Consider the following 72,089-nt stretch of genomic DNA (forward strand, 5'->3'; position numbering starts at 1 on the left):
GACTATCCAGGGTTGGGACCAGGAAGCAGAGTTGTAGTCTTACACACCTCTCTGCAGCTTCTCTCCCCCTGCCATCCCCTCATTACCCCATCCCCGTAGAGATGGTGCCTGCTCCCAGACTACCAATAACCAGCAAAAATCTATTTAAGCATAAAAATTCAAAAAGAAAAAATAATATAGCACCTTCAACTGCACCACAGACTAAAACAGTTAAATGTGGTCTATTAAACATTAGGTCTCTCTCTTCTAAGTCCCTGTTGGTAAATGATATAATAATTGATCAACATATTGATTTATTCTGCCTTACAGAAACCTGGTTACAGCAGGATGAATATGTTAGTTTAAATGAGTCAACACCCCCGAGTCACACTAACTGTCAGAATGCTCGTAGCACGGGCCGGGGCGGAGGATTAGCAGCAATCTTCCATTCCAGCTTATTAATTAATCAAAAACCCAGACAGAGCTTTAATTCATTTGAAAGCTTGTCTCTTAGTCTTGTCCATCCAAATTGGAAGTCCCAAAAACCAGTTTTATTTGTTATTATCTATCGTCCACCTGGTCGTTACTGTGAGTTTCTCTGTGAATTTTCAGACCTTTTGTCTGACTTAGTGCTTAGCTCAGATAAGATAATTATAGTGGGCGATTTTAACATCCACACAGATGCTGAGAATGACAGCCTCAACACTGCATTTAATCTATTATTAGACTCTATTGGCTTTGCTCAAAAAGTAAATGAGTCCACCCACCACTTAATCATATCTTAGATCTTGTTCTGACTTATGGTATGGAAATAGAAGACTTAACAGTATTCCCTGAAAACTCCCTTCTGTCTGACCATTTCTTAATAACATTTACATTTACTCTGATGGACTACCCAGCAGTGGGGAATAAGTTTCATTACACTAGAAGTCTTTCAGAAAGCGCTGTAACTAGGTTTAAGGATATGATTCCTTCTTTATGTTCTCTAATGCCATATAACAGCACAGTGCAGAGTAGCTACCTAAACTCTGTAAGGGAGATAGAGTATCTCGTCAATAGTTTTACATCCTCATTGAAGACAACTTTGGATGCTGTAGCTCCTCTGAAAAAGAGAGCTTTAAATCAGAAGTGTCTGACTCCGTGGTATAACTCACAAACTCGTAGCTTAAAGCAGATAACCCGTAAGTTGGAGAGGAAATGGCGTCTCACTAATTTAGAAGATCTTCACTTAGCCTGGAAAAAGAGTCTGTTGCTCTATAAAAAAGCCCTCCGTAAAGCTAGGACATCTTTCTACTCATCACTAATTGAAGAAAATAAGAACAACCCCAGGTTTCTTTTCAGCACTGTAGCCAGGCTGACAAAGAGTCAGAGCTCTATTGAGCTGAGTATTCCATTAACTTTAACTAGTAATGACTTCATGACTTTCTTTGCTAACAAAATTTTAACTATTAGAGAAAAAATTACTCATAACCATCCCAAAGACGTATCGTTATCTTTGGCTGCTTTCAGTGATGCCGGTATTTGGTTAGACTCTTTCTCTCCGATTGTTCTGTCTGAGTTATTTTCATTAGTTACTTCATCCAAACCATCAACATGTTTATTAGACCCATTCCTACCAGGCTGCTCAAGGAAGCCCTACCATTATTTAATGCTTCAATCTTAAATATGATCAATCTATCTTTGTTAGTTGGCTATGTACCACAGGCTTTTAAGGTGGCAGTAATTAAACCATTAATTAAAAAGCCATCACTTGACCCAGCTATCTTAGCTAATTATAGGCCAATCTCCAACCTTCCTTTTCTCTCAAAAATTCTTGAAAGGGTAGTTGTAAAACAGCTAACTGATCATCTGCAGAGGAATGGTCTATTTGAAGAGTTTCAGTCAGGTTTTAGAATTCATCATAGTACAGAAACAGCATTAGTGAAGGTTACAAATGATCTTCTTATGGCCTCGGACAGTGGACTCATCTCTGTGCTTGTTCTGTTAGACCTCAGTGCTGCTTTTGATACTGTTGACCATAAAATTTCATTACAGAGATTAGAGCATGCCATAGGTATTAAAGGCACTGCGCTGCGGTGGTTTGAATCATATTTGTCTAATAGATTACAATTTGTTCATGTAAATGGGGAATCTTCTTCACAGACTAAAGTTAATTATGGAGTTCCACAAGGTTCTGTGCTAGGACCAATTTTATTCACTTTATATATGCTTCCCTTAGGCAGTATTATTAGACGGTATTGCTTAAATTTTCATTGTTACGCAGATGATACCCAGCTTTATCTATCCATGAAGCCAGAGGACACACACCAATTAGCTAAACTGCAGGATTGTCTTACAGACATAAAGACATGGATGACCTCTAATTTCCTGCTTTTAAACTCAGATAAAACTGAAGTTATTGTACTTGGCCCCACAAATCTTAGAAACATGGTGTCTAACCAGATCCTTACTCTGGATGGCATTACCCTGACCTCTAGTAATACTGTGAGAAATCTTGGAGTCATTTTTGATCAGGATATGTCATTCAAAGCGCATATTAAACAAATATGTAGGACTGCTTTTTTGCATTTACGCAATATCTCTAAAATTAGAAAGGTCTTGTCTCAGAGTGATGCTGAAAAACTAATTCATGCATTTATTTCCTCTAGGCTGGACTATTGTAATTCATTATTATCAGGTTGTCCTAAAAGTTCCCTAAAAAGCCTTCAGTTAATTCAAAATGCTGCAGCTAGAGTACTGACGGGGACTAGAAGGAGAGAGCATATCTCACCCATATTGGCCTCTCTTCATTGGCTTCCTGTTAGAATAGAATTTAAAATTCTTCTTCTTACTTATAAGGTTTTGAATAATCAGGTCCCATCTTATCTTAGGGACCTCGTAGTACCATATCACCCCAATAGAGCGCTTCGCTCTCAGACTGCAGGCTTACTTGTAGTTCCTAGGGTTTGTAAGAGTAGAATGGGAGGCAGAGCCTTCAGCTTTCAGGCTCCTCTCCTGTGGAACCAGCTCCCAATTCAGATCAGGGAGACAGACACCCTCTCTACTTTTAAGATTAGGCTTAAAACTTTCCTTTTTGCTAAAGCTTATAGTTAGGGCTGGATCAGGTGACCCTGAACCATCCCTTAGTTATGCTGCTATAGACATAGACTGCTGGGGGGTTCCCATGATGCACTGTTTCTTTCTCTTTTTGCTCTGTATGCACCACTCTGCATTTAATCATTAGTGATCGATCTCTGCTCCCCTCCACAGCATGTCTTTTTCCTGGTTCTCTCCCTCAGCCCCAACCAGTCCCAGCAGAAGACTGCCCCTCCCTGAGCCTGGTTCTGCTGGAGGTTTCTTCCTGTTAAAAGGGAGTTTTTCCTTCCCACTGTAGCCAAGTGCTTGCTCACAGGGGGTCGTTTTGACCGTTGGGGTTTTACATAATTATTGTATGGCCTTGCCTTACAATATAAAGCGCCTTGGGGCAACTGTTTGTTGTGATTTGGCGCTATATAAAAAAATTGATTGATTGATTCTCTAATGAAACAACACTGCATTTATTTCATTTTATTTATTTTTTTAAATCTTTTTATTATGCATTCTGACCTATGGGTATTATACCTATGGGTAATATACAAACAGCAAAATGCATGACATCAAGGATTACAATTTATACTTCAGAATAATTTTCTTTTAAGATAACGCTTTCACCACAGACTCCTTTTGAACAGTGGCGGCTGCTGGTCTGTCAAGAGGGGAAGCTCATTGTTGGGTTACATCATAAAATTTGTCAATTTACAACCCCAATTCCAATGAAGTTGGGACGTTGTGTAAAATGTAAATAAAAACAGAACACAATGATTCGCAAATCCTCTTCAACCTATATTCAATTGAATACACCTGAAAGACAAGATATTTAATGTTCAAACTGATAAACTTTATTGTTTTTGTGCAAATATTTGCTCATTTTGAAATGGATGCCTGAAACATGTTTGAAAAAAGCTGGGACAGTGGTATGTTTACCACTGTGTTACATCACCTTTCCTTCTAACAACACTCAATAAGGGTTTAGGAACTGTCCCCTTTGCAGAAAAACAGCCCCAAAGCATGATGTTTCCACCCCCATGCTTCACAGTAGGTATGGTGTTCTTGGAATGCAACTCAGCATTCTTCTTCTTCCAAACATAACAAGTTGAGTTTTTACCAAAATGTTGTATTTTGGTTTCATCTGACCACATGATATTCTCCCAATCCTCTTCTGGATCATCCATATGCTCTCTGACAAACTTCAGATGGGCCTGGACACGCACTGGCTTAAGCAGGGGGACACACCTGGCACTGCAGGATTTGGGTCCCTCTCTGTGTAGTATGTAGCCTTTGTTACTTTGGTCCCAGCTCTCTGCAGGTCATTCATCAGGTCCCTCTGTGTAGTTCTGGGATTTTTGTTCACCGTTCTCATGATCATTTTGAACCCACGGGATGAGATCTTCGTGGAGCCCCAGATCGAGGGAGATTATCAATGGTCTTGTATGTCCCAGCGCTCTGCACAATCCAGTCTCACGGCAAGTTGCGATTCACCAGCACAAAATATACATTAATCTATTGGTTTGTGATATTGTGATGAAAAGCACCTCATTTTCGTCACAGCAGCACGAATTCATTCTCATTCATTCTGTGACGGATGCACAAAATTAAAAGTGAAGTGGGAGGGTCGGGTGGTTGTGGTTAGGGTGGGGGGAAAGAGTAAGATTAGGTTATGGTTAAGGTTAAGGGTGGGGGTAGGAGTAGGGTTAGTAATAGTGAGTTAAAAAAAAGCCCTGTCATGAAAAATTGACTCATTTCATCACAGGAGCATAAAAAAAAACAAACAAACAAACAAAAAAAAAAAACATGAGACCGGGCTGCTCTGCAGGTCATTCATCAGGTCCCTCCATGTAGTTCTGGGATTTTTGTTCACTGTTCTCATGATCATTTTGACCACACGGGATGACATTTCGTGGGAGCTTGTCATTGGTCTTGTATGTCTTCCATTTTCTTACAATTGCTCCCACAGTTGATTTATTCACACCAACCTGCTTGACTATTGTAGATTCACTCTTCCCAGCCTGGTGCACATCTACAATTTTCTTCCTGGTGTCCTTTGACAGCTCCTTGGTCTTGGCCATGGTTGAGTTTGGAGTCTGACTGTTTGAGGCTGTGGACAGGTGTCTTTTGTACAGATAACGAGTTCAAACAGGTGCCATTAATACAGGTAATAGGTGGAGGACAGAAGAGCTTCTTAAAAAAGAAGTTACAGGTCTGTGAGAGCCAGAAATCGTGCTTGTTTTTGGGTGGCCAAATACCTATTTTCCACCATAATTTACAAATAAATTCTTTAAAAATCCTATAATTTGATTTCCTGGATTTTTTTTCTCATTTTGTCTCTCATAGATGAAGCGTACCTATGATGAAAATTACAGACCTCTCTCATCTTTCTAAGTAGGAGAACTTGCACAATCAGGGGCTGACTAAATACTTTTTTACCCCACTGCACATACAGTATTTTATGATGGCACAATTATCAAGTGGTTACTGTGCTTGGTTTCAATGGTACATTTCTCCATGTCATGCAGAGTTGCATCAGGAAGGGCATCCGCCATGAAACTTGTACCAGAATCAACATGCAGGTCTACCTTGGATTTGCTGTGGCGACCCTAAGTGAAAACAAGTGAGCAGCCAAAGGGACTTACTTTTACAAGAATATTATTAATGTTTTTAAACAAAAACACCATCAAAAATTTCAAGAAGCACATAGATCCTTTTTTATTAAACATGCATAACAGAGTCTGACTGTTTGATGACATTGTTCCATGCAAATGTTATTTTAAAGACTGGCCAGCAGATGTCACCATATTAATTGTATCAAAGCTTCAAAACACTGAACCATTGCTTCATGTTAATTTAGTGTTTCAAAACGCTTCATTTTCTCTGTCACTAATTTTCATGAATAAAATGCATCAGCAACCACTAATTATTACCACATATGCCAGGACAGACTTATACCTATGAATACTTTGATGTTGTGTTGCGAACCGGGACATTAATTAATGTGCAATGACTTTTAAATACATTGAAGAGGAGGTGATGGTCTAGTTCGGCTTGAGACCAGAAGATCCTCGTTTCAAATCCCCGCCTGACTGGAAAATCACTAAGGGCCCTTGGGCAAGGTCTTTAATCCCCTATTGCTCCTGGTGTGTAGTGAGTGCCTTGTATGGCAGCACCCTGACATCGGCGTGAATGTGAGGCATAATTGTAAAGCGCTTTGAGCATCTGATGCAGATGGAAAAACGCTGTATAAATGCAGTCCATTTGAAGAACAAAGCAGAGAGTAACTCACATAACTTTTAATCCAGTGTGCTTCACTGTGCACCTTTAAAACAGACTGTTTTTTGTTTTTAGCACAAAACACTTTGGCATAAATTTCAAAATGCATAAATACACAAAAATGTGCATCTAATTCTCATTCCTATAGCTGTCAATCAAAATGGGATTCAGCCTTTTGACTGATCAATCTATCAGCCGTGGCACAAAATGCATGGGCACAACTGAAAACTCACACAACTAATAAAATTCAAAAAGAGGTTTAATGAGCACAACAAGCAGGGGGCCGGTACACATGTGGTCCAGCAGCAGAGGTAGCAGACAGATGAGAGGCTGAAGCGAAGTCAATAAACAGGCACAGGTCAAAATACATAGAGTTTGAGCTATCAGAGGCAAGACAAACTCAGGGTCAAAAACAGGCAAAATTCTGGCAGGCAAAACAGGACAAAACAAAGCAAAAGACGGTGGCTGGAAAATGGCACAAAATCAACAATCTGGCAGTGACTGTGAGGACGTAAATAGGGAGCAGGTTAATCAAGGTGTGATGAGGTGCAGGTGTGTGGATGGCTTTGGAAGGGGGCATGGCCAGGGAAGACAAAGGTAAGTGTAAGAGAGTGCAATGAGACAAAAGCAAAGCAAACTGGGGCAAGATAAATAAGTGACAGAAAAACTAACGGTGCAAAATGTGACATGCTCAAGACAAACCATAATTAATGTGAACACAAAAGGGGCAAGACTAATCTAAATGTGGAAAACAAGAAGGTCAATGATGATAATCAAAACAAGAACAGAACTGATACTGATTAAAACTAAATGCAATAACCAATGATGAGATGACAACATAAACTACACAAAAACTAAAAGAGAAGCTCAGCATCTGGGGGTGGGGAGGACAAAATCTTGGCTTTAGCCAATGACCATCACATTTTGTGGCAATGAAAAAACCCTTTCCAGGCAGTCCCACTGAAGTGAACGGATGCTCGGCTTTCACAGGAAAATGCACTGACCACAGACCGAATGAGAAAAAGATGTATGAGAAGTTAACAAAATAGAGTCAGTTGATTTGTGATAAGTAGCTGATACTGAACAAACTCGTCTTGAAGATGAATGTGTGCTCTAATGCATTATTGTCAGTGAAATGATAACAAACTGTACATATGTGACAATTTTTTTTTTTTTTTTTTGACATTTTAGGGGAAACTGGGCTTCACTTGCAGTCTTAGAGAAACAGCCTCTGCTTTTGAAATAATTATTGGGAACAAGGATTCAAGTTATCCGTCAGTATGACGGCTTTCCTTCAGTTGGGCTGCCAAAAAGCAGGTTTTGCGCTGAGGCCATCCTGAAGAAAAATCAATGCTGGATGCATGATATAAAATTTACTACTTTCAAAAATCGAGTGTCTGCTCCTTTGTTGTCCTCTGTGTTTCTTCCTCTGTATCTGTTCCTCTGTATGTGTTCCTCTGTATCTCTTCCACTGTATCTCTTCCTCTGTATGTGTTCCTCTGTATGGCTTCCTCTGTATCTGTTCCTCTGTGTCTGTTCCTCTGTACGTGTTCTTCTGTATGTGTTCCTCTGTATGTGTTCCTCTGTGTCTGTTCCTCTGTATGTGGTATCTGTACGTGTTTCTCTGTATCTGTTCCTCTGTACGTGTTCTTCTGTATGTGTTCCTCTGTATGTGTTCCTCTGTGTCTGTTCCTCTGTACGTGTTCTTCTGTATGTGTTCCTCTGTACGTCTTCCTCTGTATCTGTTCCTCTGTATGTGTTCCTCTGTGTCTGTTCCTCTGTACGTCTTCCTCTGTATCTGTTCCTCTGTACACGTTCCTCTGTATGTGTTCCTCTGTATGTGTTCCTCTGTACATGTTCCTATGTATGTGTTCCTCTGTACATGTTCCTCTGTACGTGTTCCTCTGTATGTGTTCCTCTGTACGTGTTCCTCTGTACATCTTCCTCTGTATCTGTTCCTCTGTATCTGTTCCTCTGTATGCGTTCCTCTGTATGTGTTCCTCTGTATGTGTTCCTCTGTACGTCTTCCTCTGTATCTGTTCCTCTGTGTCTGTTCCTCTGTATGTGTTCCTCTGTATGTGTTCCTCTGTACGTGTGCCTCTGTATCTGTTCCTCTGTATCTGTTCCTCTGTACGCGTTCCTCTGTATGTGTTCCTCTGTATGTGTTCCTCTGTACATGTTCCTCTGTATGTGTTCCTCTGTACGTCTTCCTCTGCATCTGTTCCTCTGTCCGTGTTCCTCTGTGTCTGTTCTTCTGTACGTGTTCCTCTGTATCTGTTCCTCTGTATCTGTTCCTCTATCTGTTCCTCTGGGTCTGTTCCTCTGTATGTGTTCCTCTGTATCTGTTCCTCTGTATCTGTTACTCTGTCTGTGTTCCTCTGTATCTGTTCCTCTGTATCTGGTCCTCTGTATCTGTTCCTCTGTGTCTGGTCCTCTGTATCTGTTCCTCTGTATGTGTTCCTCTGTATCTGTTCCTCTGTACGCGTTGCTCTGTATGTGTTCCTCTGTATGTGTTCCTCTGTACGTGTTCCTCTGTATGTGTTCCTCTGTGTCTGTTCTTCTGTACGTGTTCCTCTGTATCTGTTCCTCTGTATCTGTTCCTCTATCTGTTCCTCTGTATGTGTTCCTCTGTATCTGTTCCTCTGTCTGTGTTCCTCTGTATCTGTTCCTCTGTATCTGGTCCTCTGTCTGTGTTCCTCTGTATCTGTTCCTCTGTATCTGGTCCTCTGTATCTGTTCCTCTGTCTGTGTTCCTCTGTATCTGTTCCTCTATCTGTTCCTCTGGGTCTGTTCCTCTGTATGTGTTCCTCTGTATCTGTTCCTCTGTATCTGTTACTCTGTCTGTGTTCCTCTGTATCTGTTCCTCTGTATCTGGTCCTCTGTATCTGTTCCTCTGTGTCTGGTCCTCTGTATCTGTTCCTCTGTATGTGTTCCTCTGTATCTGTTCCTCTGTACGCGTTGCTCTGTATGTGTTCCTCTGTATGTGTTCCTCTGTACGTGTTCCTCTGTATGTGTTCCTCTGTGTCTGTTCTTCTGTACGTGTTCCTCTGTATCTGTTCCTCTGTATCTGTTCCTCTATCTGTTCCTCTGTATGTGTTCCTCTGTATCTGTTCCTCTGTCTGTGTTCCTCTGTATCTGTTCCTCTGTATCTGGTCCTCTGTCTGTGTTCCTCTGTATCTGTTCCTCTGTATCTGGTCCTCTGTATCTGTTCCTCTGTCTGTGTTCCTCTGTATCTGTTCCTCTGTATGGGTTCCTCTGTCTGTGTTCCTCTGTATCTGTTCCTCTGTATCTGGTCCTCTGTATGTGTTCCTCTGTATCTGTTCCTCTGTATCTGGTCCTCTGTATCTGTTCCTCTGTCTGTGTTCCTCTGTATCTGTTCCTCTGTATGGGTTCCTCTGTCTGTGTTCCTCTGTATCTGTTCCTCTGTATCTTTTCTTCTGTGTGTGTTCCTCTGTATCTAGTCCTCTGTACATGTTCCTCTGTGTGTGCTCCTCTGTATCTGTTCCTCTGTGTTAAGAGTTAAGTTTTTTATTGTCATGTGCAGAGTAAAAACAGGCAATTATACCACACAATGAAATTCTTACTATATTCATTCTCCCTAGAAAATATGCATGTAAAAGGTTCACATCAGATGACTTAAAAAAGAAAAAACATTATAAAATACACATTATTAGACTGAAGAGGCTCATGACCGAAAAAACGAGATCGCGAGTACAAGCGGCCGAGATGAGTTTCCTCCGCAGGGTGGCTGGGCGCTCCCTTAGAGATACGGTGAGGAGCTCGGTCACTCGGGAGGACCTCGGAGTCGAGCCGCTGCTCCTCCACGTCGAAAGGAGTCAACTGAGGTGGCTCGGGCATCTTTTCCGGATGCCCCCTGGACGCCTCACTGGAGAGGTGTTCCGGGCACGTCCCACTGGGAGGAGGCTCCGGGGAAGACCCAGGACACGCTGGAGGGACTACATCTCTCGGCTGGCTTGGGAACGCCTTTGGGTTCCCCCAGAGGAGCTGGGGAAGATGTGGGTGGATCGGGAGGTCTGGGTGGCTTTGCTTGAGCTGCTGCCCCCGCGACCCGACTCCGGATAAAGCGGAAGAAAATGGATGGATGGATGGATGGATGGATGGACATTATTAGACTGAAGAATGTATTATATACACTGTTTAAAGGATGTACAGTTTAGAGGATGTGCAGGTGTACAGTTTATGCAGTATTGGTAATTATGTGCAATAGTGCGTAGTTTTAAGCAGCATTCCTGCTGTGCAGGAGTCGTAAGGTACATAGGTGCATAAATAGTGAACACAGCTATTATAATAAATACTTAGAAGATGATAGTAATAATGATGAGGAGAAGAATCACAGTGAAATAACAGTCAGTCAGGTGGTGCAGGGGTCAGTGTTTAAGACAGTTATTGTGAAGCCTCATAACCTGTGGGTAGAAGCTGTTCACCAACCTAGTAGTCCTGGACTTCAGACCCCTTGTAGCGTTTGCCTGATGGTAGGAGTGTTGGGGGTGTGCAATGTTCCCATTGAGGTTTTGTGTCCTACGTAGGACTCTAGTTTGGTAAATGTCCTGCAGTGAGGGGAAGGCTGCCCCTGAGATGTACTGTGGGGTGTTAATCACATGCTGGAGAGTCTTCCTGTCTTGGACTGTGCAGTTACCATACCCAACTGTGATTGCAGTTGCACTCTCAATCATACACCTATAGAAGTTACTGAGACTTGTGGCTAAAATGCCAAATTTTCTCAGCCTTCTTACTGGCTTAACTCTTCACTGGCTTCCTGTCTCTGTGAGGTTGGAATTTAATGTTCTGCTATTAACCTATAAAATTATTCATAGACTAGCACCTCCATACTTAGCCGACCTAATTGAACCCTATGTACTGGCCCAGGCTCCACATTCTGAGGGTGCAGGACTACTACAAGGGTGACTACTACACGGGCCTCTACTGGTGGTTGGCTCTCACTGCGGTATTGTATCACTTCCTGTTCCAGGGCACAGCAGTGTTTTGCTGTATCTGTTTGCTGTTTAATCTGCGTAGTTAGATTGATCTAGATAACTTGATAACGTTTTGTTTCACAGTGTAATCTTCATGTGGCTTAACTAAAGCACTCCCTCTGCTGAATTCACCTCTAAATTATTTACACATTATTCACTTTGTGTGTTTTTAGGAATCCGCTAGCTTAGCGCAGCTACTAGCTCTTAGCCGGTTTAGCATGGCTCCTTGTCCTGTCTCTCCCGCACTTCTCTGCTCTGGGTGTGAAATGTTTAGTTATTCCTCGGCCTCCTTTAGCAGTAATGGTACTTGTAATAAGTGTAGCTTATTTGTAGCTTTGGAGGCCAGGCTGGGCGAATTGGAGACTCGTCTCCTCACCTTGGAAAATCCTACAGCTAGCCTGGCCCCTGTAGTCGGTGCGGACCAAGGTAGCTTAGCCGCCGTTAGCTGTCCCCCAGCGGATCCTGAGCAGCCGGGAAAGCAGGCCGGCTGGGTGACTGTGAGGAGGAAGTGTAGTCCTAAACACAAGCCGCCTGTACACCACCAACCCATTCACAACTCTAACCGTTTTTCCCCACTCGGCGACACACCCGACGAGGAACATACTCTGGTTATTGGCGACTCTGTTTTGAGAAATGTGAAGTTAGCGACACCAGCAACCATAGTCAAATGTCTTCCGGGGGCCAGAGCAGGCGACATTGAATGAAATTTGAAACTGCTGGCTAAGGCTAAGCGTAAATTGTAATTCACGTCGGCAGTAATGACACCCAGTTACGCCAATCGGAGGTCACTAAAATTAACATTGAATCGGTGTGTAACTTTGCAAAAACAATGTCAGACTCTGTAGTTTTCTCTGGGCCCCTCCCCAATCAGACCAGGTGTGACATGTTTAGCCGCATGTTCTCCCTGAATTGCTGGCTGTCTGAGTGGTGTCCAAAAAATGAGGTGGGCTTCATAGATAATTGGCAAAGCTTTTTGGGAAAACCTGGTCTTGTTAGGAGAGACGGCATCCATCCCACTTTGGATGGAGCAGCTCTCATTTCTAGAAATCTGGCCAATTTTATTAAACCCTCCAAACTGTGACTATCCAGGGTTGGGACCAGGAAGCAGAGTTGTAGTCTTACACACCTCTCTGCAGCTTCTCTCCCCCTGCCATCCCCCCAATGCCCCATCCCCCCTCCACAGCATGTCTTTTTCCTGGTTCTCTCCCTCAGCCCCAACCAGTCCCAGCAGAAGACTGCCCCTCCCTGAGCCTGGTTCTGCTGGAGGTTTCTTCCTGTTAAAAGGGAGTTTTTCCTTCCCACTGTAGCCAAGTGCTTGGTCACAGGGGGTCGTTTTGACCGTTGGGGTTTTACATCATTATTGTATGGCCTTGCCTTACAATATAAAGCGCCTTGGGGCAACTGTTTGTTGTGATTTGGCGCTATATAAAAAAAAAATTGATTGATTGATTGATCCCCGTAGAGACGGTGCCTGCTCCCAGACCACCAACAACCATTAAAAATCTATTTAAGCATAAAAATTCAAAAAGAAAAAAATAATATAGCACCTTCAACTGCACCACAGACTAAAACAGTTAAATGTGGTCTATTAAACATTAGGTCTCTCTCTTCTAAGTCCCTGTTAGTAAATTATATAATAATTGATCAACATATTGATTTATTCTGCCTTACAGAAACCTGGTTACAGCAGGATGAATATGTTAGTTTAAATGAGTCAACACCCCCGAGTCACACTAACTGTCAGAATGCTCGTAGCACGGGCCGAGGCAGAGGATTAGCAGCAATCTTCCACTTCAGCTTATTAATTAATTAAAAACCCAGACAGAGCTTTAATTCATTTGAAAGCTTGACTCTTAGTCTTGTCCATCCAAATTGGAAGTCCCAAAAAACAGTTTTATTTGTTGTTATCTATCCTCCTCCTGGTCGTTACTGTGAGTTTCTCTGTGAATTTTCAGACCTTTTGTCTGACTTAGTGCTTAGTTCAGATAATTATAGTGGGCGATTTTAACATCCACATAGATGCTGAGAATGGCAACCTCAACACTGCATTTAATCTATTATTAGACTCAATTGGCTTTGCTCAAAATGTAAATGAGTCCACCCACCACTTTAATCATACTTTAGATCTTGTTTTGACTTATGGTATGGAAATTGAAGACTTAACAGTATTCCCTGAAAACCCCCTTCTGTCTTATCATTTCTTAATAACATTTACATTTACTTTAATGGAGTACCCAGCAGTGGGGAATTTCATTTCATTACAGTAGAAGTCTTACGGAAAGCGCTGTAACTAGGTTTAAGGATATGATTGCTTCTTTGTTATGTTCTCCAATGCCATTTGCCAACACAGTGCAGAGTAGCTACCTAAACTCTGTGAGTGAGAGAGATTCTCTCGTCAATAGTTTTACATCCTCATTGAGCACACCCTTGGATGCTGTAGCTCCTCTGAAAAAGAGAGCCTTAAACCAGAAGTGCCTGACTCCATGGTATAACTCACAAACTCGTAGCTTAAAGCAGATAACCCGTAAGTTGGAGAGGAAATGGTGTCTCACTAATTTAGAAGATCTTCACTTAGCCTGGAAAAAGAGTCTGTTGCTCTATAAAAAAAAAAGCCCTCCATAAAGCTAGGACATCTTACTACTCATCAATAATTGAAGAAAATAAGAACAACCCCAGGTTTCTTTTCAGCACTGTAGCCAGGCTGACAAACAGTCAGAGCTCTATTGACCTGAATATTCCTTTAACTTTAACTAGTAATGACTTCATAACTTTCTTTGTTAATAAAATTTTAACTATTAGAGAAAAAATTACTCATAACCATCCCAAAGACATATCGTTATCTTTGGCTGCTTTCAGTAATGCTGGTATTTGGTTAGACTCTTTCTCTCCGATTGTTCTGTCTGAGTTATTTTCATTAGTCACTTCCTCTGTTGTGTGGGCCGCTGAAGAGGAGGTACTGCTGGCCCACCACCACCAGAGGGCGCCCTGTCTGGAGTGCGTGCTCCAGGCACCAGAGGGCGCTGCCGCCTCACAGGAGCAGCCAGGGTGACAGCTGTCACCCATCACCTGAGACGAGACAGCTGATATCCATCAACAGGGAGGTATATCAGCAGGACGGAATCTCTACCTCATTGCCGAGATATCGCTCTACCAAGGAGGTAACGAACTCAGCCAGTTACTCTATTCTAAGAGTTAACACTTTTTGCTTGTGCTTAAGGTCAGCTGAAGACAGTGTTGGACGTGACTAGATAAGTACTCACCTTCCAATCCTTCAGTGTTGTTTTTGAGAAGAGGTAGAGGTGGTGTTTCCACCCTGTGTGTTGCTGGGTGCAGCCGCACCCACACCTGACTGTTTCTGTTCCTTGCCAGCAGTACCGGATCCGACGAGCGGAGGCAGTGGCCACCTGGGGTTTGGGACTTGGCGGCTCCAGTATTCCCGGGGTTCGGTGGCAGAGGAAATCGGGTGGTTCCGGTTCGACTCGGACAGACGTCTCCTATCGTCGAGCCTGCCCACACGACACCTTTGGAATTCGGTTACTGCTGTATTTGTAATCTGTTGTGTTTGTTGTGTGAGTTCACAACAGTAAAACTTTGTGATTTGACTTTCTCCATTGTCCGTTCATTTGTGCCCCCTGTTGTGGGTCCGTGTTCCTACACTTTCCCAACATCCTCCAAACCATCAACATGTCTATTAGACCCCAGTCCTACCAGGCTGCTCAAGGAAGCCCTACCATTAATTAATGCTTCGATCTTAAATATGATCAATCTATCTTTATTAGTTGGCTATGTACCACAGGCTTTTAAGGTGGCAGTAATTAAACCATTACTTAAAAAGCCATCACTTGACCCAGCTATCTTAGCTAATTATAGGCCAATCTCCAACCTTCCTTTTCTCTCAAAAATTCTTGAAAGGGTAGTTGTAAAACAGCTAACTGATCATCTGCAGAGGAATGGTCTATTTGAAGCGTTTCAGTCAGGTTTCAGAATTCATCATAGTACAGAAACAGCATTAGTGAAGGTTACAAATGATCTTCTTATGGTCTCAGACAGTGGACTCATCTCTGTGCTTGTCCTGTTAGACCGCAGTGCTGCTTTTGATACTGTTGACCATAAAATTTTATTACAGAGATTAGAGCATGCCATTGGTATTAAAGGCACTGCACTGCGGTGGTTTGAATCATATTTATCTAATAGATTACAATTTGATCATGTAAATGGGGAGTCTTCTTCACAGACTAAGGTTAATTATGGAGTTCCACAAGGTTCTGTGCTAGGACAAATTTTATTCACTTTATACATGCTTCCCTTAAGCAGTATTATTAGAAAGCATTGCTTAAATTTTTATTGTTATGCAGATGATACCCAGTGTCAGATCCCGCTTTTTAGATACACGGCACACGCTCACCCTCCGATGACTGTGTTTGTGTACAAACCAGCTCTCTGTCTCTGGGGTCCGACCTTCGTGTCTCCACGGGTATTACCCGGCAGGGCTGCACAAAGGCTGTTCAAGCTGGTGGCGAGGAGATTCATCTAGCTGCTCACTGCCTCCATCCGGACGTCCACCCCGCTGAAGCTGATCTCGCACCCCGGTCGAATAGCCTTCTCAGGAACCAGGATACGAACCGGCCACACCCGTTAACGGCAGCTCTCCTCTTATGGATCAGGGCTCTTGGAATGTTGCTAGATTTTGAATTTAGTGACTCGTACAGCGAGTCCCCAGGATGTGTTATTTTCATTAAAAAACCAGACTAACCTTTTAGAGCCTTTTTGATGTTGTACACCCAATAAACTTTAACTTCTACACCTTAAGAAGCATCAATAATCCAATGTCCGAGCTTTAACACTTTAACTGCATGCTTGGAAATTCATTGCAGGTTTTGCAAGTGCCAATAACATAATCAACATAGATTATATGGTGATAATTTCACAATAGTAATTCAAATATAATTAAAATAATGATTGGCAGAGATTTTTGTTTTTAATTCAATAATTCTGACTGATCTTACTTTGACTGGGACTGGGTTGACTTCTTAATTTTTTCTAGGAGTGAGGGAAGTAGGTTTTTGAGGTTAGGGTCCCCAGCTCGATGAACTTGATTTCCTCTTCATCAGCTGTTAATCGTTAGCTGACCACGATCCTTGTGTGATGTCGTAATCCTTCAGGAAGTTAATCCACATAAGAATTTATTCCGTCTTCAATCAACCAAAAGTTGATCTAATCCATTCTGGTATGCGGTGATGTTCCTTGAGAGAGAAATCGTTGAACATTCCCCACTCAGACTTAAGGCCAGTGGTTACTCTCCGTTGTTCTGCTACTCTGTGACTGGACGGCCTGAGTGGGAGTTGAAATCTCTCTCAAATTATCTTTTATGGCTCCAGTCCTCTCACTCCATGATTCCAATTGCTGCTCACAAGATGGTCAAGTCTTGTGATCTCCTCGTAGCAGGGGAGTAGTGGCAACAGCACCTCTCACTGGAAGAATAACCCCGTTTACTGGTATTTCAACAGGTTATATATGTTCTTGACTCCAGTCGTCCTCAGATGATCTTGGTTACCATGGGGACGCTGTTGACTCAAAACCTCCTCCCTTCTCCTTCTACTTTACTGGAAATCCCTGCAGCCCCTACCAGTAACTTATTTCTCAAGTTCCTCTTTTCTGTTAACACTTCAGCTTTCTGAGAATTCATTCTTTTAAATCATTTCTTTAGAATTACATCAATCATATTCAATCATTTCATTACAACTCTCTTTCACATAAAAACAATTCATATGATCATATACAAACATTTTCATTCCTTATTATTCATTTAATTTTTACCAACATCTTAATCATTTGATCAGTTGTTTAACATCAGCTTTTCTTGCCCTGTTTGCGACATCTTCTTCACTTCCTCTTTTTCTCTGACTCTGCACTATTTATGAAAAACAACTCATATAATCATTCATTTCACTTATTCATAAAATACATTTTCTAATCAACTCTTAATTTTAACACATTAATACTTCATTTGATCATACTTGTCATGTTAGAATCATTCTTAGACATATTCCATCGTCTTCACCACCGAGTTCATTCCCTGGGCCTCCCCATTTGCAATGGAAAAGTCCGGTATGACCTCACTTACTCCTGGAAGGTACCAAAAACTGTGCAGTTTAATCCAACAGCATGTATATTAATTCCATGGCACGTATTATATTCCAAGATAAAAACAAGCTGAAAACAAGCTTAAAGTCATCTTTCCTGACACCCCCTCCATGACTTGAAGCTCCGCCGATCTCTCTATACTTCCAGAAAAACATCCTCGTCGTCGTCGACAGGATGAAGGGTGAGCACTTCTTTTTCATCCACCATCGGAAACAGAACAGGAGGAGCTGGAGTTGAACGACACTCATCCAGCACCACGTACTCCTCTCCGCCCACGTGTAGATTGCCGTCGCCATCAGAAGGCTGCTCGTCCAGTAGTGGTGATTGTGATGGTAATCCCAATGGAGACGGAGCTGCCTCATATTCCTGAGATGATAATCCATCAGGGAACGATGGTGCGCATGGTGAAGTGGGGGTGACGGGTGTATAACACGATGTAACTGGTGTAGATGGCCGCGGTGATGTATCCTTCGTTTGAGGTGAAGCTTCAGCGTGAATATCCTCAGGCTCGGGCTGTTGAAGGTGTTCATCCAGGAACACCTGCGTGAGGGCCTCCAAACACCAGTTCATGTCCTCGGTTTGCACCCCAATCTCCGCAGTGCGCTGTGGAGATGAACGTGGAACTGGTGGTAATGAAGGACCAATAGCCACGATCCGGCCATCGGCAAGATGAGCTGTGGAGAATCTTATTCCCGTAGGGTACATCCACATTTTGGTAAACACGGGGCAATACATATATCCCTCTGGAGACACTATAGTGTCAGCTCGTATTTGATCAACCAAAAGTGAATGCCAAATCACGTCTGCCTCGACCTCAATTTTTAGGTATGCTTCTGTTGGTACCTGGGGCAGAAAAGAAGTATCCTTCCGTCCCACTATTCCCCATGCCACTTGAACAGGGAAGTTGTTGCCATAACACGTCGGGCACCACAGAGTCGGTGTTATCTCCCAGAAGTAGAGCGCTTGTTCCAGGGTGGCTTGACAATGAATACATCTTATATCCCCCTATAGTGTAAGAGGAAACATTAGTCTTTTAACTATTATATTGCAAGCAAGCAAAAGTGTTTGTTGGGATCATTCAGATGTACGCCAGAGCCGCCTCATGATCACCGTAGGAGAGTGGGACTGTGGTGACGTTGTCATTCCCGCTGTAGCTGAAGGAGTCGTACGCGGGAAGCAAGCATCATAGGTTGTAAACCATAACAGCAGGAGTAGTTGACTAACCATGGACAGCCAGTATAAAGCTGATAACATTCCCCATCCTAAGGCCCAAATTATGATAAGTCCAAGTTTGTAGAGCCAGGGTTTCCTGCGTTGTATGGCTCCAGTTAACGTAGCTATGTACGCCAATAGGGTCAAGGCCATCACAGCTTCGCACACAATGTCAGCTATCACTGCCGGGGTGTAAAAGATTGCTGTCATATCTATCACCATCCAAATTGTAATTGATGTGTACTGCCATATTCCCCAACAGTCAAACTGGAGAGTAAAGCGACCGAGGACGTGAGTGATGACTAAAGACAACCCTAAGTCACTCTGACCGTAGTGCAGATTGATGATTGCCAATCTGACACATCCATGTAGTAGCGTTACTATTCGCAGTGGTTGTCTTAAGTCCCAACGGCCGACACAGCAGTATAGCAGCCATATTAACAGTAGTGCAATAAACTCCACTCTACTCACTTTGAAGATGGTGTCATTTACGCCGCCAGAATTGTTGGACATTGTGCTCTCTTATTCTTTTTACTTATCTCCTTAAGTTTGTACGCTGTTATGTAGATGCTTCCTCTTCCTTCACTCCCCCAAGTCAGAATGAACAGGGCGTGTCTCGGCGTCGGGCTTTGTAGGCTTCATCGCTCCTCCCCTAACGGAGGAGGGGCTCCATATCACTGCGTTGTGTGCTCCTCCCACACAAGCGCAGGGCGGCTGCGAAACTTCCTTTTAACAAAACATATCCAATCACTGCAGCAATAATAAGTCCTATTATGATTAACATATAGGGCCAAAGATATCCAAACAAATGTCCAATCCAACCAGTCACCACTTCGAGACCTTCTTTAATGACTTCTCCGGTCTCTGCAGCGAAAGTGGTGATGATTCCTCCAGCTATTATTTGCGTTCTTTCCCAGCAAGAACATTCATGCCGACCTCTTCCTTTTCCACAGCTCAACCAATGTTCTGCAGGCGATTCACATGTACCATTATTGTAAATCCGATTGGGTCCCAACCATTCGTAACCGACAATTTCTCGTCCTTCGCATAGACTTTTCTTGAAGACATATCCTTCCTCAAGCATTATCAAAGCATCACCAACAAATGGCACTATGTGGCCTAGGACCTGCTTTTCGACATTCCATGTCCCAGGACAGCCTTGGCACATCCAGCGTTGGGTGGAAAAGATCTTATCCATACGCCAGCACTGTTCTTCTCCCAAACTGTTTGATGGCCTTAAGTGTCATACTCGCCGTCATAGTAAGCGTCACAATATTCTTCCCAGCCAGGAACATTTCTACAATTTTGGCGGGCAAGGCTTATCGTGCATGTGGTATTACGCCGGCACGATGGCGGTCATTCAGGGCCTGTCCAATTTCCAGGGCCCTTAGTACTCCATTCCCTCATGTTAGCATTTTTCCCAATCCAGTTTTTCACCAGTCCAATTGCCCTTTCCACGACTCCATTTGCTTGAGGGGTGTATGGGGGCGAGTAAATTCTCATTACTCCATTTTTCTGGCACCACTGGTCGACCTGAGCATTACGGAAATGTGTCCCATTGTCCGTTCTCAGCTCCCTAGGTATCCCCAGAATTGTACACACTTGATCCAACATGCTGACCACACTGCTGCCGTTGGCTTTTCTCACAGGCTTAACAGTCACATAGCCCGACATAGAGTCCACAAGCACCAACAGATACTTTTCTCCTTTCTTACCGGTCACCCCCATGGGCCCGGCTACATCCATGCATACTGATCCCCATGGAACAGTACTCTTTATGGTGAAACCATCCACCCTTTGTCCTCGTCGTCCTGCATTGTATCGACCACATACTTCACAGTCTTTGAGGACTCGGCAGACTTGGTTTCTCGGAATCCAAAGTTGCAGCTTCTCCAGCTCCTTCCGTGTGGGAATGGTGCCTGCATGGCCAAGCGCTTCATGTACGGCCAGCACCACTTCTTTCACGGACTCTTTTGGAACTACCCTTCCCTCGGGTGTTCCCACTTCTCGATCCCGACAATGACGACTTTTCTCAGCTGCACATAGCGGTCCACTTCTTCGTTCCCGCTCCAATGTGCTCCTTCTTTTACATGGGCCTTCTGATGTACCACATCTAAGTCCATTGTTAGCCTCAACTCGGCTTTTTTCCTCCACAAATCCATATGAGCTACAGGCTTCCCCTTAGCTCCCTCGAATCCATTTTCTTCCCAAATGGATAAGTCCTCTTTCAGAGCTTGTGCGCAGTAATGACTGTCTGTAATCACTTTAGCGCTTTTTACTCTCCTCTTGTTTAACTCCAAGAGTCCTTCCAGTATTGCTGTAACTTCTCCGGCTTGGGCACTCCCTGGCGTTTGACCTTTTTGACGATATTTCTCCTTATCTTGATACTTCAGAATATAGCCCCAATAAGCTATATTGTCTGTACCGTTCTTCGATCCATCAGTGTACATAGTCCAGTCGTATGGCTCCATAGGGAGTTGCCTCTCCTTCTGCAACTTTTTTGTCGCCGACTGTTTTGGCCCAATTTCCAGCTCAGGGTCTAGCAGGATGTTCTCCCACCTTCCCCATCTGGCATTTGTGGCTTTAGTACTCTCAATAGTTCCTTTCCTTAGGAACCGGTAGACTTGGCTTTGAGTGATAACTTTTATTCCCTGACCTTGTGCAAGTTCTTTTAATGCACTCCAATATCTAGCCAGGACTGCCAGTTCTTTTTCTTCCGGTGGATATTTTCTCTCAATCGAAGACAGAGTATAGCTCCACAATGTTACCATACCCCCTCCTTCGTTGCTCACTTTTACCACCGAATCCTCTTCTTCACAGCTTATTTCGGCTAGCAGACGAGTAGTCAGAGTACGCGGCTCCAGCCTAACTGCGTCTTGAATGGCTTTCTTTAACTTTTCCAAGCAATCCTGATCTGTAGCTGTCCAAATCCATTGCTTTTGCTCTTGTCCATTAGGTTTCTTCTTGAGACGAGCATAAAGGGGCTTTGCGTATCTCTGATAGTGTGGAACGTGATCTCTCACATAGTTACACAATCCCAGTATTTTCTGTAGGTCATTCTCAGATTGCGGTGGTTTAATCTGACTCAATTTTTCTCGGTATACTTCTGAGAGTCCCAGGTCTGATGATACCTGGAATCCCAAATAGTTAACCTTGAATTGTCCAAACTGACATTTTTTCAGGTTGAGTTTTAATCCAGCTTCTGTGAGCTTCTGAATCACCTTTTGCAGTCGCATTAGGTGTTCATTTTCATCATCATCTGCGATAAACACATCATCGATGTAGACTGTTACTCCCAGATCTTTTAATATTTCCATTACTGCTGCTTGGAACACATTTGGTGAATTTCTGTATCCCTGCGGGAGTCGTTGCCACACATAACTTTTCCCTTTATGTGTGAATGCTGTTTTCCCTTGTGACTGTTTTGCTAATCGCAGGGAAAAGGGAAAAGAATCCATTTGACATTTGTATCTCTTAATTTGGAGCGTTTTCAGTGCTCCTTGGGGATTTATCAAACTCGCTCTATTGGCTATTGTTCATCGATTGAGAGCCTTGAAGTTGTTACTGGTCTCCAGCCTCCTCCTGCCGACTCTGGCTTCTTAACTGCTTGGATGGGGCTGTTAGTGATCGGATTCAATTCCACTCGGATGATCCCCAAAGCTTCCAATTCTTTTACTACTTTATCCATTTCCTCAACCGCTCCAGGGTTCAAGGGATATTGTCGCACCGGTGGATGTACTCCTCCTTCGATGACATGAATGTATTTAGCCCCCAAATCTCCACAATCATTTTTAAATCGTGCTACTTTAGCTTCGGAGATAATTTCCCTCAATTTTTCTTTCCCTGCTTCAGAGAAATCACTTTCTTCAATCTTTTCTTCTGTGACAGCTGGTACATCCACTTCTTTGTACCAGCTTACCGGACTCTTTCCAATTGGAGTCATATCCATTCATACAACTCTTGCCTGTAATTTTTTCACTCGTCGCCTTATCAGATTTCGAAGCCTTTTGGGCCGATGCAATTCTCTCAAATCCTTGACTGTTATCAAATTAAAGGGGCCTTTTATCCAAACTATCCCTTTCCATATTCCAAATGGTCTTTTCTCCATTGCCGCATTTTCATACTGGATCAGTAGGTATCCCTTGGTCTCGAGGCTTCTGCGGGTCATGGACACCTCTGCTCCCGTGTCCACCAGGTACGGTTCTCCATCCACATCAGTGTAGATATTGTCCCCCTCCCAGTAGGCATGGTCTAGCGTGACCCGCGCCTCCAAAGCCATTACTTCTTCTGCCCTCCAGCCGCCGCTGAGGCTTGGCGGACTTCCTGGAGGGCTTTCCTTTGTTCTGGAGTTAATTTGTCATACTCCTCTTTAGGGAGATTGCCACCAGTACGAGGTGCAGGTGTAGGTCGCGATTGTGGTGGTGGAGGTGGTGGACCTCTCGGCCGAGAGCTCCATTGTCCAGCTGGAGGCCTTTGATTATTCCTCTGTGGTGTTTGATGCAGCTGAGGAGGTGGTGGTTTAGGCACTGAATTTCTTTTCTCTACTCCCACCGGTTTTTGTCCTGATCTCGGTGTGCTCTCCTTCTTTCTCTTTTCCTCATAGAACTGCTGCTCCAGATCCCAGCTCTTCACCACCGCGTCCATTTGTGGGACTGTAGTGCCGTCTATGGGCATTTTCACTTCCCTTAGTGACCTCTCTCAGTGCCCTAACATAGCATTGTGGCAAAATCGTCTGTTTTAGCCCATGCCACACTTGAACTAATGTTTGACCTTTGTCTAGTCCAGCTTTAGCTCGAGCAATATGGGAATCTTCATCATTGGGATCTTCCAACACTAACCTGGCATAATGGTTTCGTGCTGGTTCACCCCGACTGATGGGTTGACTGGTAACTTGGGCCAGCCACATAGATTTACCCTCTTCGCTGTTAGAAGCTGTGTCAATAAGGGGCCACACTTCTTTCAAATAGTCCTTTAGGTCCTCATTTGGTTCTTTCTCACCAGCATCTTTAATTTCTTGAATTCCCCGGAATTCCCTGCCGTCTGCTTGAATTTCAGCTTGAATTGCTGGCAGACTTTGCTCTCTAGATCCAGCAGGAAAGTCCTGATTTGGGAGGCTCGCTTGTAATTCTGACGATGGTGGAATTGTTTCTCCCTCATCATCCAGATTTTCTTCATTAATTTCTCTCAACACTTGCCGTGACCAGCGTAAAGCTGCTGTTTTTAGTTTTCTCAACATCACATCATGGGCAACGCCTAAATAGGCGACTCTGAAGTTATTTGTTAACTCTTTACAGGCAGTCAGTGTAGGATAGAAGGGCCACATTAGTATATTAGCCCATTCTCCAACAGTTGCTGTTACCTCGAGAGTTTTCTTTTCATCTTGTCGCTCAATCCACTCTTCTGGGATGTTATACCCAGTTTGTCCAACTTCTGGAGCATAGGTTTGTCGCTTATCTCGGGTCTCCACTGGGTTGACCCTGACATCTCTTGGAATTCTCTCTGATGCTACACGCACATTATACACCCCAACTTCTTTCTTTCATCCTCTGTAGCGTCCAGTTCGTAGTTCTGGGCGTGAGACTTCTCTCTCCCCTACCACAGATAGCGGTTCATCCTCTTCCGAGTCTTGTGGATTGATCTCCTCTTCAGACTCTCTTTCCTGGTCCTCATCCATATCAGATTCATGGGAAGGACGTGGGTCTTGTGGTTGTGGGTCCCTGTTTTGTTCTGACCTTCGGGGTGACCCGGTTACTTCGGTATTTCCGACAGGTAGAGGAATGAGTATAGGATCCTCTTCTCCATTATCCGGTGGAGGAGCCTGGAAAGGCTCTCTCATCCGAGATTGGGAGCTTGTGGGGTGTATGATAGTCTGGAGCCCACTTGTAACTTGTTTTAATGTTGGTCGTGGGGTTTTAATCCTTAATTGCTGCACTCCCACAGCATGAACTGATCTTTTATCACTGGTCGCCGTGGGGATGGACTGCATCACTAGCGGGGGACTAGTTGCCACTCCACTAGCTCCAACTGCACCCTTCCTTGGACCTGCTCTATTTGGTCCTAGGTTCACCGCTTCAAGTGCCCTTCTCACTTGATCTTGCTCCTGCTCATTGCTAGTGACCACCACAATTTCTCTCATTGATCCCCATACTCCTGGGGTACGCATGTGTAGGTTCACGGCTGCCATGGCAACCTTTTCTGCCTCTTCCCATGTCATATGTCCAGATCGTAATCCGTCCACACATATCACCACCCGCCGATGCTGGCGTTCTTTAGCCAGATCAATAGCTGTTCCCAGAGTTTTCAGCATTTCCTCCATGTATTCGATTGAATTTTCTCTCCCTGGGTAGCTTTCAAAGGGCACATGTATGAGTGCATGATAAGCCATTCGTGGTGCGCTTGTTATCACCAACGATTTTCCGTCCAGACCTCTCCCTTTTATACTCTTAAGCTCTTCTTGGTATTCTCTGCCTGCCCGCTCCTTGAGCTTTGCTCGGAATTTTCAGTTGGCAATTTTCAGTCTGGGGTTTGTGAAGACAATGAGACTATCTCCATCTATATCCCAAGGACTGCCAAAATAATGATATGCCCGTCTTCCATCTTGGGCCACCATTTTTTTAGTTCCTTCGGGCATAGGGTCCAATTCCTCCATGTAGTCAGATTCAGTGTATACATGGTGGGTTTTTGCTTTAGATTTTCTAAAGATCTCCTGTGAACGCCCTTCCTCTTTAATATGGTAACTCGGTCCGGCAACACATTCTTCAGCTTTAAGCTGTCCCAAGCTTCTGGGCCCACATTCCAGAGATTGATGGAATGTCTGTCCAGACACTCCCTGAAGGCTTCTTCGCCTTTTATCCTGCTCAACCAGGCATTCTGTCTGTTTTCTAACTGTTGAGGTTGTTCCTCTTACACTGCCCAAGGGCAATTTTGGCCACTCTGGGTCAAAGCTTGTGTGGAGCTGGTCCGGGCTTTTATATTCTTGACCATTTCCCCCAGGATTAGGACCTCCCGGGGATATCAATTCATCTCCACTTCCCTCTGGCTTGTGTTCCTCATCACTTTGTTCGGACTCGACCTGGGAGTCTATCTTGCCCTCGTCTTCATTGTCGAGGATCTGACTTCCACTCATATCTTCCATTATAGGATATTGTTCCTTAAGCATTCTTCCTAACCCTTTTAGCCGTTCTGCCATGGACTTAAACTCAGCATATACGGACGCTAATTTTGCTTTAACATCAACCAGGACTGTCTCTACTCCCAACAACCCAGCTGTCATTTTTACTACGGAGTCATAACTTTTCTCGGGGCTTATTAAGGTGGTGATTTGTCCTCTTTTCCACTCTTCTCCGAGAAGTTTGCACCACCATTCAAGCCACTCTCTGGTCCCCATCTTGTCCTTTGGGACTGGTGGGCTCCCCAAAATGGCCAAGATGTGCCCTTCCTTATGCTTACCTGGATAATATATCCCTAATGTGTGTATAGTTCCTGCCATATCTTCTTTGAAACATTCTTCATAAGTTTCCACACTTTGATCTATGACATATTTTTGAACTGTTTCTGCCCAAGTATCATATCCTCGTCCATACAATACCACTCTGTGTGAAATCCACTTCTTTTCCCCCTTCATGTTCTGATTCAGGGTTTGCTACGGGTCCTGGCTCTCCTTCAGCCATATTTTCAATGCTTATTTTTAATACTAAACTTACTGTTTCGTAATGATTGTCCTCCCGTTATTCTCTTGGTTGCTGAGATTGTTGATTCCACCACTGTCGTCTCCTTGACTTCAGCTATGGTCCTTGTCGTCTCGAGTCGTCTGCCTCTCAAAGCCTCTCTTGGCGCCTTGAGTCAGGGATGAGTGACAGACTACTTGGCTATTCAGCGCTAATTCCAGAGGTTAACTCCAAATCAGCTGCTCCTTCTCCCGCTTCTCCCCTCAGGAACCTCACGGGTTGATGATCCTATTCTCTCTTGTAGATCACCATTTTGCATGGTATACTCTCATACCTGCTTTCTTGACGATCCGATCCAGCAGGCTCCCTCGCCTGCTTCCCTTCCTCATCATTTTGTGATGATCCAGCAGGCTATCCCCATCTGCTTCTCGTCCCAGTCCAGACGATCCAGCAGTGACACGTCTGCTTCTCGTCCTTGATCCCAGCTCCCTGGGATACTTACTCCTGTTGTCTTTACTTCGTCCTTCTGGTGGTCGCCTCCAAATTTTCACACCTCTGGAGGACAGATATGTTTCAAGCCGTACTGGACCTATACAGGCCATCAGCCGACACTCTCCACAACACTGTCTCCTTTGGTGATCTATTCAGAGGCTTTCCATCTACCCAATGGCAAAGACTCTCCTTTGGCCAGGATTCTTCCTCAGACCCGACTACACTTTGAGTAGTAGTAGTAGAGTAGAGGCTCTTGCTTGCCTCTACTGGTGGTTGGCTCTCACTGCGGTATTGTATCACTTCCTGTTCCGGAGCACAGCGGTGTTTTTCTGTATCTGTTAGCTGTTTAATCTGCGCAGTTAGATTGATCTAGTTATCTAGATTACGATTTGTTTCCCAGTGTAATCTTTACGTGCCTTAACTAAAGCACTCCTTCTGCTGAATCACCTCTAAATTATTTACACATTATTCACTTTGCGTGTTTTTAGGAATCCGCTAGCTTAGCGTAGCTACTAGCTCTTAGCCGATTTAGCATGGCGGCTTCTCCCGTCTCTCCTGCACTTTTCTGCTCTGGGTGTGAAATGTTTAGTTATTCCTCGGCCTCCTTTAGCAGTAACGGTACTTGTAATAAGTGTAGCTTATTCGTAGCTTTGGAGGCCAGGCTGGGCGAATTGGAGACTCAGCTCCGCACCGTGGAAAATTCTACAGCTAGCCAGGCCCCTGTAGTCGGTGCGGACCAAGGTAGCTTAGCCGCCGTTAGTTACCCCCTGGCAGATCCCGAGCAGCTGGGAAAGCAGGCTGACTGGGTGACTGTGAGGAGGAAGCGTAGCCCTAAACAGAAGCCCCGTGTACACCGCCAACCTGTTCACATCTCTAACCGTTTTTCCCCACTCGACGACACACCCGCCGAGGATCAAACTCTGGTTATTGGCGACTCTGTTTTGCGAAATGTGAAGTTAGCGACACCAGCAACCATAGTCAATTGTCTTCCGGGGGCCAGAGCAGGCGACATTGAAGGAAATTTGAAACTGCTGGCTAAGGCTAAGCGTAAATTTGGTAAGATTGTAATTCACGTCGGCAGTAATGACACCCGGTTACGCCAATCGGAGGTCACTAAAATTAACATTAAATCGGTGTGTAACTTTGCAAAAACAATGTCGGACTCTGTAGTTTTCTCTGGGCCCCTCCCCAATCGGACCGGGAGTGACATGTTTAGCCGCATGTTCTCCTTGAATTGCTGGCTGTCTGAGTGGTGTCCAAAAAATGAGGTGGGCTTCATAGATAATTGGCAAAGCTTCTGGGGAAAACCTGGTCTTGTTAGGAGAGACGGCATCCATCCCACTTTGGATGGAGCAGCTCTCATTTCTAGAAATCTGGCCAATTTTCTTAAATCCTCCAAACCGTGACTATCCAGGGTTGGGACCAGGAAGCAGAGTTGTAGTCTTACACACCTCTCTGCAGCTTCTCTCCCCCTGCCATCCCCTCATTACCCCATCACCGTAGAGACGGTGCCTGCTCCCAGACTACCAATAACCAGCAAAAATCTATTTAAGCATAAAAATTCAAAAAGAAAAAATAATATAGCACCTTCAACTGCACCACAGACTAAAACAGTTAAATGTGGTCTATTAAACATTAGGTCTCTCTCTTCTAAGTCCCTGTTGGTGTTATGCGTCGACGCGGGTTGAGGAGCGGACCTGCGTCTGACAGAACCCAGCGGTAAAAATAACCAGAAGGCGGTTCCCAACATAAACAATTTATTTTTCACCTGTGCTTACAAATGTAAAACATAAAAGCGTCCCTCTGGTGGAGTGATAAGTGGCACGTTCACCAGCGCCCGCAAAGATTAAAGCCCGGCGCTCCTGGACTCACTACCACCGCCAAACACCCCCCAGGTGGACACGAACCGATTCTCTGTGGAGCAAAGAGAAGGTGAGGTGAGTCAGCAGATACAACTCTATCTTTCGCATAACACACGCTATCAGCAACACACTCAGGTCAATGTTTCTTTTTAACTTTATGCAAATGAGCAGCCTCTCACAACAGGTGGAGGATCACTTATCCTGCACACCACCGCAGTGAGAAGCAAGCTGCACAATTCTCATCACAATTCAAGTATACTGTGTAACAAAACACCAAGTTACTATCAACAATTAGTCAAACACTTAATCACCTTTGATGTGTGCTGACAGCATGTGTCCTCACCCTTCCTTGCTTCACGGGCTCGATGTGTCAAACCCAGGCGCGGTCCTCAGCGTCTCACAAACGAACATCACAAGGTCGAGTTCCTGGCAGTTCTGCTTGAATCACACATGCCTTAAATGCAGAACGCCATCCAATTATCTGCTTCAGCTGAAAGTCTTTAAGGTTGCATGTGAGCACCAGTCACAGGTGCTTCACATGATGTTGATGAGGGTGAGGACTCTTCAGCCAGCACCTTCTCCACAGACAAAACATGCCACCTGAAGAGCAAAGAAAAGAAAAGAACACCAAAACATCCAGCCACACCCCCCAACACACAACAGTACCCCCCATCAACGGGAAGCCTCCCGGCAACCGAACAGACCAGGCCCGAGAACAGCACCTCCCTCCGGGGTCCACGTCAGGAAGCAGACAGCACCACGCTCCTAAGGTCCACCACAGACAGCAGGACAGGCACCGCAGCTGGAAGGCTGGCTGGAATCAACAAAAGCCCCAAAACATTCCCCAGTACAATTCAACACAGAAAAAAACATAAAACCCACCCAAAACCTCCCCAGGGGACCGTCCCATCAAACCCTGGGAAGAAAAGAAAAACTCCCAAACGCAAAAACCCAACACAGCCCCACAAACACAATACAAACGTAAATGCATAAAAGAAAAATAACAAACAACCCCCCCCAGAATGACCTGCAGAGCCCAACCCCCCCCCCCCCCCCCAGAAGGCCTTCATCGCCAGTTCCAGGAGGAACAGCCAGAACCAAAATCCCACAAAGGTCCCCAGGTGTACATGGAGCAAACGGCGCCCCCCAGAGGACCGTACCATCAACCCCAGGAGGTACCCTCCCCACAACCCCGGAACCCCAGACCCGGTCACATTTGGCTAGTTGGCCCCAAGCCAATTCCCCCCCAGAGGACCGTCCCATCAACCCTGGAGGTGGAACCCGGAAGGAAACAGAACAAAATCAAAAATCAACCCCCGGAGGACTACCAAAAACAACCCCGGGGGGATATAAACGACCGTAAACCCTGTTACCCTCCCCGGCACCCCGAAAGACCCCGGGTCCCTCCCAGAGCCCCTCGGCGGCTCAACTTTGGCGAACGGCTCAAAACATTAAGCCGGAGAAGGGAACAGGAAAAAACTAACCCAGCTCCAACCCCAAGGCGCAGCAGAGAACCAGAAATACGTCCGGTGCCCCAACTCGACCATACCCCAGCCTCTCGGGAGGGGTGGAACTACCGAAATGGCGAACGGCAACAGATCGGCCCACCCCTCCGACTGAGGTAAGTCTCCGCTGCACCACACCCCGGCAACACCAATGACGAACGGTTCAAAGGCTCACCGAGGCTGGAGTGGAACCGGGCCCTAACCAAACCAAGAAAAACGCCTCTAACACCCCGCCCCCCTAGGTGCAGAGGTCTTCTGAGAATGCTCAGCGTGACCAACCTGCACCACCCCACAACCCACGACACAAACGGTCTTGGGGCAAGTGAGGTTGGGCTTAGGGATGTAGAGAAATAAAAAAAACAACAAAATAAAACGACCCAACAACCCAAACAGAAAATACCTAAAAACACATAAAAAATTAACAATTAAGTGAGCCCAGGCGGACTTCTAACCGCCTAACAATCACTCCACCAGATACGCCTCTGACTCCCCATACAATTATAACCCCTATTTAAAGAAAACAAAACATTTACTCATGCTAGATTTTTTTTTATGTGTGTTATTTTGCCTGTCCCAGAACACTTGGAGATACGTCACCATTATTTCTCTTGACGCTTACATGTCGGGGCAATACAGTAATCTCTGCTCGTCCGAGCTGCATGGGCTCGTCAACAGGAGGAGCCTAAGGTCCTGTCGGAGGAGCTTCAGTGGGGCGAAGAAGAGGCGGCCCAAATCTGTGTCGGGGAAAGCCCTGAGACGAAAAAACCCGCTCTGATGGCCGCCCTCTCTCGCGTCCACGCTCCTTCATCCGATCATCTAGACGAATCACCAACGATATTAGCTCATCTAAATCGTTTGGCTCCTGGACCCACTACCACCGCCAAACACTCCCCAGGTGGACACGACAAACTGACTCTCTGTGAAGCAAAGAAGAGGTGAGGTAAGTCAGCAGTTACAACAATATCTTTCAAAAGACACACGCTATCAGCAACACATTCAGGTCTGTATCTTTTTAACTTTATGCAAATGAGCAGCTTCTCACAACAGGTGGAGGATCACTTATCCGCATGCCACAGCAGTGAGAAGCAAGCTGCACAATTCTCATCACAATTCAAGTATACTGTGTAACAAAACACCAAGTTACTATCAACAATTAGTCAAACACTTAGTCACCTTTAATGTGTGCTGACAGCATGTGTCCTCACCCTTCCTTGCTTCACGGGCTCGATGTGTCAAACCCAGGCGCGGTCCTCAGCGTCTCACAAACGAACATCACAAGGTCGAGTTCCCGGCAGTTCTGCTTGAATCACACATGCCTTAAATGCAGAACGCCATCCAATTATCTGCTTCAGCTGAAAGTCTTTAAGGTTGCATGTGAGCACCAGTCACAGGTGCTTCACATGATGTTGATGAGGGTGAGGACTCTTCAGCCAGCACCTTCTCCACAGACAAAACAGTTTCCATACCACCTGAAGAGCAAAGAAAAGAAAAGAACACCAAAACATCCAGCCACACCCCTCAACACACAACATATTGTTTGCAGTGAAAAACCTCCACATCTTGGTTTTTAGTGTCCGATTAAAGCGTTCGACGACTGAGGCCTTCAGATCGCTGGCAGTTGAATGAGTTTTTGATGAGGGCTGAAAAAACCTTGTTGAAAAATTCTTTTGCAGCATCAGTCTGCAACATCTGTGGGACTCCGCTTTCTTGGAAAATGCTGGCGAAAGCGTTTGAGACCTCACGACCTGTTTTCATTTTGAGAAACATTGCATATGCTTTTTTTGAAAATAGGTCTATGACTGTTAAGAGATACTTAAAGTTGTCGTTACGAGCTGATAAAGCCTGCATATTGCAGAGATCAGCCTAAAATTCATCGTTGCAGGTTTATGTAAAGTGCAAGCATCTTCCCCGGACAAGAAATACTCCACATCTTTCCTGGAGGGTTTAACCCCGGATTCGGCTTTGATAGGCTTCTGTAAGCATTCCACACCACCGAAGCTTCCAGGATTTGAAGGGTCATAATACACATTTCTCATCAATCTTTCTTCAGCCATCATGTAAGGGATCAAGTATATGAATGACGAAAAAACACGCAATCCTAGTTTATATATATATATATATACACTCAACAACTACGCTTCCTCATCACAGTCACCCAGTCGGCCTGCTTTCCCGGCTGCTCGGGATCTGCCGGAGGGGAACTAACGGCGGCTAAGCTACCTTGGTCCGCACCGACTACAGGGGCCTGGCTAGCTGTAGGATTTTCCAAGGTGTGGAGCCGAGTCTCCAGTTCGCCCAGCCTGGCCTCTAAAGCTACGAATAAGCTACACTTATGACAAGTACCATTACTGCTAAAGGAGGCCGAGGAATAACTAAACATTTCACACCCAGAGCAGAAAAGTGTGGGAGAGACAGGAGAAGCCGCCATGCTAAACTGGCTAAGAGCTAGTAGCTGCGCTAAGCTAGCGGATTCCTAAAAACACACGAAGTGAATAATGTGTAAATACACTCAACAAAAATATAAATGCAACACTTTTGGTTTTGCTCCCATTTTGTATGAGATGAACTCAAAGATCTAAAACTTTTTCCACATACACAATATCACCATTTCCCTCAAATATTATTCACAAACCAGTCTAAATCTGTGATAGTGAGCACTTCTCCTTTGCTGAGATAATCCATCCCACCCCACAGGTGTGCCTTATCAAGATGCTGATTAGACACCATGATTAGTGCACAGGTGTGCCTTAGACTGCCCACAATAAAAGGCCACTCTGAAAGGTGCAGTTTTGTTTTATTGGGGGGGGGGGATACCAGTCAGTATCTGGTGTGACCACCATTTGCCTCATGCAGTGCAACACATCTCCTTCACATAGAGTTGATCAGGTTGTCATTTGTGGCCTGTGGAATGTTGGTCCACTCCTCTTCAATGGCTGTGTGAAGTTGCTGGATATTGGCAGGAACTGGTACACGCTGTCGTATACGCCGGTCCAGAGCATCCCAAACATGCTCAATGGGTGACATGTCCGGTGAGTATGCCGGCCATTTCAGCTTCCAAGAATTGTGTACAGATCCTTGCAACATGGGGCCGTGCATTATCCTGCTGCAACATGAGGTGATGTTCTTGGATGTATGGCACAACAATGGGCCCCAGGATCTCGTCACGGTATCTCTGTGCATTCAAAATGCCATCAATAAAATGCACCTGTGTTCTTCGTCCATAACAGACGCCTGCCCATACCATAACCCCACCGCCACCATGGGCCACTCGATCCACAACATTGACATCAGAAAACCGCTCACCCACACGATGCCACACACGCTGTCTGCCATCTGCCCTGGACAGTGTGAACCGGGATTCATCCGTGAAGAGAACACCTCTCCAACGTGCCAAACGCCAGCAAATGTGAGCATTTGCCCACTCAAGTCGGTTACGACGATGAACTGGAATCAGGTCGAGACCCCGATGAGGACGACGAGCATGCAGATGAGCTTCCTTGAGACAGTTTCTGACAGTTTGTGCAGAAATTCTTTGGTTATGCAAACCGATTGTTTCAGCAGCTGTCCGAGTGGCTGGTCTCAGACGATCTTGGAGGTGAACATGCTGGATGTGGAGGTCCTGGGCTGGTGTGGTTACACGTGGTCTGCGGTTGTGAGGCTGGTTGGATGTACTGCCAAATTCTCTGAAACGCCTTTGGAGACGGCTTATGGTAGAGAAATGAACATTCAATACACGAGCAACAGCTCTGGTTGACATTCCTGCTGTCAGCATGCCAATTGCACGCTCCCTCAAATCTTGCGACATCTGTGGCATTGTGCTGTGTGATAAAACTGCACCTTTCAGAGTGGCCTTTTATTGTGGACAGTCTAAGGCACACCTGTGCACTAATCATGGTGTCTAATCAGCATCTTGATATGGCACACCTGTGAGGTGGGATGGATTATCTCAGCAAAGGAGAAGTGCTCACTATCACAGATTTAGACTGGTTTGTGAACAATATTTGAGGGAAATGGTGATATTGTGTATGTGGAAAAAGTTTTAGATCTTTGAGATTATCTCATACAAAATGGGAGCAAAACCAAAAGTGTGCGTTTATATATTTTTGTTGAGTATATATATATATATATATAATTTTATTACACAGACACACAAACACACGCAACTTAAAAAACAGAAAATTATTGTTTTACACATTGTTTTATCATTCATTAAAAAAACAGAAAAAGAAGTTACTATTTAATCATCTGCAGGGTTCAGTGTAAAACATCCCCGCCATTATTCAGACAAACCGCTGTATTAAGTTTCTGTAGGACGGTCAGGACTTCAGATCTCTCCAGGAGTTGTTGTCTTACACTGTGACAAAGGGCATCCATGATAAATGTGTACAGTGTAAAGAGGTGGTAGGGATTAAATTGAGGAAAATTGTCAGTAACTATAACGGTAATCCTGCGTAAGACAATGTAGGCAGAGTTATCCACTATTTGCGAAACGGTTCCTACCAAAACTCTGGAGTGGCCTGATTGTTAACAGAGTCCAGCACCCTTTCCAATACAGAAGACATTGTGATATTGTTCAGCCTGTGTGTGACAGCCTGATTTAAAAGATGCGACAGTTCACGAATGACATAACGATCCCTTACACCTCCACACAGATTAATCAGATAATTTCCCATGATAAATTGAATGTTGACACAGATATATATATATATACGAGGTCTATTAGACAATAAACCGACCCTTTTATTTATTTTTTTAACTATATGGATTTGAATGACGTGCGATTACACCAATCATGCTTGAACCCTTGTGCACATGCGTGAGTTTTTTCACGCGTGTCGGTGACGTCATTTCCCTGTGGGCAGGCCTTGAGTGAGATGTGGTCCCGCCCTGTCGGCTGAATTCCTTTGTTTCACACGCTGCTCGAGATGGCGCGCGTTGCTTTATCAAAATTTTTTCTGGACCTGTGAGGAATATCCGAGTGGACACTATTCGAGAAATTAAGATGGTTTTCGGTGAAAGGTTTAACGGCTGATGAGAGATTATGGGGTGTTTCTGTCAGTGTAAGGACTTCCCACAGAGCGGGAAGTCCTGCAGCGCTTCCAGGCGCCGTCGTCGGCCTGTTTCGACATGAAAACATCCTAATTTAAGGCTTAATTCACCCAGGACGTCGTGAGAGAACAGAAAAGATTCAGAAGAGGCCGACATGAGGATTTTATGCGGACATTCCACTGTTTAAGGACATTTTTTAATGAAAGACGTGCGCGCAAAACGACTTGGCGAATCTGTGTGCGCTGCGACAGGAAAAACACCTCCGTGTTGAAAACCATTTGTAAAATTCAGGCGGCTTTTGATGGCTTTCAACAAGTGAGTAACTGAGAAATTGTTTAACAGCTTGGGCATGTTCCAACTTGCCCGTTAAGGTTTCCAACGGAGGTGTTTTTCCTGTCGCGACCCCCCGCGGTCAGGTCCGGCCCGACATGCGACTCTGCCCGCATGTTCTTTCATTACAAAATGTCCGTTAACAATGGAATGTCCAAATAAACTCCTCATGCCGACTTCTTCTGAAAGTTCTCTGTTCTCTGACGACTTACTGGGTCAACAGAGCCTGAAATGTGGAAGTTTTCAACTTGAAACGGTGAGACGCTGCCGCCTCAAAGCGCAGATCGCCGTCAGGCACCGTGGGCCGTCCTTAAAGCGACACTACCAGACCAAAATCTCTCATCAGCCGTTAAAATTTTTACCGAAAACCAGCTGAATTTATCGAATGGTGTCCACTCAGTTGTGCCTTACAGTTTTGAAAAAAATTTTGATCAAACAAAGCAGCAGTCTCTGAGCCATTCCTAAACAACGAAAAAAAACGACGAGAGGGTGGGCCACTCCTCACTCAAAGACTGCCCACAGGCGAATGATGTAACCGACAGGCGTGAAAAAACTCTCGCATGCCCACGAGGGTTCAAGCATGTCTGATGTAATCACACGTGATTCAAATCCATATGGTTTTTGAAAAAAATAATAAGGTCGGATACTTGTCTAATAGACCTCGTATATATATATATATATATATATATATATATATATATATATATATATCCTGGCGCGCTGATGAATATATATACTCGGGCGGGGTGGGAGTGGCCAGATTCCCCTTAACAAAAGAAAGGGGTCAGGTTCCTTCTGACTCCGATAATGTCTTTATATTCCAGTCAGCGCCTAAAAAGCCTCCTGATTCTATCCCCATATGCCGAAAACATTTTTTTCCACGTCGGTACCGGGGCTTCTGCGACGGCCCGCTGATTGATGGATGCATTCCAAGGTCATCCTGGCCATAGTGGGTATCCCAGCAGGATATCTATCAAAGGTCACTTTACACAGAGAGCTGGCATAACCGGTCTATGTAATCTGAAAATGTTTTTTCTTCTCAGCATGGATTGTCTGAGGATCCGCTAAAACATCCCCTCTCAAATAAGCAGCGACCACGGTGCACATAATGCTCCAGTCATATGGTGTTGGGCTTGAACAACAAACCGGAGGGTAACATGTAAAAACTCAGGGTTGGTTTATACGCTTCGAAAATATACCCCAGACAGCCTCCTGACTCAAAATTCACTACCCCAGCCAGGTGGTCGAGCGGTAGAGGCAGTTTTACACGATTTATGTATAATTTTACCTTCTTAGGCTCTGCCCCATCGTTAGAGACCATTGTAATATTTACCAGAGTTTTGGCTGTGCAGCACAAAGTTAAAACACGTCGGGCCATTGCGGTTTGAAAACCCAGATATTCCACTGCACCACCTTTAAAGGGAGACGCACACACACACGTGCACGTGCACACAGCACCTGCAATGAGCGTTTCTGAACCGTTTTTTAAAGTGTTAATCCCACGGGGCTCCAAGACTAAACAATTGTTTAATGAATTAAATAATTACATTTCATAAAGAATTAAAATCATTGTATTTTATAAATATTTATTTTATATATAATATTATAGCATCAGACACTCATGGAAGGGGTGAATCCCAGTCGATGCAAATTGGGCAGACATGCCCATACATGCACAGACTAGCATTCAATGCAAATTAGGCTGATATGACACCCCTGTGTGAACTAATTATGGATGGGCGGGACTCCAGAGGCGGGCTCACGCTGATTGGCTGTGGCACATCATAGGGGCGGGATTAGGGAGGGGTTAGGTATTGGCTGTGACAAGTCATGTGGTGGGATTAGGGAGGGGTTGGGGCGGGGCGGGATTAGAGAGGGGTTAGGGATTGGCTGTGACAACTCGTGGCGGGATTAGGTAGGGGTTGGGGCGGTGCTTAGTGACGTAGTCGATTCTGATTGGCTGTGACGTCATCCATCAAACTTTTGACAGGAGGTGGGGTAGTATTATCTCTGCTGTGACATTGCTGAATGTAAATATATCATTGACTACAATAATGTTTTGCTAAATACATTTACAGTCCACATTTCCAGTTACCTACCTGCCCTGGATGCTGTGTCCTCAGTTATTTTATGTTGGTGGATACATTGCTACTTGCTGTGTGTCTGATCTGAACACACTGTTTGGTTTGGATCACAGGATAACTCATTTTGAGGTGATAGTTTGATTTTGCTAGAAGAGTCTGGGGGTTTGTGAATGTAGTTTGAAGTACTTGGATTTGTGTTGAAGGTTTTGAGAAACTGGGTGGAGAAATGTGTCAAGAAATGTGTTTTAGCAATTGGGAAAAACTGTATTAGGCAAATTGTATTCATGAGGATTAATTTTATTGTTGAACAAATACAGTTCACACAGTCAATCCAAAATGTTAATAATCCTCAAACCTGAATGTTTAACAAAAGAAAATAAATAATTCAGGTGGGAGCATTTTAGTTTTTTCAATTTCACTGCACACTTTAAGTAATTCTGCACAGTAATAGTTGCTTATTAATGGTATAGAAATAATGAATGTTTATGAGTTCAGTGGTACAAATATTTTATGAGGTGAAAGCTGGAACAAACCAGCAGGACTGCATTGGCTTCTGCCTTTCCTTTGGACCACAGTGACAGTGTGGAGAGGGGGGACCTGCTGCATGGACAACAGGCTTTGTAGCTCCACTGGAGAGGACAGTCCAGCATCATCGCAAGATGCCAGCACAACACGAAATGGCAGTTGTAAGCTCATATGTTTGGCAAAGGAAACAAGTGCGAGGGGTCACTTCTGATGTGTGAGAGATCATCACATCTCAGTAGACAGTTACTACCCACTTCAAGCTGGGCAGCCCCCAGACAGTAAGGTGCTGTCTCACCATGGCCTGCTTGCTCCTCTGGGTGCGTGAAGCTTAAAGTAAACCACGAAAGGCAGGCCACAAATTCTGCACCAGGCAACAAGGACAAAAGAAGAAAGAAGACTCCAGCTCTTCATTTTGCAAGCTGGAAGGTCAGGACCAGGAGCCCTGGCCTCTCTGCTGATCTGCACCAAATTGACGATGCCCGGAAAACTGCCGTCATTGACAGGGAACTCTCACGACTAAATGTTGACATTGCCTGCCTCTGGCTGGCAGACAGCAGTAACAGCAAGGAAGCAACTTACACCTTCTTTTGGCAAGGGAAGTCCTTGGACAAATCCCATCAGCACGGTGTTGGCTTTGGTGTGAAGAACACCCTGGTTGTGTGCATTGAGCCACCGTCAACTGGCAGCAAAAGAATCCTTGCCCTCTGGCTTTCAACATCTTCAGGTGCAGGCACCATTGTCACAGCATATGCTCCAACCCTCTACTCCAACCTAGAGGAAAAAAGGACCAGTTCTATAAGTCCCTAGACAAAGTGATATCTGGGATTCCCAGCACAAAAGGCCTACTCAGAGACTTCAACACTAGAGTAGGTGCTGATCACAAGGCTTGGCCCACCCTCTAGGTGTCTACGGAAGGAGCAAGCTCAATGACAACGGCCAACGACTGATGGCGCTGTGCTGTTATCATGGCGAATGTGTGACCAACATGTTCTTCAAATGCAGCAGACTGAAAGTATGTTTATGAGAGATTTAACTTCTTGTTATAATGTTCAGACGAGCTGCGCTCTGATGTGATCCACTGACGTCATCACTCGCTCTGTTCACTTCTTTACTCCACTCATATACATTATATGTATACATATAATATTTTATTGGATTTTGTAATACAATTATGCTGTCTGTGGGTAGCATGTTAGGGTGTATTTCACAGGATGGTCCATCTTTGGAAATTTCTGGTTTATTTTCTTTTGCACACTGCCTCGCTTGCAACACAAAGGTGAATTTAATCAAGCAACGTTTCGGCCAGTGGCCATCATCGGGCAAATAATTTCTATGAATGAAAAGCCATCTTAAATAGGGTGTGGCTGGTTACGTCACAGGATGTTGTCATAGAAAAAACATAAAAACCTTTTCAATATACACATCCATGTCCATAAAACTCATGCACTAATGTATACAAAATAGATATATACCTATATACCACAGTGAAATGTATTATATACATAAAAGACATGGATATATAAGACAGCTCAATACACACACACACACACACACACACATATATATATATATATATATATATATATATATATATATATATATATATATATATATATATATATATATATATATATATATAAACACACACACACACACACACACACACACACACACACACACACACACACACACACACATATATAAGCATACCTATAAATAAAGTAGACAGAGGAAATGGAGCATGTACTATAGGACTATACCATAAAAATGTCATATAAAGATGTTTAGAATCAGTTCATCATTAAGCCCCTTAGGTGCCAAAGATTGTAATGTTTCAATCCAGTAGGCCTCTGTTTTTTTCAAAAGTTTATCATGGTCTCCCCCTCTAAGGGGAGGAGGGACCTGTTCAATGCCACAAAAAGAGTCCTTACATTGTGATGTGGGTCATTGAAATGAACAGCTGCTGGATAAGTCCTGTCATTTCTGCGGATTGAGTTTTTGTGTTCACTTATTCTTTGTTTTAATTGTCTTATGATCTTGCCCACATATGCTAAACCACAAGGACAGCGTAAGAGATACATCACGTGTGGATACACAAGTTATTACATTCCAAATGGATATTTTTTTAGCGCTGTGGGGGTGCTGGAAAAATGTAGTTTATTACACTGTGCACAATTCCCACACCGGTAATTTCCATTCGGAATAGGTGCCAGTAAAGTCTGAAAAGATGTGACTTTGGGGGTGACATTGGCATGAACAAGGTAGTCTCTAAGATTCCTACCTCTCCTACTGACAAAAAGGGGAGGGTATCTAAAAATTGTAGAGAGCTCAGGATCAGATGTCAGAATGTGCCAGTGTTTTTTAAAAATAGCCTTGATGGTAGCAGAGTGAGGAGAATACTGTGTAATGCAGGTAACACAGAATTCCTTTTTCTGTTTCACACAGTCTTTTTTTTAACAGTTCTGAACGTGTTTTCTTCAAAGCCAGATCATATGCCTTCTCAACCCAAATGGATGGGTAACCCCTTTCTGTGAATCTTTTTTTTTTTCATTTCCCCTGCCTGTTCGATGAAATTTTCATCTGGATGGCAAATACGCCTAAGTCTGAAAAACTGGCTAATGGGGAGACCTTTTTTGAGCAATGTAGGGTGAAAATTAGAAGCTAATAGCAAAGTATTTCTATCAGTCTCCTTCCTGTATAAAGACGTAATGACAGTACCATTAGCTTTCATAACCACCATATCCAAAAACTGACTCTTTCAGTACTGTATTGCGATGTAAAAAATGATTCAAAGCTGTTCAACAAATTAACAAATTCATTAGTCTTCTGTGGGCTGCCATTAAAAACACAAAAAATATCATCAATGTATCTGAACCATTTAAAAATATTACGCATAAACAGATTTTTTTTCCTGATTGAACACAAATTTCTTTTCAAAAAAATCCAACATACAAATTTGCATAATTGGGTGCACAAATGGTGCCTATGCTTGTGGCAGAAATTTGTAGATAAAACTCATTTTCAAAGCAAAAATAGTTGTGTTGTTATGTGTCGGACGCAGCCCGGAGAACCGACCAGCGTTTGAAGGACCCAGTATGAAATAAGCAGAGCACGGTACAAAGGATAACAGAGTTTAATGAACATAACAGTGATGTGAAAAAATATAAAAGTGCGCGGTCTGGCGTGGTGGTTTTGCGGTGCGCTCCCAGCATCGCCAACGGTCTGGAGCCAGAACCAACCCGGACCCAAGGACCCCGCCGACACCCCCCAGGTGGCCGCGACAAACCGAGTCTGTGAAAGAAGGAACCATTATGTGAGTCCACACTCAACACACAGAGAGAACGCTCAAAGGTGCACAAACAGCAAACACTTCCTGGCTTAATTACTAATCAGCTTCCCACCCTGCAGGCATGGAACACCCAGTTCACAAAACTCCACTGCAGAGGAAGCTGATTTAAACGACCAACATACAGCTCAATATAATAAGGTGTGAGGTACACCACATTTACTGACTGTATAAATGTTAGTCACAAAATCTAACGTACCTCAGGAAGTGTGCTGACGAGCGTGAGACCTCACCCCCTCCTCTTTCACAGACCATGCATCAAACCTGGACGTTCTCTAGATCCACTGATGATGAGATAGCTCCCGAGATGACGATCTCACCCGTCTGGTCACAAGGTCGAGTCTCTGGCAAATACACACTGTGTACTCCAGTCTTAAATGCCACCATGTTCCAATCCATGTAGATGCACCACAGCTGTGAGTCCTGACGAGCCACAGGTGATCAGCCTCAGGTGATCAGGGTGAGGTCCTGATAAACTCAGCTACACAGCCACTCAGTCCCAAATGCAAGCCACCTGGAAGGAAAAACAAAAGACAGGACAAAAGACAGAAAAAAGGCAGCCAGGCCCCCCCAGCCATACAACAGTACCCCACCCTCACGGGAAGCCTCCCGGCAACCACACAAACCTGGCCCAGGAGAAACACCCCCCTCCAGGGACCATGGCTGGAAACCGTATCCGCATTCATCTTCCAACAGAATCTTCATCTAACAGAACGGTTGATGTCTTCTCCTCTGGCTGCATCTTTGCCCTTGTTTCTATCAGTCAATTAGCACAGGTGTGGCCAGGAGTTCTTGAACCTGTGCGGTCAGCCTTTATCCAACCATGTTCACAGTCTGATTAGTCATAAAACAAAAAAGACAAACACAAACAACCAAAACACCCCCCCCCCTCCCCAGGGGACCGTCCCATCAAACCCCGGGAAGGGGAGAAAAGAAAAACACAACCCAAACTTAAGCTAGCAAATAAAAACACTAACACCCCCCCCCCTCCCCAGAGGACCGTTACATCAAACCCCGGGAAGGGGAGAAAAGAAAAACAACCCAAACTTAAGCTAACAAATAAAAACACTAACACCCCCCCCCCCCCAACGACATGTAGGGACCAACACCCCCCAGAGGACATCCTGCCAGCTCCAGGAGTAATAACCACAGCCGAGGTCGCTCTGGGATCCAATGTCACCCACGGAGACTCCCAGCGCCTCCCAGAGGACCATTCCATCAACCCCAGGAGACGCCTCCCCTCATGACCAACGGACCCAGCCCCGGCCGTCTATGGCTAGATGGACCCACAGCCCTTTCCCCCCCAGAGGACACCACAGTCAAACCCTGAGGGCGGAAACTGGGGGGAAAAACAAAAGGAGAAAAAAAACATACAAACAAAACAACCCCAACCCCACCCCCTTGGCGCAGTGGAAACTGGAAGCACGTCCAGTGTCACCAACCGTGACTACACCCCAGAAGCCAACCGGGAGGAGTGGAACAGCGGTTATGGCAGACGGCACAAAACGGCGCCACTCCTCCGACTTCCAAACCAGCCACCAGCTGCGGGCATATCCCACTGCCCCAAACCCCAGCCACGCCGATGGCAGACGGCTCAAAGGCGCGCTGAAGCCGGAGGTGGAACAGGGAATCAACAAACAAAAACACCCCCCCCCCCCCCCCAGGTGCAGAGGTTACCTGGGAAACGCCCAGCATAACCAAACTGCACCACTCCAGCAATGCCGACACTACGGCTCACACGGCTGGAGTCAGAGGAGAAGAGAGGGCATAACAAAAAACAAAACAAAAAAAAAGAAAAAACAACCCAATTACCCCCCATCACCCCCCAGGGGACCGTCCCATCAAACCCTGGGGAGGTGAAACTAAAAGAAATAAAAAGAAAGACTAACATAAAGTTGCTTGGGTCCTGTTTTGTTGCTCCAAACAGGCTGCAGGGTCACAACCCCATCTCTAATAGTGGAAAAAATAAAATCCCACACAAAAACCAACTCAAAAAAACACCCACAAGAAATGAACCAACACAAAACTAATCAGTGGTTTATACCGTCAAGCTCAAACAAATCGAACACACCTGTTCCAACTTAAGAGCTTAACGGTAATGTGACTCAGTCACCACAAGAGGGAGCCAGAGTGCTAAAAATGAAAAACCCTCTTTGGTGACAGAGAAAACAAACGATCTGCTTTTCTGTGAGCAGCTGTGAGCAACACACAACCAAAAATGTGATTCAACTAAATAACACCGGAGCTGACACAACAGACGCAGTAGCTATCATTACCCGGGGAAACGGGGCTATGACTGTAACACAGGAAGCACCGCGACCCGTGCCACAGAGCTCCGCCGTGCGCGTTCACCCATTACAGACCCACTCCTGCAGCTCCCGTTCAAACCTCTTATCCGGTCGAAGTGCGACGCGAAGCCATCGCCAGTCACACTCCACCACGACCCACGGATAAGGCACAAACACAGGAAACACGGCTGCACGAGCGCTCAAATCAGTATTCAGTAATGGGTTCTCCAACGCGCACCATCCGGGCGGAGAGCACCCGCAACTGATCCGGATAACTTCTGAACGTCTGCTGCCGCCTTCCCGGCGCGTTACCGTCTCTGCTACCGCTGGGTCCATGATGTTTGGCCAGAGACTACTGTTATGTGTCAGACGCAGCCCGTAGAACCGACCAGCGTTTGAAGGACCCAGTATGAAATAAGCAGAGCACAGTACAAAGGATAACAGAGTTTAATGAACATAACAGTGCTGTGAAAAAATATAAAAGTGCGCGGTCTGGCGTGGTGGTTTTGCGGTGCGCTCCCAGCAGCGCCAACGGTCCGGAGCCAGAACCAACCCGGACCCAAGGACCCCGCCGACACCCCTCAGGTGGCTGCGACAAACCGAGTCTGTGAAAGAAGGAATCATTATGTGAGTCCACACTCAACACACAGAGAGAACGCTCAAAGGTGCACAAACAGCAAACACTTCCTGGCTTAATTACTAATCAGCTTCCCACCCTGCAGGCATGGAACACCCAGTTCACAAAACTCCACTGCAGAGGAAGCTGATTTAAACGACCAACATACAGCTCAATATAATAAGGTGTGAGGGACACCACATTTACTGACTGTATAAATGTTAGTCACAAAATCTAACGTACCTCAGGAAGTGTGCTGACGAGCGTGAGACCTCACCCCCTCCTCTTTCACAGACCATGCATCAAACCTGGACGTTCTCTGCATCCACTGATGATGAGATGGCTCCCGAGACGACGATCTCACCCGTCTGGTCACAAGGTCGAGTCTCTGGCAAATACACACTGTGTACTCCAGTCTTAAATGCCACCATGTTCCAATCCATGTAGATGCACCACAGCTGTGAGTCCTGACGAGCCGCAGGTGATCAGCCTCAGGTAATCAGGGTGAGGTCCTGATAAACTCAGCTACACAGCCACTCAGTCCCAAATGCAAGCCACCTGGAAGGAAAAACAAAAGACAGGACAAAAGACAGAAAAAAGGCAGCCAGGCCCCCCCAGCCATACAACATGTGTTTCATAATAAATTCAGTAAAATCCAAAATAAGTTTATTACGAGGACTAGATGAACTGTCTCTCTGTTGGAGGTATTACTTTAATGCCTCTATACCTCCTTCATGGGGAATATTAGTATAAAGGTTAGTAATGTCTAATGTTAACATAAGAACATTCTCAGGTAAATCTTTAAGATCAGAACATTTTTCTATGAAGTCACTTCAGTCTCTTATATATGATGGAAGGGTGTGAGCAAGGCTTTAGCTTTATTGATAACTGGCCTTCGTTCTGGGGCCGCTGTGGCTTGCTGATGCTGGATGGCCTCCACCCTACCGGGGAAGGCATCACCCCTTCACACATAACAGGATTGAAGGAGGAATTGCATGCCATTTGTGAAAAATCGTTGCTGCCTCTAACGCCTTGTATACCTGTCACTACAACTATTCACACACACCAGCGACTGAAAGCCAGAGAGTGCCCTGTGAGAGCCGATTCTATCCCTCTTGCGGCAGGTATCAGCCAAATTCCAGGTGACACACATGAACATCCAACACCACTTGCTAGGCTCTTAGAAAATGCGTGGTCATTCGTGCTGTTAGCACAAAAATAGTGAGCAGACAACCACCTTTGAGCTGGCTGTGAAATTTGTCTAAATGCCCCACAATCGTGGGGGCACTTACCTCTGCCCCCAACACATGTGGCATGCTGGGGGAGCACACTTGCATGAAATGCTGATTTGTGTGTACAGATGGGGAGCAGCCAGCCATGTCTGAGCACACACAGCATGGTGAGGCGCCTCTCAACTGATCACCAGCCAGAGGCTCACTGACAGCTGGAAATGATAGCTCAGTGCAAAGGACATGTCATATTAAAAACATAGAGACCACTGCCACTTAGGGGAGGTGATGGTCTAGTGGTTAAGGTGTTGGGCTTGAGTCCAGATCATGGGTTCAAATCCCCACCTGACTGGAAAATCACTAAGGGCCCTTGGGCAAGGCCTTTAATCCCCTATTGCTCCCGGTGTGTAGTGAGCGCCTTGTATGGCAGCACCCTGACATCGGGGTGAATGTGAGGCATAATTGTAAAGTGCTTTGAGCGTCTGATGCAGATGGAAAAGCGCTATATAAATGCAGTCCATTTACTGCCAGGACAGGTATATAAATAAGTGTTACAATAACTACATACACAATTAAATGCCAAATAACTAAAATGAATGATCACATAACACAGAAACAGAAAGTTTTCGTGGTTCGCTCACTTGGGCTGTTTCACTGTGATTTGCCCTGATTCGTACTTATTCGTGGTATGTGTGAGGGGGCCCTTAAGCTCTCCACAAGACTGTCCACTGAATGGTCATTTTCCAAAAGTGATACTAAGATATCTGGCAGTCTGGCTCCAAGTTCAGTTGTAGATGAAGAGTGACGATTTGAGTGTTGCTGCAGTGATAAATAAGGTTCTTGTTCCAGTAAACATGGCAATGAGACTGTAAACTTAATAAGTGAGTGATTGGAGGCCACTGACATAAGAGTCATGATGTCAATATTTGTGACAGAGATACCGTGCACAAGGACCAAATCCAGGGTATTTCCACTCATGTGTGTCGAACCCTGAATCTATTGCTGGAATCCTAAGACATTCATAATGTACAAAAATGGTTTGCAGAGGGGGTCAGAAGGCTTATTTATATGAATGTTGAAGTCACCAACAATTGAAATGTTATCTGCACGAGTTGCCAAGTTAGAGAGAAACTCACTAAATTCATCTAAGAATTCAGAATATGAGCCCAGGGACCTAAATACAGTGACAAAATAGCATGGTTGATTTTTTTTTTTTTCTTATTCTTCTGACCTTGGCTATACGTAGCATCGTGGGCAGAGCGGAGGGTTAGATGCTCAGACGAATTATATTAGATGACCAACAGCTAATAAACTAAACCCAGATTTATAAATTACAGCAACACCCCCACCTTGCTTTGCATCACAGGGATGTGACTAAATGTGTACGCTGGTGGGCAGGCCTCATTTAAGGGGAAGACAGCGGTAGGTTTAAGCCAAGTTTCACTTAACCCGATCATAGCTAAGTGGTGATCCATGATTAGATCATTAATCAACAGTGAATTTGGGGAGAGTGATCTCCTGGATTTCCTGGTCACTGTTTTCAAAATGGTGATCATCCTGGTAGAATTTTATCTCTGTACATTTTTCCGTTCATCGTTCTTTCAGTAGTGAGGAAAATAAGTATTTCAACACCCTGTGATTTTGCAAGTTCTCCCACTTACAAATCATGGAGGGGTCTGAAATTTTCATCTTAGGTGCATGCCCACTGTAAGAGACATAATCTAAAAAAAAAAAATCCAGAAATCACATTGTATGATTTTTTAATCATTTATTTGTATGTTAATGCTGCAAATAAGTATTTGAACACCTACCAACCAGCAAGAATTCTGTCTCACACAGACCTGTTAATTTTTCTTTAAGAAGCCCTCTTATTCTGCACTCTTTACCTGTATTAATTGTACCTGTTTGAACTTGTTACCTGTATAAAAGACACCTGTTCACACACTCGATCAATCACACTCCAACCTGTCCACCATAGCCAAGACCAAAGAGCTGTCTAAGGACACCAGGGGCAAAACTGTAGACCTGCACAAGGCTGGGATGGACTACAGGACAACAGGCAAGCAGCTTGTTGATTATTTATTAGAAAGTGGAAGAAACACAAGATGACTGTCAATCTCCCTCGGTCTGGGATTCCATGCAAGATCTCACTCTGTGGGGTAATGATAATTCTGAGAAAGCTCAGAACTACACAGGAGGACCTGGTCAATGACCTGAAGAGAGCTGGGACCACAGTCACAAAGATTACATTAGTAACACATAATGCTGTCATGGTTTAAAATCCTGCAGGGCAGCAAGGTCCCCCTGCTCAAGCCAGCACATGTCCAGGCCCATTTGAAGTTCACCATTGACCATCTGGATGATCCAGAGGAGGCATGGGAGAAGGTCCTGTGATCACATGAGACCAGAATAGAGCTTTTTGGAATCAACTCCACTTACCATGTTTAGAGGATGACAACAACCCCAAGAAAACCATCCCAACTATGAAGCATGGAGGTGGAAACGTCATACTCTGGGGGTGCTCTTCTGCAAAGGGGACAGGACGACTGCACCGTATTGAAGGGAGGATGGATGGGATCATGGATTGCGAGATTTTGGCAAACAACCTCCTTCCCTCAGTAAGAGCACTGAACATGGGTCATGGCTGGGTCTTCCAGCATGACAATGACCCCAAACACACAGCCAGGGCAACTAAGGAGGGGATCCATAAGAAGCATTTCAAGGTCCTTGAGTGGCCTGGCCAGTCTCCAGACCTGAACTCAATAGAAAATCTTTGGAGGGAGCTGAAACTCCAAACCTGAAAGATCTAGAGAAGATCTGTATGGAGGAGTGGACCTGCTGCAGTGTGTGCAAACCTGGTGAAAAACTACAGGAAGCGTTTGACCTCTGTAATTGCAAACAAAGGCTACTGTACCAAATATTAACATTGATTTTCACAGGTGTTCAAACTTATTTGCAGCAGTAACATACAAATAAATGATTAAAAAATCAATTTCTCACAGTGGACATGCACCTAAGATGAACATTTCAGACCCCTCCACGATTTCTAAGTGAGAACTTGCAAAATCCTTATTTTCCTCACTGTAGATAGAGCTCTACAGGGACGGTAACATTAGGAATTTACAGCAGGCCACTGAGCAGGTGATTAGAGACCCTGCAAGGCTTATCACAAATGTGGATGTGGAATCCATTTCCTTAGCAGGGAAATTAGTGCAGAAAATCCACCATGGTGATAGTGCAGTTTATCTGCCATGTAGGGAAATTCAACAAGTTGAGACTGTGGCCTGCTTCCGTAGACCTGCTTCTGTAACCTACCATCCCTGGTTCTCAAGACCAGGCACCTAAGTACTCTACTCTTTTTTACTCTCCTATTTTACTCTTCCTTTTTAGATATTTAGATATACCTTTGTATACTGGCATAGTTCCACCTTAGAACTGGAATATAATATATGAGATATACCTTACTGAATTTTCATGTAGCTGCTTAACTTCCAGTTCTGTGCTTGGTGGTTTCATTACCCCGGCAGACTGGTTTAGGTTAAGTTTTGATATGACATGTTTATTCGTGCCTGGTAATCTTCATATATGTTCCATATACTGTTTGTATATTATATACTTATTCCTAACTATCGTTGCTTTCTGTTTTTTTTCCTACCTATTAATAATTTTCTATACTTTTCTAATATTACGATAACTACGTATAATAATAGTCCTATCATATAATATATTTTTACCCTGTCCCTCATACATAAGTTACTATATATGATAGTTACTTTTAATATAGGGCGGTCACTAGCCCTAAACACCAATGTGATGGACTCTGACCCTAGTCCCTTAAACAAGGGTTTAAATATCATGATGGCTACGTATAAGAGGGGGCGGTCACTAGCCCGGCAAACCAAGGTGATGGACTCATACCCTAGTCCCGTAAAGAAGGGTATACCTCTTATTTCCAACTCGTCCTGTACTTATGACGTACTTATGACGTTCCCCAAACCCTACCTTGGTAGGAAGGGAAGTGACCAATGCTGTACAGGACACTAGAGTTGGCAAATGTGGTAGTAGTAAATGTAAAACTTGCAAATACATAGTAGAAGGAAATAACTTCAGGAGTAACACCACAGGTAGATAATACAAGGTTGGCTCACGTGAAACAAAAATGACATGCAACACAAAAAATAGAATTTACTTGATTAGCTGCAAAAAATGTGGTATCCAATAGGTAGGAGAAACTAGCCAAACCCTTAGGAGCAGAATGAACAACCATAGACAGAGGCTTAATAAAATGCCTAATTTATTTTTATACCAACACTTTTGCTCATATGGTCATAACGTAGATGACACAGAGGTTATGCCTATGGAGGAAGTATTTTTGGAAGAGGGTGAATGCTTTAGTTTAGCCTCTAAACGACTACAAACGGAGGAATACTGGTACAAAGAACGAGCCACAATTTATCCATATGGGCTTAATAACAATGTCAAAAAACTATGTAATGTTTCTAAAAAAGATATGGAAAATATTGTCATATGGACATTTTTAACAACAAACAACGTAAGTTCCAAAACGATCAGGTAAGCGCAATAGACAACATGCAACTACAAAGATAGATTTAGAACTTAGATTAAAAGAACTAATTAACAATTACAACAGACGTGGGTTAGTACATGAACTAAGTTAAACAAAACTAAAGAAGCTACACATTTAGATTTTTCCACCCTGTATACTAACATCCGATATGACCAACCTATATATAGTATCAGTGAACTAGTCAGGGAAGGTTTTAGAATTAGAGGTTCTAAATATATTGTTATTAAAAATGATAGCACAACATATTGGTCTAACACTACATCAACATGGTATCATAATATAACTGAGGAAATATGATTGAGCATATAGAATTCCTTGTAGACAATATCTATATAGAGGTTGGCAACAGAATTTTCAAACAAACAATAGGGATACCTATGGGAACAGATTGTGCTCCACTTTTAGCTAACCTTTTCCTTTTTTATTATAAATACAAATTTATAAAAGATAAACTTAAAACTAATAGCAAGTCAGCAAAAACCTTTAATAATACCTTCCGTTACTTTGATGACCTACTTACTTTAAATAACCCTAATTTTGAGAATGAAATTAAAAATATTTATCCATCAGAATTAGAACTAAAAAAGACTACAGAAAACAATAAAAACTCTCATACTTAGATATCAAATGAAATCAATTTTATTTATATAGCGCCAAATCACAACAAACAGTTGCCCCAAGGCGCTTTATATTGTAAGGCAAAGCCATACAATAATTACGGAAAAACCCCAACGGTCAAAACGACCCCCTGTGAGCAGGCACTTGGCGACAGTGGGAAGGAAAAACTCCCTTTTAACAGGAAGAAACCTCCAGCAGAACCAGGCTCAGGGAGGGGCAGTCTTCTGCTGGGACTGGTTGGGGCTGAAGGAGAACCAGGAAAAAAACATGCTGTGGAGGGGAGCAGAGATCAATCACTAATGATTAAATGCAGAGTGGTGCATACAGAGCAAAAAGAGAAAGAAACACTCAGTGCATCATGGGAACCCCCCAGCAGTCTAAGTCTATAGCAGCATAACTAAGGGATGGTTCAGGGTCACCTGATCCAGCCCTAACTATAAGCTTTAGCAAAAAGGAAAGTTTTAAGCCTAATCTTAAAAGTAGAGAGGGTGTCTGTTTCCCTGATCTGAATTGGGAGCTGGTTCCACAGGAGAGGAGCCTGAAAGCTGAAGGCTCTGCCTCCCATTCTACTCTTACAAACCCTAGGAACTACAAGTAAGCCTGCAGTCTGAGAGCGAAGCGCTCTATTGGGGTGATATGGTACTACGAGGTCCCTAAGATAAGATGGGACCTGATTATTCAAAACCTTATAAGTAAGAAGAAGAATTTTAAATTCTATTCTAGAATTAACAGGAAGCCAATGAAGAGAGGCCAATATGGGTGAGATATGCTCTCTCCTTCTAGTCCCCGTTAGTACTCTAGCTGCAGCATTTTGAATTAACTGAAGGCTTTTCAGGGAACTTTTAGGACAACCTGATAATAATGAATTACAATAGTCCAGCCTAGAGGAAATAAATGCATGAATTAGTTTTTCAGCATCACTCTGAGACAAGACCTTTCTAATTTTAGAGATATTGCGCAAATGCAAAAAAGCAGTCCTACATATTTGTTTAATGTGCGCATTGAATGACATATCCTGATCAAAAATGACTCCAAGATTTCTCACAGTATTACTAGAGGTCAGCGTAATGCCATCCAGAGTAAGGATCTGGTTAGACACCATGTTTCTAAGATTTGTGGGGCCAAGTACAATAACTTCAGTTTTATCTGAGTTTAAAAGCAGGAAATTAGAGGTCATCCATGTCTTTATGTCTGTAAGACAATCCTGCAGTTTAGCTAATTGGTGTGTGTCCTCTGGCTTCATGGATAGATAAAGCTGGGTATCATCTGCATAACAATGAAAATTTAAGCAATGCTGTCTAATAATACTGCCTAAGGGAAACATGTATAAAGTGAATAAAATTGGTCCTAGCACAGAACCTTGTGGAACTCCATAATTAACCTTACTCTGTGAAGAAGATTCCCCATTTACATGAACAAATTGTAATCTATTAGATAAATATGATTGCCTTTAATACCTATGGCATGCTCTAATCTCTGTAATAAAATTTTATGGTCAACAGTATCAAAAGCAGCACTGAGGTCTAACAGAACAAGCACAGAGATGAGTTCACTGTCTGAGGCCATAAAAAGATCATTTGTAACCTTCACTAATGCTGTTTCTGTACTATGATGAATTCTAAAACCTGACTGAAACTCTTCAAATAGACCATTCCTCTGCAGATGATCAGTTAGCTGTTTTACAACTACCCTTTCAAGAATTTTTGAGAGAAAAGGAAGGTTGGAGATTGGCCTATAATTAGCTAAGATAGCTGCGTCAAGTGATGGCTTTTTAAGTAATGGTTTAATTAATGCCACCTTAAAAGCCTGTGGTACATAGCCAACTAATAAAGATAGATTGATCATATTTAAGATCGAAGCATTAATTAATGGTAGGGCTTCCGTGAGCAGCCTGGTAGGAATGGGGTCTAATAGACATGTTGATGGTTTGGAGGAAGTAACTAATGAAAATAACTCAGACAGAACAATCGGAGAGAAAGAGTCTAACCAAATACCGGCATCACTGAAAGCAGCCAAAGATAACGATATGTCTTTGGGATGGTTATGAGTATTTTTTTTCTCTAATAGTTAAAATTTTATTAGCAAAGAAAGTCATGAAGTCATTACTAGTTAAAGTTAAAGGAATACTCGGCTCAATAGAGCTCTGACTCTTTGTCAACCTGGCTACAGTGCTGAAAAGAAACCTGGGGTTGTTCTTATTTTCTTCAATTAGTGATGAGTAGTAAGATGTCCTAGCTTTACGGAGGGCTTTTTTATAGAGCAACAGACTCTTTTTCCAGGCTAAGTGAAGATCTTCTAAATTAGTGAGACGCCATTTCCTCTCCAACTTACGGGTTATCTGCTTTAAGCTGCAAGTTTGTGAGTTATACCACTGAGTCAGGCACTTCTGATTTAAGGCTCTCTTTTTCAGAGGAGCTACAGCATCCAAAGTTGTCTTCAATGAGGATGTAAAACTATTGACAAGATACTCTATCTCACTCACAGAGTTTAGGTAGCTACTCTGCACTGTGTTGGTATATGGCATTAGAGAACATAAAGAAGGAATCATATCCTTAAACCTAGTTACAGCGCTTTCTGAAAGACTTCTAGTGTAATGAAACTTATTCCCCACTGCTGGGTAGTCCATCAGAGTAAATGTAAATGTTATTAAGAAATGATCAGACAGAAGGGAGTTTTCAGGGAATACTGTTAAGTCTTCAATTTCCATACCATAATTCAGAACAAGATCTAAGATATGATTAAAGTGGTGGGTGGACTCATTTACATTAATAATAGATTAAATGCAGTGTTGAGGCTGTCATTCTCAGCATCTGTGTGGATGTTAAAATCGCCCACTATAATTATATTATCTGAGCTAAGCACTAAGTCAGACAAAAGGTCTGAAAATTGACAGAGAAACTCACAGTAACGACCAGGTGGACGATAGATAACAACAAATAAAACTGTTTTTTGGGACTTCCAATTTGGATGGACAAGACTAAGAGTCAAGCTTTCAAATGAATTAAAGCTCTGTCTGGGTTTTTGATTAATTAATAAGCTGGAATGGAAGATTGCTGCTAATCCTCCGCCTCAGCCCGTGCTACGAGCATTCTGGCAGTTAGTGTGACTCGGGGGTGTTGACTCATTTAAACTAAGATATTCATCCTGCTGTAACCAGGTTTCTGTAAGGCAGAATAAATCAATATGTTGATCAATTATTATATCATTTACTAACAGGGACTTAGAAGAGAGAGACCTAATGTTTAATAGACCACATGTTGTGAAAGTGTCGTGACACAGACCCACAACAGGGGGCGTTAATGAACGGACAATGGATAAGCCAAAAAGTAACAATTTAATGTTGTGAATCGCACAACGAAGTACAGACAATAACAATATGGTGGAATCTCAATTATACACAAGGTGACGTGTGGGCAGGCTCGACGATAGAAGACGTCTGGCGAGAGAAGACCTGGGTCCCACACAGCTTCCACCACCAACGGATCTGAAGAACACCGGAGCTGCCAAGCCCTGCGCCCCAGGTGGCCACTGTCTTCAGCAGTCAGACCCAGTACTGCTGGCAGAAGAACAGAGACAGTACTGATGAGTGTGAGTTCGCACACTCAGTAATCCCACAGTCAGTGTTTAGTTAGGAGGGAGCACCTCCACCTCCAATCACACACTCGTGCAGCTCCTGAGACAACCACTTATCTGGTTTGGGGTGTGAGGCGAAGCCGTCGCTGATCACACCAAATGCCAATCCCACAGATAAGGACACACCAGGAAAACAGCTGCAAAGAAGTTCAGATTGTTACTTTGTAAGTCAGCAGAGAAGTTACCTGATTGGTAGCTGATTTCTCGGCGGGGAGGTGGAGTTGCAGTCCGGCCTTTATGGTGGTGGTGATGTGTAGTGGATGAGTGACAGCTGGTACGGATGATGAGTGACAGCTGTCACTCCCGGTCGCTCCGACGCCCTCTCGTGCTTGAAGCCCGCACTTCAAGCAGGGCGCCATCTTGTGGTGGTGGGCCAGCAGTACCTCCTCTTCAGCGGCCCACACAACACCACATTTAACTGTTTTAGTCTGTGGTGCAGTTGAAGGTGCTATATTATTTTTTCTTTTTGAATTTTTATACTTAAATAGATTTTTGCTTGTTATTGGTGGTCTGGGAGCAGGCACCGTCTCTACAGGGATGGGGTAATGAGGGGATGGCAGGGGGAGAGAAGCTGCAGAGAGGTGTGTAAGACTACAACTCTGCTTCCTGGTCCCAATCCTGGATAGTCATGGTTTGGAGGATTTAAGAAAATTGGCCAGATTTCTAGAAATGAGAGCTGCTCCATCCAAAGTGGGATGGATGCCGTCTCTCCTAACAAGACCAGATTTTCCCCAGAAGCTTTGCCAATTATCTATGATATAGATAGAGCTGAGCATTATAGATAGACAGTTTAGAACAGCCATTTTTGACAAACGGGATGATTTTAACTTTCATATTGTAAAATTTTCTTGTATGAGTAGTAACATACCGAGTAAACCTACATACGGTGTTTACAGCTCTCAATTAGTCAGAATTGGTCGCATCTGTGATAATTACCAAAGTTTTTCCACTAGACACCACAAACTTACTAGTAGATTAGTTAAACAAGGGTTTCTGTATAACAAATTGGTTCTTCAGTTCAAAAGATTTTCTAATAGACATCAAGAAGTAATATCTAAGTTTGGGGTTCCCATTAAAAAACATGTAGAAGATGGAATTTCTTCTACCTAGATTAGCTAACCATAACCTAACAAATAGGGCAAACCTTAGATAAAACCTATAACATATTATATCTGAACCTTTGTTTATACAGTTATACTGCTACAATTATAGCTTAGCCTATTAGCTATTAATTATCTAATAGCCTGCCTGACCTCATTCACCTTATATATATATATATATATGCCGCTTTAATGTTTAAAGCTTTAAGTGGTTACTGGGATGATCAGCTGTAATTACATGTGTTCCCACACGAGGGCAAAGCTACTGAATACTGTTAGAAATATGAGCAGAAGATGTGTAACGCTGGCAGCTGCAGGTGATTAAAACGCCCACCGTTTTTCTCTTTTCTGCAAATATATGTACTTATGTCTCAATATACATTTCTACATGCTTTACTTGTTCTTGTTTCCCTCTTTTTAATATTATTATATTTAAGTAAATATTGGAGGAGTGGGGTACAATTAGTTATACCTAACAGCTAACATTAGCTTATCTAGCCGGCCTTAGCAACGTTCATCGTAGCTTACAAAATAGTTGGTTCTTTTGTGTTTGATAACCCACATTAATTCATACTTTTGCCCACATTTATTTTATATGTATTTATAGTGTATACATATTTTATATGTATACACTAATTACCATTTTTGTTTACCGTGTTAGCTTGCTGGGTACGGCTGGCTTATTCACGGCTAATTTAGCTCTTCTACCATAACTAGCTTATTTTCACCATTTACAATTCTATTTTACATGGTGTCGATTTTTAATGATTCATCAGTTTATGTGTTCCTCCAAAGACATCAACATATAGTACCTAAGTTCTTAGGTTTCCATTTGATAGCATAATGATTATACTTTTTATTTTCCTATAGTACGCTAACAGAGTTACCAGATAGATACCAGTACACTCACACCCTCACAGCTTCTGCTTCTGCAGCTTAGCCTACTAACTATATTTGATTTCACTACTACTCTACATACTACCTTTACTACAATCTTCTCCTGTGATGTCTTATCCTTCTTATGTCTTATTACTTATTATATTATATATACCTTATTCTTGAGCTGCTTGGGTGGGTAGGGAAAAACCTACCATCCCTGGTTCTACTCTCCTATTTTACTCTTCCTTTTTAGATATTTAGATATACCTTTGTATACTGGCATAATTCCACCATAGAACTGGAATATACTTGTAATATATAAGATATACCTTACTGAATTTTAATGTCCATACAAATCATAGAGGGATATGCTTTGCAAACGTAATACCCATTACTACATTGGATGATGCTGAAATTGAGGATGGCCCGGTGGTTGTTCCAACAATATCAAAGATTTCGTGTCTGCTACCTACAACGCACGTGGAATGTCTCAAACCTAAACCTACTTCTAGGCATCTTATATATGCTACTCTGGAACCACCTCTAAACCCAAACAGTTCAACTGTCAACCCCACAGAGGTCCTTAGTCCAGGTCTCCTTAAAAATCAAAAATTAATGATCTAATTTTTGATCATCACTTAGATATGATTGGGTTATGTGAAACATGGCTTAAACCTACAGCTGTCCTCTCCTTAAATGAGGCCTGCCCACCAGCATACACATTTAGTCATGTACCTTGTGATGCGAAGCAAGGTGGGAGTGTTGCTCTTATTTATAAATCTAGGTTTAGCTTATTAGCTGTTGGGGGGCACAAATATAACTTGTTTGAGCACCTGATTCTCCACTCTGCTCAGGATATTATGCATTGCCAAGGTCAGAGGAATAAAAATCAGCCATATTACTTTGTTACTGTGTATTGAACTCTTGGCCCATATTCTGAATTATTAGATGAATTTGGTGCATTTATCTCTAACTTGTCAACTAGTGCAGATAACATTCTGATCACCTGATTGGTGACTTTAACATTCATATAAATAAGCCTTCTGATTCCCTCTGCAAATCATTTATGGAACTTGTGGATGCATTAGGATTTTGGCAATGCATTTGGGACTTGACGCACATTAGTGGAAATACTAATACTTGCATGTGGTATTGCTATCACAAATATTGACATCATGCCTCTTACATCAGTGGTCTTTGAGGGGCAGCAACCATCGAGTGAACGACCAATGGAAGAGCAGGGTGCACAGGCATCAGCAGGAGGCGTGGTAGGTGAGTTGCAGCAAATCCTCACCGCCTTCACTGCTCGGTTAGATTTTATGACCGAACAGAACGTAATACTCAATCGCAGGATGGAGGCTCTCACCGCGCAGGTGGAAGTGCGCGCACAGGGCGCAGCTGCAGCTCCTCCTCCTACTGTCCTGGTGCAGAATACAGACATTCCTTTGGACATTCAACGAACCCCCCCACCATCCCCTGAAGCATTCATAAGCCCCCCAGAACCGTACGGGGCTGTGTGGAGACGTGCGCGGACTTTTTAATGCAGTGTTCGCTCGTCTTTGCACAGCGTCCCGTGATGTACGTGTCAGACTCCAGTCAAGTGGCTTATGTAATTAATTTGCTTTGAGGTGAGGCACGCGCCTGGGCTACGGCGCTGTGGGAACAGAACTCATGGCTCCTATTGACGTATTCTGGGTTTGTGAGGGAGTTCAGAACAGTATTTGATCACCCAAACAGAGGCGAGACCACTTCAACAGCGCTGCTGTCAATGAGACAGGGGTGTCGGAGTGCAGCTGAGTATGCGGTGGACTTCCGCATCGCGGCTGCGAGGTCCGGCTGGAATACCACTGCACTCCGCGCCGCCTTCGTAAACAGACTGTCGTCCGTCCTGAAGGAGCATCTGGTGGCTAAGGATGAGCCGCGGGATTTAGATGGGCTTATTGATCTAGTCATACAATTAGACAATCGGCTAGAGGAACGCTGTCGGGAGTGAGACGAAGGACGTGGCTGGGTACGCGCCATCCCTCTCCCTTCCGGGTCCGAAAAGGTTCCGCCCTCCCCACGCTCCACTGCCTCAGTGCTCCGTGTGGCGACAGCTCCCCCTGCTGACAATGCTACGGACACGAGCAGGGCTAAAGTCAGAGCTACTAACAGACAAAGGAGACTGGCCCGCGGGGAGTGCTTTATCTGCGGCTCAAGCGAGCATCAGCATAGAGACTGCCCCAAACGGTTAAACACCAACGCCCGCTCTTAGAAACTGGGCTAAGGGTGGGCCAAGAAATTCACGTGGGACAAACCCGTCTTTCTGCACGGCTCCCAGTTACGATCCTGAGTGAGGATCTAACCCTTCAGGCCCCTGCACTGGTGGACATGGGGTCAGAAGGGAATCTGCTGGACAGCAGATGGGCAAGGGAGGTAGGGCTCCCTCTGGTGGCGCTTCCTTCCCCATTGAAGGTGCGGGCACTAGATAGCACCCTTCTCCCTTTAATCCTTTAATCACACACAAGACACTACCAGTTACTCTGGTGGTGTCTGGGAATCATCGGGAGGAGATTGAGTTTTATGTGACTCCTTCTACCTCCCGCGTGATTTTGGGTTTCCCATGGATGATTAAACACAATCCCCAGATTGATTGGCCATCTGGGTTTGTGGCTCAGTGGAGCGAAACCTGTCACCAGGAATGTCTAGGATCCTCGGTTCCGCCCGGTTTGACCGCTAACGAGGAGGTTAAAGTCCCCCCCAATCTTGCGGTGGTGCCTGAGGAGTGCCACGATCTCGCTGACATCTTCAGCAAAGATCTGGCACTCACTCTTCCCCTGACCGTCCGTACGATTGCGCCATTGATCTGATCCCGGGCATTGAGTACCCCTCCAGCTGGCTGTACAACCTCTCACATCCGGAAGGCGAATCAATGGAGACCTACATCCGGGACTCATTAGCTGCTGGGCTGATCCGGAACTCCACCTCCCCGATGGGTGCAGGTTTCTTTTTTGTGGGCAAGAAAGACGGCGGCCTCCGTCCATGCATTGACTACAGGGGACTGAACGAGATTACGGTTTGCAACCGATACCCTCTACCCCTGTTAGATTCGGTGTTCACGCCCCTGCATGGAGCCCAAATATTCACAAAACTCGATCTTAGGAATGCGTACCACCTGGTTCGGATCCGGAGTGGAAGACAGCATTTAACACCCCATTAGGTCACTTTGAGTACCTGGTCATGCCGTTCGGCCTCACCAACGCCCCCGCGATGTTTCAGGCCTTGGTAAATGACGTCTTGCGGGACTTCCTGCACTGATTCGTCTTCGTATACCTAGACGATATTCTCATCTTTTCCCCGGATCCTGAGACCCATGTCCAGCATGTACGTCTGGTCCTGCAGCGGTTGTTGGAGAACCGGCTGTTTGTGAAGGGCGAGAAGTGCGAGTTCCACCACACTTCTTTGTCCTTCCTGGGGTTCATAATCTCCTCCAACTCCGTCGCCCCTGATCCGGCCAAGGTTGCGGCGGTGAGAGATTGGCCCCAACCGACAAGCCGTAGAAAGCTGCAACAGTTCCTCGGCTTTGCAAATTTCTACAGGAGGTTCATTAAGGGCTATAGTCAGGTAGTTAGCCCCCTGACAGCTCTGACCTCCTCCAAAGTACCATTTACCTGGTCGGATCGGTGCGAGGCCGCGTTTAGGGAGTTGAATCACCATTTTCCGACTGCACCAGTTCTGGTGCAGCCCGATCCTAGCCGCCAGTTTGTGGTAGAAGTGGATGCCTCGGACTCAGGGATAGGAGCCGTGCTGTCCCAGAGTGGGCAGTCCGATCAGATTCTCCATCCTTGTGCCTATTTTTCACGCAGGTTGACCCCAGCTGAGTGGAACTATGACGTGGGCAATCGGGAACTCCTCGCAGTGAAAGAGGCTCTTGAGGAGTGGAGACATCTGTTAGAAGGAGCCGCGGTACCATTTACGGTTTTCACGGACCACCGGAACCTGGAGTATATCAGGACCGCCAAGCGGCTGAACCCCAGGCAAGCCCGCTGGTCATTGTTCTTCGGGCGTTTTGACTTCCGGATCACCTACCGCCCCGGGACCAAGAACCAAAGATCGGATGCCCTGTCCCGGGTTCACGAAGTCGAAGTCAAAACAGAGCTGTCGGATCCACCGGAATCCATCCTACCTGAGTCCACTATCATGGCCACCCTCACCTGGGACGTGGAGAAGACCCTCCGGGAGGCCCTGGCATGGAATCCGGACACAGGTAAAGGACTGAAGAACTGCCTCTACGTCCCACCAGAGGCCAGAGATGCCGTCCGGGGCTTCTGTCACGGTTCCAAGCTCTCCTGTCATCCAGGGGTGCGAAGGACCGTGGCAGTGGTCCGGCAGCGCTTCTGGTGGGCATCCATGGAAGCCGACGTCCGGGACTATGTCCAGGCCTGTACCACCTGCGCCAGGAGTAAAGCTGACCATCAACGGGCACAGGGACTCCTCCAGCCATTACCTGTGCCCCATCACCCCTGGTCCCACATCGGCCTGGACTTCGTCACGGGCCTCCCGCCGTCCCGGGGCATGACTACCATCCTCACAATAGTGGACTGGTTCTCCAAGGCGGCCCACTTCGTGGCCCTCCCGAAGCTCCCTACGGCCCAGGAGACAGCAGACCTCCTGGTCCACCACGTCGTGCGTCTGCATGCGTCTGCTGACATCGTCTCGGATCGAGGTCCCCAGTTCTCCTCTCAAGTCTGGAGGAGTTTCTGCCGAGAACTGGGGGCCACTGTGAGCCTCTCGTCCGGGAATCACCCGCAGACCAACGGACAGGCAGAACGGGCCAACCAAGAACTGGAGCAAACCCTACGCTGTGTGACGTCCGCACACCCGACGGCCTGGATCGAGTACGCACATAACAGCCAGGTGTCTTCTGCCACCAGCCTCTCCCCGTTTGAGGTGTGTCTGGGGTACCAGCCCCCATTGTTTCCCGTGGTGGAGGGAGAGGTCGGTGTGCCCTCGGTCCAGGCCCAGCTGCGGAGATGCCGTCAGGTGTGGCGCACCGCCCGTTCTGCCCTGTTGAAAGCCCGGATGAGGGCTAAAGCCCATGCAGATCGCCGGCATTCCCCGGCCCCTGCATACCACTCCAGGCAGGAGGTATGGCTCTCCACGAAAGACGGTCCTCTACAAGTGGACTCACCAAAACTTAAAGACAGATACACTGGACCGTTTGGGAGCTGGAGCTTCACTGCGGATCCACCCGGTTTTTCATGTCTCCAGAGTTAAACCATATCGCACCTCACCCCTCTGTGCTCCCGGACTGGCGCCGCCTCCTGCTCGGATCATCGACGGCGAGCTGGCTTGGACTGTGCGTCGGCTCCTGGACGTCCGCAGGAAGGGTCGGGGTTTCCAGTACTTGGAGGACTGGGAGGGGTACGGACCTGAGGAACGTTCCTGGCTGAAGAGGAGCTTCATCCTGGACCCGGCCCTCCTGGCTGATTTCTACCACCGTCATCCCGACAAGCCTGGTCGTGTGCCAGGAGGCGCCCGTTGAGGGGAGGTCCTGTTGTGTGAGTGACAGCTGTCACTCATCACTGTGAGAGCTGTCACCAATCACTAGGTCATCAACCACACTATACAAGCTTGTATAGTGTGTACTTGTTTCGGAGGTGGAGGTGTCTTTCCCACCGTAACAGAAACTATTGTTCCAGCTGACTGTTTACTGGGTGTGTTTCCACACACTCATTATATCTGTTTCTCTGCTTCCTGCCAGCAGTACCAGATCCGACAGTCGGAGACGGTGACCACCTGGGGACTCAGGACTTGGCGGCTCCAGTATCCTTCGGGTCCGGTGGGATCCGGTTCTTCTCGGGACAGACGTCTCCTACCCTCAAGCCTGCCCACACATCACCTTGTACATTTTAATTGTAACCCAAATTCTGTGTTTGTCTGTATTCTCGTTGTGCACATTTCACAACAGTAAAGTGTTGTATTTTGGCTCATCTATTGTCTGTTCATTTACGCCCCCTGTTGTGGATCCGTGTCGTTGCACTTTCCCAACACTCATATTAAAATCATATTTACATTTATTGATGATTTGCCTTACTTTATGTAACAAATCAGATTATTTATTATTTACAAGGACCTACCCAAAGTAATATTGCATTTCACGCTGTTAAAAATGTACAGTTCAGCATTTGATCTTTAGGACAGTTAATTTAGGTCATTCAGAAATGAATTATTGTTGTAAATAGTGGAAACTGGTACAACTAGTTAAGCTAATGGTCCTAGAAAATTCTAGGATGTTTAAATTATTGCACTGTTTATTTATATGTGTTAAAGGAAATGTGGTGGAAATGACATTTGTCAGATAAAATGTGAAAAATAACAATTAGTCTTGTAAATTTAGTTTGAAATCTTATGGATGTCAATACTACAATGGTTATTTAAACATATGAAGTTATGTGAGTTGAATTTGTATAATGTTTTTTTCACTCGACTTCACAAGGCCAAAGGTGCACATAATCTAAGAATCACCCTTATGTCTGTAGCATGGCCCATGCAGAGGTTCACCCCTTTGAGTCTGGTCTGCTTGAGGTTTCTTCGTCAGAGTGAGTTTTTCCTTAGCACTGCTGCTCTGGGGGTTAGTAAGGTTAGACCTTACTTGTGTGAAGTACCTTGAGGCAACTCTGTTGTGATTTAGCATTATATAAATGAAAATAAATTGAAATTGAAAACTGACACAGATATTAGCTTGGATCGTATGGTTTTTAATAGGTATCATCAAGGTGAGTTACATATCATATTTGATGTCATATCGATGTCATAAGTGGCCAGCCGTTGTGTTTATTCTTGCTTATGTGGACATCGACAAGACGTATTGGTCTGGCTATGGTGTTGGTAACTGGCAGAGTAACAAAATTTTCTGTTGTACACCCTGGACATCTGAGGTGTGGTACCTGAAGAGTGAGGACGTGCCTGTGTTTCATGGTGTTTTTGTTGTTGTTGTTGTTCTTGTTGTTGTTGTATTTGTTTCAGGGGTGTGGTCATGCAAACTCCAATCTGGAATTTGATCTGTTGTATTTCTGCTTTGCACACTTGCTTGCCTCTACTGGTGGTTGGCTCTAACTGCGGTATTGTATCACTTCCTGTTCCGGAGCACAGCGGTGTTTTGCTGTATCTGTTAGCTGTTTAATCTGTGCAGTTAGATTGATCTAGTTAAATAGATAACGATTTGTTTCACAGTGTAATCTTCACATGCCTTAACTAAAGCACTCCCTCTGCTAAATCACCTCCAAATTATTTACACATTATTCACTTTGTGTGTTTTTAGGAATCCGCTAGCTTAGCGCAGCTACTAGCTCTTAGCCAGTTTAGCATGGTGGCTTCTCCTGTCTCTCCTGCACATTTCTGCTCTGGGTGTGAAATGTTTAGTTATTCCTCGGCCTCCTTTAGCAGTAATGGTACTTGTAAAAAGTGTAGCTTATTCGTAGCTTTGGAGGCCAGGCTGGGCGAATTGGAGACTCGGCTCCGCACCGGGGAAAATTCTACAGCTAGCCAGGCCCCTGTAGTCGGTGTGGACCAAGGTAGCTTAGCCGCCATTAGTTTCCCTCTGGCAGATCCCGAGCAGCCGGGAAAGCAGGCCGACTGGGTGACTGTGAGGAGGAAGCGTAGTTCTAAACAGAAGCCCCGTGTACACCGCCAACCCGTTCACATTTGTAACCGTTTTTCCCCACTCGACGACACACCCGCCGAGGATCAAACTCTGGTTATTGGCGACTCTTTTGACAAATGTGAAGTTAGCGACACCAGCAACCATAGTCAATTGTCTTCCGGGGGCCAGAGCAGGCGACATCGAAGGAAATTTGAAACTGCTGGCTAAGGCTAAGCGTAAATTTGGTAAGATTGTAATTCACGTCGGCAGTAATGACACCCGGTTACGCCAATCGGAGGTCACTAAAATTAACACTGAATCGGTGTGTAACTTTGCAAAAACAATGTCGGACTCTGTAGTTTTCTCTGGGCCCCTTCCCAATCGGACCGGGAGTGACATGTTTAGCCACATGTTCTCCTTGAATTGCTGGCTGTCTGAGTGGTGTCCAAAAAATGAGGTGGGCTTCATAGATAATTGGCAAAGCTTCTGGGGAAAACCTGGTCTTGTTAGGAGAGACGGCATCCATCCCACTTTGGATGGAGCAGCTCTCATTTCTAGAAATCTGGCCAATTTTATTAAATCCTCCAAACCGTGACTATACAGGGTTGGGACCAGGAAGCAGAGTTGTAGTCTTATACACCTCTCTGCAGCTTCTCTCCCCCTGCCATCCCCTCATTACCCCATCCCCGTAGAGACGGTGCCTGCTCCCAGACCACCAATAACAAGCAAAAATCTATTTAAGAATAAAAATTCAAAAATAAAAAATAATATAGCACCTTCAACTGCACCACAGACTAAAACAGTTAAATGTGGTCTATTAAACATTAGGTCTCTCTCTTCTAAGTCCCTGTTAGTAAATGATATAATAATTGATCAACATATTGATTTATTCTGCCTTACAGAAACCTGGTTACAGCAGGATGAATGTTAGTTTAAATGAGTCAACACCCCCGAGTCACACTAACTGTCAGAATGCTCGTAGCACGGGCCGAGGCGGAGGATTAGCAGCAATCTTCCACTTCAGCTTATTAATTAATCAAAAACCCAGACAGAGCTTTAATTCATTTGAAAGCTTGACTCTTAGTCTTGTCCATCCAAATTGGAAGTCCCAAAAACCAGTTTTATTTGTTATTATCTATCGTCCACCTGGTCGTTACTGTGAGTTTCTCTGTCAATTTTCAGACCTTTTGTCTGACTTAGTGCTTAGCTCAGATAATCAATCAATCAACTTTTTTCTTATATAGCGCCAAATCACAACAAACAGTTGCCCCAAGGCGCTCCATATTGCAAGGCAAGGCCATACAATAATTATGAAAAACCCCAACGGTCAAAACGACCCCCTATGAGCAAGCACTTGGCAACAGTGGGAAGGAAAAACTCCCTTTTAACAGGAAGAAACCTCCAGCAGAACCAGGCTCAGGGAGGGGCAGTCTTCTGCTGAGACTGGTTGGGGCTGAGGGAAAAAACCAGGAAAAAGACATGCCGTGAAGGGGGGCAGAGATCGATCACTAATGATTAAATGCAGAGTGATGCATACGGAGCAAAAAGAGAAAGAAACAGTGCATCATGGGAACCCCCCCACAATCTACGTCTAAAGCAGCATAACCAAGGGATGGTCCAGGGTCACCCGATCCAGCCCTAACTATAAGCCTTAGCGAAAAGGAAAGTTTTAAGCCTAATCTTAAAAGTAGAGAGGGTATCTGTCTCCCTGATCTGAATTGGGAGCTGGTTCCACAGGAGAGGAGCCTGAAAGCTGAAGGCTCTGCCTCCCATTCTACTCTTACAAACCCTAGGAACTACAAGTAAGCCCGCAGTCTGAGAACGAAGCGCTCTAATGGGGTAATATGGTAGTACGAGGTCCCTAAGATAAGATGGGACCTGATTATTCAAAACCTTATAAGTAAGAAGAAGAATTTTAAATTCTATTCTAGAATTAACAGGAAGCCAATGAAGAGAGGCCAACACGGGTGAGATATGCTCTCTCCTGCTAGTCCCCGTCAGTACTCTAGCTGCAGCATTCTGAACCAACTGAAGGCTTTTTAGGGAACTTTTAGGACAACCTGATAATAATGAATTACAATAGTCCAGCCTAGAGGAAATAAATGCATGAATTAGTTTTTCAGCATCACTCTGAGACAAGACCTTTCTGATTTTAGAGATATTGCGTAAATGCAAAAAGGCAGTCCTACATATTTGTTTAATATGCGCTTTGAATGACATATCCTGATCAAAAATGACTCCAAGATTTCTCACAGTATTACTAGAGATCAGGGAAATGCCATCCAGAGTAACAATCTGGTTAGACACCATGCTTCTAAGATTTGTGGGGCCAAGTACAATAACTTCAGTTTTATCTGAGTTTAAAAGCAGGAAATTAGAGGTCATCCATGTCTTTATGTCTGTAAGACAATCCTGCAGTTTAGCTAATTGGTGTGTATCCTCTGGCTTCATGGATAGATAAAGCTGGGTATCATCTGCGTAACAATGAAAATTTAAGCAATACCGTCTAATAATACTGCCTAAGGGAAGCATGTATAAAGTGAATAAAATTGGTCCTAGCACAGAACCTTGTGGAACTCCATAATTAACTTTAGTCTGTGAAGAAGATTCCCCATTTACATGAACAAACTGTAATCTATTAGACAAATATGATTCAAACCACCGCAGCGCAGTGCCTTTAATACCTATGACATGCTCTAATCTCTGTAATAAAATTTTATGGTCAACAGTATCAAAAGCAGCACTGAGGTCCAACAGAACAAGCACAGAGATAAGTCCACTGTCCGAAGCCATAAGAAGATCATTTGTAACCTTCACTAATGCTGTTTCTGTACTATGATGAATTCTAAAACCTGACTGAAACTTTTCAAATAGACCATTCCTCTGCAGGTGATCAGTTAGCTGTTTTACAACTACCCTCTCAAGAATCTTTGAGAGAAAAGGAAGGTTGGAAATTGGCCTATAATTAGCTAAGATAGCTGGGTCAAGTGATGGCTTTTTAAGTAATGGTTTAATTACTGCCACCTTAAAGGCCTGTGGTACATAACCAACTAACAAAGATAGATTGATCATATTTAAGATTGAAGCATTAAATAATGGTAGGACTTCCTTGAGCAGCCTGGCAGGAATGGGGTCCAATAAACATGCCGATGGTTTGGACGAAACAACCAATGAAAATAACTCAGACAGAACAACCGGAGAGAAAGAGTCTAACCAAATACCGGCATCACTGAAAGCAGCCAAAGATAACGATACATCTTTGGGATGGTTATGAGTAATTTTTTCTCTAATAGTCAAAATTTTGTTAGCAAAGAAAGTCATGAAGTCATTACTAGTTAAAGTTAATGGAATACTCAGCTCAATAGAGCTCTGACTCTTTGTCAGGCTAGCTACAGTGCTGAAAAGAAACCTGAGGTTATTCTTATTTTCTTCAATTAGTGATGAGTAGAAAGATGTCCTAGCTTTACGGAGGGCTTTTTTATAGAGCAACAAACTCTTTTTCCAGGCTAAGTGAAGATCTTCTAAATTAGTGAGACGCCATTTCCTCTCCAACTTACGGGTTATCTGCTTTAAGCTACGAGTTTGTGAGTTATACCACGGAGTCAGACACTTCTGATTTAAAGCTCTCTTTTTCAGAGGAGCTACAGCATCCAAAGTTGTCTTCAAAGAGGATGTAAAACTATTGACGAGATACTCTAACTCCCTTACAGAGTTTAGGTAGCTACTCTGCTCTGTGTTGGTATATGACATTAGAGAACATAACGAAGGAATCATATCCTTAAACCTAGTTACAGCGCTTTCTGAAAGACTTCTAGTGTAATGAAACTTATTCCCCACTGCAGGGTAGTCCATCAGGGTAAATGTAAATGTTATTAAAAAATGATCAGACAGAAGGGAGTTTTCAGGGAATACTGTTAAGTCTTCTATTTCCATACCATAAGTCAGAACAAGATCTAAGATATGATTAAAGTGGTGGGTGGACTCATTTACTTTTTGAGCAAAGCCGATAGAGTCTAATAATAGATTAAATGCAGTGTTGAGGCTGTCATTCTCAGCATCTGTGTGGATATTAAAATCTCCCACTATAATTATCTTATCTGAGCTAAGCACTAAGTCAGACAAAAGGTCTGAAAATTCACAGAGAAACTCACAGTAACGACCAGGTGGACGATAGATAATAACAAATAAAACTGGTTTTTGGGACTTCCAATTTGGATGGACAAGACTAAGAGTCAAGCTTTCAAATGAATTAAAGCTCTGTCTAGGTTTTTGATTAATTAATAAGCTGGAATGGAAGATTGCTGCTAATCCTCCGCCACGGCCCGTGCTACGAGCATTCTGACAGTTAGTGTGACTCGGGGGTGTTGACTCATTTAAACTAACATATTCATCCTGCTGTAACCAGGTTTCTGTTAGGCAGAATAAATCAATACGTTGATCAATTATTATATCATTTACCAACAGGGACTTAGAAGAGAGAGACCTAATGTTTAATAGACCACATTTAACTGTTTTAGTCTGTGGTGCAATTGAAGGTGCTATATTATTTTTTCTTTTTGAATTTTTATGCTTAAATAGATTTTTGCTGGTTATTGGTGGTCTGGGAGCAGGCACCGTCTCTACGGGGATGGGGCAACGAGGGGATGGCAGGGGGAGAGAAGCTGCAGAGAGGTGTATAAGACCACAGCTCTGCCTCCTGGTCCCAACGCTGGACAGTCACAGTTTGGAGGATCCAAGAAAATTGGCCAGATTTCTAGAAATGAGAGCTGCTCCATCTAAAGTGGGATGGATGCCGTCTCTCCTAACAAGACCAGGTTTTCCCCAGAAGCTTTGCCAATTATCAATGAAGCCCACCTCATTTTTTGGACACCACTCAGACAGCCAGCAATTCAAGGAGAACATGCGGCTAAACATGTCACTCCCGGTCTGATTGGGGAGGGGCCCAGAGAAAACAACAGAGTCCGACATTGTTTTTGCAAAGTTACACACCGATTTAATGTTAATTTTAGTGACCTCCGATTGGCGTAACCGAGTGTCATTACTGCCGACGTGAATTACAATCTTACCAAATTTACGCTTAGCCTTAGCCAGCAATTTCAAATGTCCTTCGATGTCGCCTGCTCTGGCCCCCGGAAGACAATTGACAATGGTTGCTGGTGTCGCTAACTTCACATTTCTCAAAACAGAGTCGCCAATAACCAGAGTTTGATCCTCGGCGAGTGTATCGTCGAGTGGGGAAAAACGGTTAGAGATGTGAACGGGTTGACGGTGTACACAGGGCTTCTGTTTAGGGCTACGCTTCCTCCTCACAGTCACCCAGTCAGCCTGCTTTCCCGACTGCCCGGGATCTGCCAGGGGGGAACTAGCGGCAGCTAAGCTACCTTGGTCCGCAATGACTACAGGGGCCTGGCTAGCTGTAGAATTTTCCACGGTGCGGAGCCGAGTCTCCAATTCGCCCAGCCTGGCCTCCAAAGCTACGAATAAGCTGCACTTATTTCAAGTACCGTTACTGCTAAAGGAGGCCGAGGAATAACTAAACATTTCACACCCAGAGCAGAAAAGTACAGGAGAGACAGGAGAAGCCGCCATGCTAAATCGGCTAAGAGCTAGTAGCTACGCAACCTAGCGGATTCCTAAAAACACACAAAGTGAATAATGTGTAAATAATTTAAAGGTGATTCAGCAGAAGGAGTGCCCCAATCAAGGCACCAAACAGGCCATGAAGCAGCACAGGCAACGCACGACAACAGCGAACGCACGACAACGGTGCTAAAATAAAATAAAAATCAACTAAACACGCTGTGGAGCACAGATAACGCACGACAACAGTGCTAAAAGAGAGAAAAAAAAAAATAATAATAATAAAAAAATAAAATAAAAACGAAAGCGTTAGCAAGCTAGTTAGCTTGCCAACGCTGATGAAAGTTAGCTGATAAAAGTGCTCCGTCGCGATGTTTTGACCGTTAGAGGTCTTCCTTAGGCGTTGGAGCACAGTAAAAAAGTAAAAAAAAAAAGTAAAAAGGTAAAAAAGTAAAAAAGTCTTGAAAAGTCCAAAGCAGCAAGTAGCAGTCTCTGTGTAAACTGTCCCAACAGAGAGCCAAAATTCTGATGCCAACACGTAAACCAACACGAGATAAGATAATTATAGTGGGTGATTTTAACATCCACACAGATGCTGAGAATGACAGCCTCAACACTGCATTTAATCTATTATTAGACTCAATTGGCTTTGCTCAAAATGTAAATGAGTCCACCCACCACTTTAATCATATCTTAGATCTTGTTCTGAATTATGGTATGGAAATTGAAGACTTAACAGTATTCCCTGAAAACTCCCTTCTGTCTGATCATTTCTTAATAACATTTACATTTACTCTGATGGACTACCCAGCAGTGGGGAATACGTTTCATTACACTAGAAGTCTTTCAGAAAGCGCTGTAACTAGGTTTAAGGATATGATTCCTTCTTTATGTTCTCTAATGCCATATACCAACACAGTGCAGAGCAGCTACCTAAACTCTGTAAGTGAGATAGAGTATCTCGTCACTAGTTTTACATCCTCATTCAAGACAACTTTGGATGCTGTAGCTCCTCTGAAAAAGAGAGCTTCAAATCAGAAGTGCTTGACTCTGTGGTATAACTCACAAACTCGCAGCTTAAAGCAGATAACCCATAAGTTGGAGAGGAAATGGCGTCTCACTAATTTAGAAGATCTTCACTTAGCCTGGAAAAAGAGTCTGTTGCTCTATAAAAAAAGCCCTCCATAAAGCTAGGACATCTTACTACTCATCACTAATTGAAGAAAATAAGAACAACCCCAGGTTTCTTTTCAGCACTGTAGCCAGGCTGACAAAGAGTCAGAGCTCTATTGAGCCGAGTATTCCTTTAACTTTAACTAGTAATGACTTCATGACTTTCTTTGCTAATAAAATTTTAACTATTAGAGAACAAATTACTCATAACCATCCCAAAGACGTATCGTTATCTTTGGCTGCTTTCAGTGATGCCGGTATTTGGTTAGACTCTTTCTCTCAGATTGTTCTGTCTGAGTTATTTTCATTAGTTACTTCATCCAAACCATCAACATGTCTATTAGACCCCATTCCTACCAGGCTGCTCAAGGAAGCCCTACCATTATTTAATGCTTCGATCTTAAATATGATCAATCTATCTTTATTAGTTGGCTATGTACCACGGGCTTTTAAGGTGGCAGTAATTAAACCATTACTTAAAAAGCCATCACTTGACCCAGCTATCTTAGCTAATTATAGGCCAATCTCCAACCTTCCTTTTCTCTCAAAAATTCTTGAAAGGGTAGTTGTAAAACAGCTAACTGATCATCTGCAGAGGAATGTGTTGTGAAAGTGTAGGAACACGGACCCACAACAGGGGGGCGCAATGAACGGACAATGGAGGAAGGGAATAACAAGGTTTACTATTGTGGAATGAGCACAATGAATACAACAATCACAATTTGGGGTCGAATCCGCTGGTGTCGTGTGGGCAGGCTCGAAGGTAGGAGACGTCTGTCTCAGTCGAACCGGAACCACCCAGATCTCCTCTGCCACCGAACCCTGGAAATATTGGAACCGCCAAGTCCCGAATTCCCAGGTGGCCACTGCCTCCGCTCGTCGGATCCGGTACTGCTGGCGGGAGAGAGCAACAACACACAGGTGTGGATGCGACAGCACCCAGTAACGGAGAGGGGAGAAGCCGCCTCCACCTCTTGTCAATGTATAGCAGGAAGGTGAGTACTTATCCAAGCAATGTAGCTACCAGTAGTCAACAGTCCTGAAAAGGTTTAACAAGCTTTAGCTGGTTGTTCAGAATATGAATGCAGAGAATATTACCTCAGTCTTAGGCGATATCTTGGCACTGAGGTGGAGATGCCGTTCTCCTGATATACCTCTGTGCTGAGTGGAACAGCTGTGTCCGGTGATGGGTGACAGCTGTCACCCCGGCTGCTCCCATAAGGCGGCAGCG

General features: G+C 44.3%; 1 long non-coding RNA gene across 1 annotated transcript; it reads left to right on the forward strand.

Annotated features, from left to right (window-relative positions):
* Window positions 1–23,963: 23,963 nt before the first annotated feature.
* Window positions 23,964–38,883, forward strand: LOC117508041. Its single transcript, XR_004559962.1, has 3 exons — window positions 23,964–23,973; window positions 27,672–27,675; window positions 38,739–38,883. It is a non-coding gene; the product is annotated as an uncharacterized LOC117508041 (long non-coding RNA).
* The last annotated feature ends 33,206 nt before the right edge of the window (window positions 38,884–72,089 follow it).

The sequence above is a fragment of the Thalassophryne amazonica genome, chromosome 3 (genome assembly GCF_902500255.1).
Source record: "Thalassophryne amazonica chromosome 3, fThaAma1.1, whole genome shotgun sequence".
Lineage (NCBI taxonomy): Eukaryota > Metazoa > Chordata > Actinopteri > Batrachoidiformes > Batrachoididae > Thalassophryne > Thalassophryne amazonica.